A 72,089-nucleotide genomic window follows, 5' to 3' on the forward strand; every position below is an offset into this window, starting at 1 on the left:
ATGTGTCACACAAATTTTTGTACGTCAATAAAATATCATGCGACTGTGCACGTGGTTGTGTGAATGCTAACTTTTTGGTAGGCCAAGGCCTAGATAAAAGTTTGCGTTGAAAGAATTGATTGAAAATAATTTTGTTTTGAATGAATAATTTGATTCCACATACATTCAAAAATATAATTTTAGATTTCTAGTTCAAGTCTATACTATATGGTAGTATGTAGTTTAAATTTAACCATTGAAAAGAAGATAATGACCTAATTTATTATGTTTTCAAAACACATCTTTTCCTTTTTGTTGCCGTTAATTTTGTAAAGATAAAATTCATTTTTTTCACAGTATGCAGAAATTGCAGTGCTTACACATTACTTATAAGAAGCTTCTGTTATTTAGATTTAAGACACTGTGAAAAAACTACATGTCAGTATTGCTTACAGATTTAATGGTCGCTGTTTCCATATTTTTGGCCTTATAAAAAAAATGCAGGGTTTCAAACTTCACAATGTGGCAGAACAACAGAGTTGCGCAAGCTTTCCCCAGCAATGGCATGTCTCTAGGGGATTAAAGATCAACCCTGTCCCCATCAATCAATTAGTTGTAGCAAGGCCAATGGAATTCGGGAAAAGGAAACCAGTGACATGCCAGATTGACTTAAATGAAAAGTATGTGATAAAAACTTCCAAAAAACATAACTATGCTTGTATATGATATATAAAATTCCTTCAAATAAGAAACATCAACCAAATAATAAGTCTTCATATCAATATAACAAATAACTATAATGCAATTTTTTTATTTATTCATTGTATTTTAATATCAGTTATAGGCTCAACATTATCATATCAGGTCCATGGTTACTTAAAAACAATAACTTGATATATCTGTCTTTTACATATTGATTAGTGATAACACAATTCATCCAGTAAACAATATGCACTACTTAAAAATTACTAATAAAATTATTTGGGTCACATCCAATATTTTCTACTCAGAATAAGTAAAACAATTAACTACATTTACTGTCTGTTACAAACACATCCTGAAACTAGAGTCGGGAATAGCAACGAATAGGTCTTCAGTCGCAACTTTGTGTCGCGGAAGGATTGACCATCAGTCTGATTAAAACCAACTTCTTCTCCTCACACTTGTCCCTGTACAGACCCTGTATTGATAAAAGGTCATCCTTACACGATCATTTCTTCTTACCAATTAGAGCTTTAGAAAATTGATTGGAACTCTTCAAATGGAGGCAAACTAATGAATTCATGCCTGTTTTCTATGTAACCTCTAGACTGAATAGTGAAAAGCTGCACCACTCATTAATATATAAACAGCTAAACGCATATCTTTGGTAAGAAGATGTATATTTATATTGTATGCAAATGTGGAGGTCAAGTGGATATGATCTGTTATTGAAACAGGTCTATCAGACCCTGACAGAGAAGGAAAATGGTTTTAATGACACCGGATTATCAATATGATAATAGTTAAATCAAAAAATCGAAAACGAGACTCAATTTCAAAGTTTTATTTTCAAACCAGGCAAGTTCTTCGTTTAACTTACTTCACGTTTAGGATCACTTTAAAAAGCACATCATATATGTACATGTATATAATTAATTTAATTGTAATTAAATAAAAATATAATAAAATAAAAGTGTGTATGTGGCGGTGGGGAAATGCCCTATATATCAAGTTTCTAAACGTTAACTCAAGGGAAATTCTAGTTGCGAGAAAGGGGGGGATGTTCCCACTGGACTATCTAAAAGGTACTGTTAGCAAGCTTACAAATGATAACCCCGCTAAGAAAAAAATCATAACTCATGTATTTCTCCATTAGAGAATAATGGATGCTTCTTTTTCTTACAGTGAGTCAGACAATGCAGGGTATATTTACAGGTCACAAGCAATCTTTATGTCAAACTTTAGCTTTCACTCATTAATACAAAATATGACACAGCCAGGAATTAAGCATTTTTTAAATATGACTTTGAACTTGCGCAACTGACCCTGGGTTAAGTTCATGACATATCATCGGTCATAAGGAATCTTTGTATGAAATAGAAACTCCCAATGTTCTTAAATGAATTAGGGACAAATCATTACACACTCTCAGGTCATAAGCAATCTTTGTGTGAAGTAAAAAATTCCAAAGTGGACCGGAAACAAATTTTGCACTTTCCCTGCCAGTGGCCTTTACTCTGTCCAAATGACCTTGGGTTAAGGTCATGACGCTTTGTTAGGTGATAAGTAATTTCTGTATGAAGTAAGAACATCCAATGTTTGTCCATCAGAAAGATATAAACCGGACACGAATTTTGCACAGACAGACGGACGGACGGACGGACGGACGGACGGACGGACGGAAAAGCTGATTCCTAAAAATCACCCCACCCCCAATTTATTTTCGTGAGGTATAAAACTCCTTTTCGCCAATTTTGTGCAGCACTTAAAAGATATATATTTTTCATTTATTTCGTTCATATAACATAAAAATATACATTTGAATGTATGAATTGTATGCACATTTGTGTTCTTCGCATCATCGTCGGAAGGATAGGAAACCCTTGAGTTCCAGTGATGTTTTTTCATTGGCATTTGTCAATTTGCATCACTACATGTAAATGTTTTCCAAGTGGTAAGGTATCAAAGCTTTTGAGAAGTTAGATACTTAATTTCTATAGATCTAAATTTTAGGTTAGGAAAAATAACACTTTTTATATAGTGAAACAAATCTATGATAGCTGTATGTACTTGTACACATAAAACAAGAGGCCCAGGGGCCACATCGCTCACCTGAGCAACAATTGCCTTAATTCTGATCAAATTAACAGTATATCAAAATATCTTGACAAATAAGTACAGTATATCTTCCTAAAAAAAAATTGAAAATCTTTCAATTTTTATCCACCTCTTTTTTTTGTAAATACCAAGCCCCTTTTGTTGATGTACATGTAAGAAGATTTTTCTATATTCCTATATCCCCCCCCCCCCATTTCATGGCCCCACTTTTCTCTAGGGAATCATGGTTTCATCAAACTTAAATCTGCATAACCTCTGCTTTCACACTAAGTACTGAGTTTTGGACCGAAAACTTTCCCAGAAGATTTTTAAAGATTTTCTCTTTATATAAAAATGTATCCCCCATTGTGGCCCCGTCCTACTCATTGAGACCATGATTTGAACAAACTTAAATCTTCACTACCTGAGGATGCTTCCATGTTAATTTGAGCTTTTCTGGCCTAATAGTTCTTTAGAAGAAGACTTTTTAAGATTTTCTCTATATATTCCTATGTAAAAATCCATTCCCCCATTGGGCCCCACCATACCACCAGGGACCATGATTTAAGCAAACTTGAATTTACACTACCTAAGGATGCTTCCATTTTGATTTGAGCTTTTCTGGCCTAATAGTTCTTTAGAAGAAGATGGTTTTTAAAGATTTTCTCTATATATTCCTATGTAAGACTTGATCCCCCTATTGTGGCCCCACCCTACCCCCGGGGACCATGATTTGAACAAAATTGAATTTACACTACCTGAGGATGCTTCCATTTTAAATTCGAGCTTTTCTGGCCTGATAGTTTTTGAGGAGAAGATTTTTAAAGATTTTCTCTATGTATTCCTATGTAAAACTTGATCCCCCATTGTGGCCCCACCATACCACCAAGGACCATGATTTGAACAAACTTGAATCTACACTACCTGAGGATGCTTCCATTTCAATTTGAGCTTTCCTGGCCTTATAGTTTTAGAGAAGAAGATTTTTAATGATTTTTTCTATATATTCCTTTGTAAAACTTGATCCCCCAATTGTGGCCCCACCCTACCCCCGGGGACCATGATTTGAGCAAACTTGAATCTACACTACCTGAGGATGCTTCCACTTTAATTTGAGCTTTTCTGGCCTGATAGTTTTTGAGGAGAAGATTTTTAAAGATTTTCTCTATGTATTCCTATGTAAAACTTGATCCCCCTCTTGTGGCCCCTCCCTACCCCCGGGGACCATGATTTGAACAAACTTGAATCTACACTACCTGAGGATGCCTCCACACAAGTTTAGGCTTTTCAGGCCTAATAGTTTTTGAGAAGAAGATTTTTGAAAAATACCAAGAAATTTTCAATAATTCTCAATGATCTCCCCTTTAAAGAGGGTGTGGCCCTTCATTTGAATAAACTTGAATCTCCTTTACCTAGTGGTGCTTTGTGCCAAATTTGGTTGAAATCTGCCCAGTGGTTCTTGAGAAGAAGATGACAATGTGAAAAGTTTACAACGACGACGACGACAACGACGACAGACAACGGACAAATTGTGATCAGAAAAGCTCACTTGAGCCTCTGGCTCAGGTGAGCTAAAAAAGATGTAGCGAAAGCCATAAATACTTTATTTCTTCTGTGTCAGAGTTTTAAGTCAATTGAGTTGCATTACAACCTAATACTACACAAAAAATAAATAAATATACATTATTATTACAGACAGTTCAATTTGGATTTAAAAATACGGATGAAATGTTTTTCTCTTTCTCTTTTTCGAACATTACTGTATCTCAACAGTTTTAAAATAGAAATATTTTAACAGTTTAAAATATTTCCATTTCAAATATATATAAACCGCATTGTATATATACCTTGGGTAGAATTTGAAACAATTACTTAAATTTATATGTAAATTCGAAATTATTCCTAATCACATTTTTGAGTTCACAAACATGGACTGACGTTGCACAGGCACACAGAACAACATCTGGAGTATGGATTCTCCAGCGTACGATCGGCGAAAAAACAGCATCATTGATAATGAAAAAAAATAATGTTCTTTTTAAATGCGGAGGGGCAGAGGAAGCAATTTTTTCAATGAGGGGGTTTTATTACCTAGGTATTTTAACCTACCCAAGTCAGGTTACTGCACCACTTCTGCTCCTACAAGACTTTGTTCTTGAGGACATCATACAAAGTGCGGACACTAACTAAAAGAATTAGAACCATGCACTTTAAAGAAAAATGACAAGTCAGTGTAGAGTTTTTTGGGGGTTTTGTTTAACTTTTTGTCAAAAATGTACTTTGATCTAAAGACTTTTGTTTGTCAGCAATGTTTCACTTGAATATTTTTGTAACATTTACTCTTTTTTCACTTTGTATGCTTTTTTGTCTTTCTTTTTTTTTTGGCGCGGGGGGGGGGGGGGGGGGGGTACCAAGCTGTAAAGGTTCATTTGATTCACATACTGGTAGTCTATTTGCATATAATTATACATTTTGTTTTGCTCATTTTTAGTATGTTCACTTTTATTTTATTTGTTTCATCTCTTATATTTACTTATTTCTGATTCTAATTACACAATTTTTATGCATTTGGTATATGTTTAGTATGTACATATTTGTACATCAATGTTTCATGTCTTATTTTAACTTTTTGTATGATTTTATTCAGATAGTCTATTTTTTATATTTAGTATATTTTGAGTAAGTTTATTTATTTACTTAGATTTTATTTTTTCATTTCTTATTTTTATTTTGTTATGAATTTATTCAGGTAGTTAATTTTTATACATTAATTCATTTTGAGTATGAAGTTATTATTTTATATTTCAATTCTAGTTCTAATGTGCTGTTTTTTTTATCGCTAAAGAATTTCATATATATATATCGTTAACATAACTTGCCTACGCCCATTTCAACATGCATACGTTGCATTAAAATTGTGTACAAATTAACGACATTTTATTAATTAATGGGCCTTTTTTTCCGATTATAGTTGTTAAATATAAAATACAAAATATGTTGAATTAATTTAATTTCTTCCTATGTATATCTATTTTCCTTATTTTCTATCTATTTTCCATATCAATTTTCCTTATTTTGTATTTTTCCATGCATATCCTACAAAATGTATAAAAATGCAATGTTGAGGTATGTTAAAAACTAATATTTAAATTTTTGTGACGGAAAACAGAGAGTTTCCTTTTGAGTGTATTATAAAAATGTGAAATACGATTTTTCTATACATAATTTTTTAAAAGCATTTAATTGCAATTAACCAACAGATTTTCGATATAGTTTTTTAAAGGACATTTCTTAATTGCAATACTTATGACTGCTTGAAGTGATTACTGTTTTCTCTCAAGTGCACATTTGTTGTAAATCCAAGCTAGTCAAATTAGAAACTTTGTATACATGAAATTTTTCGCCAGTTTATGCGTTTATGTGTTATAGTTAAACCGATTTATTGATTTACACAGTTGTCTGGTGTTTCTTTCCTAAAATGTTCTTAGTTCAAAGTTATCAGCAAATGCAAATATACTTTTAGACTGCCTTAAACTCAAAGTAGTTTTGTTCTATGAATACTATATGTCAATTTTATGCAAATATTGAAATTGTTTTCTTTGTATCAAAATCGCACTCGCCCTTCAATTTATTGTTTATTTATTTGTGTTTGCAAACCAATAACAAAGTAGCAACAAACAGAAATAGCATATGTAGATCAATAGAACTTTACAAAACACACAATACGGAAAGAGACAATCGGAGAGTGCGCTTAAATATATTGGTGCCGGTGTAATGAAGAATAATGACCCCCGTAGAACAATGACCGGGGGTCATTTTTCGACGTAGAATAATGACCCCCCTAGCTGAAGAATAATTGGATTTTTCTGAAGAAAGAAGACCCAGGGGTTATTTTTCTTCATGTTAAACATTAAGAAAAATGACCCCCATAGAAAAATGACCCCCCCCGTAAACTTGAATATAAATTGGTTACCCCGTATCCAAGATATGACCTTGAATTTACTTAATTTTTCACTCTGTTCAACTGATTTTGAAGTTATAAACTGAGAATTTCTAAATAAATGGCTGTATATAGTTTTTGATAGCCGTAGCAAGCACACACAAAACACTCTTACATTGTCACAAATTGATTGTTAACAGTTACGTCACTTCTCTCGTCGACATACGCCGGGAAATGACGCAAATAAGGAAAGATTCATACTCAATGAGGATATTGTGTGATAGTTAAAGAACAAAAATCATGAAAGAATAATTGTTGTAATATAATATAAGCAATATTCATCGAAGGAATGAATTGTCAATCTTAGAATGATACATGTATATATCTTCATGGAAAGAGACTAAGGGGACAGGTAACGTAGGAATATGAATACTTCTAGTCTTATTTACATTTCTTGAGGAAAGTGATTTTTAAAAATCATTTTGCATTAGTTTTGTTTTCTTCTACCTAATACATGAACATCAATATTCTAAACATTTGTTGTAATGGTGTATTTGTGATCATGAATAGACTTTATTCTTTTAGAGGAATGTCTGAAGAGTACATGACTATAGTAAATCTTAATAGATAATAAACACTGATCGATTATAATACGAAAAGATTGTTTCTTAAAGCGTTGATAAAAGGTTAGGGCCCATGTTAGGGGTTTATGTCTCCCTTGATGTTGATCACACGATCTTTATTGTATTCAAAGTTACCAATGCTTATACAAACTATTGATGCATTAATCATCCTGATATTAACTAAACTTACTAAAGTATGCCGACGATAAAGTAAAATATATTTTCTGTATGAGTACTGTCAGTATTTTGATGATTTTCCTTATTGGCCGTTAACCTCTACTGGCGTAATGGCTGCTGTCAGTGCTTACTACCTTTAGCTTGGTTTTTATGCCTAACAGTGGAGTAAACTTTTCATAATTTTGCTTTCATCATTGATTCTGGGTGATGCACTTGCATACTCAGCAGTCTGTAATAGTGGAAATCCTCAATGAAAGTATTATTCATGAACAATATGAAGAATATAGAAGATGCGACGGCGAAGCACGAAGATGCGAAGACGAAAGTGCAAAGTTGCGAAGGCGAAGAAGTGATGCTACAATCGCTTCTTTGCCTTTGCAACCTCGCACTCTCGCCTTCGAATCTTCGCACTTTCGCCTTTTTAGCTCACCGAGACGAAGTCAAGGGGAGCTTATGCTATACCCCCGGCGTCGGCGTCCGAAGCTGGTTAAAGTTTTTGTTGCAGGTCCTGTATCTAAGCTATTACTTGTCCTATCTTCACCAAACTTGCTAACTTCACCTAACCTGAATGGATGGTGTGTCTTATAATACAAATGCACCTGCCAGGCTTAAATGCTGAAACTGAGCCATAGGTTTATGATGCTTGATGAGGTTTAGTTTTTTTAACAGGTCACATGTTTTATAGATGATAGCTTGCATAGTTGATTTAAAGATATCATAAATGAAACGCAGAGGTTGCTTCAGATGCAGAGCCTGATCTCCATTATCAAGGATGCTAAAGAAATCTCCTATCTCACTCAAACCTGCTTGATAGATAGATTTGGTTGTTGTTAAGTGATTTAACATGATTCCTATGATATAGTAATGTATGATATGAAACACTATTGTTTAATAGGACACAATATAATACCATATGTTATATTGTCAAAGGTTATCAATACGATACAATATTGTATCATTTTTGTTTATATTTTATGATATAATATTATATCATTATATTGTTATGTATAGTATTGTATATTATGATACAATATTGTATAATATTATATTGTATTATCAAATAATTATTTAATCACATGATACTATTACATATGATATTGCAATATATAATATTGCATCATGTAATATAATATTGTATATTCTATGATATTGTAACATACAGTAGTGTATAATATGATATTATTTTCTGTAATATAGAATTATATCAAATGAAATTGTATATATGATTTTGTAATATTATAAAATATCGTATCATACGATATTGTATAATATGATATTGGTTTATATAATATATTATCATATCACATGAAATTGTTTTTTTTATCATATGATACATTATGTATAATATAATTGAATTATATAATATTTCATTTTATCCCATGACATTGTATCATTTGATATAATACAATGTTGTATCAAATGATATTGTATCATATTATACAATATATTATTTATCAAATATGATACAGTATTATACAATACAATATCCTACCATATTATATAATATAATATTATTTTCATGCATTATAAAGAATTTTATCATTGGTTCCCTTGATATCACGAATCACAAGTATAAAAATGCAGATTGACCTGTACTTTCTAAAAATAAGTTTTAAAAACTCAGATTGACCTGTACTTTCTAAATATAGAAATAATTTTGTTTTTATCTTGTCAATTCTCCTTTGGAAAATAATATAACGAATGTAGTCCTTTCACTCGGTCAATCCCTAGATATATCGACTTCACAGAAAAGCATGTCGACCTCGCTCTTCGTGCTCGGTCGATATGCTTTTCTGTGACGTCGATATATCTATGGATCGACCTCATGAAAGGGCTATATTTTTATAATATCATATGTTTCAATGTTATGATGTATTCTTGCAATATGATATTGTTTCATATAACACTATATTGTATTATCTTTAATGATATTGTATTATTTGATCAAATACAATAATGTTTAACAAAATACCGTGTCATATCATACAAAACAATATCATATATCACCATTTTTAACGGTATTTTATGGTATTATATGATAGATATTGTAAGTATGGTAGGATGCAATTTTTAATTTTATATTATTGTATTGATTAACATATGATCATATGATTATCATACAATTTTTTTAACAGATGATATACGATATTGTGTCATAACAGAATCCATGAATATCCAAGATCATAAAGGATGGTTTTCATAAAATATGATAAAGGTGGTCTCATAAAGGTGATGCCTAATAAAGTTGAGGCCTTGTCTCAGTGAGCTTTGTAATGTGATTACCTATGTTTTATAACTGCGGAGCTCTCTATTGTTTAAGGATCCGAGGCATATTTTGGAAAATTTATTATTATAAAAAAAATAAAATTAAATTATCCAGGGGGATAGGGTCCGGACCCCCTCTCCCCTTTCACTGCGTGAAATTATTTGTATCAAATTTTCCGGGGATACGGACCCCCTCTCCCCCTCAACATCCATCCATGAGCAAGGAATGTCGCATAATGAAATTAGAAAGTTACTGTGTTTGGTCCACGGTAAACAGACGGCTGGTAAGTGACAGGAAGTGCATATGTACACATTATGGTGGACATTAAATTTTGTGTGGAGTAGATAATGATTAGACATAGCTAGCACTGGTAAACATATATGTCACATGTACACATTAAAATATTTATAAACATTCATAGTAAGCGCGATGGCCTAGCGGATGCATACCAATAATAGCCTGGATTAATCGGAAAACCTTGGCGAGTACGGTGCCTGCATTAAATTCTATGTAAAAGACCGAAACTTGCTGAATGCAATCAAAAAAGGCGAAGGCGAAAGTGCGAAGATGCGAAGGCCAGAGTGCGAAGTTGGTAAGGAGCGATAGTGGTATCGCTCCTTCGCCTTCACACCTTTGCACTTTAGGCATCACATCTTCACTATCGCCTTTGCAACTTCGCATCTTCGCCCTAAGGTCGAAGTGGCCCTATCGGAACACCATAGATATATGTAAATGTGCTTGTTAAAGAGGCATGGTCACGATTTTGGTCAAATTCTATTTTTCTGTTTTCATTATTTACAATGCTTAAGGAAAGCATTACTACTGATCAAATGAAATTTGAGGGTCAGTTGTTAAGTTATAAGCAAGATACAGGGCTCAAAATTCTTTGTCATGTAAACAAGGCTCGTGCCCTGTTGTTGTTTACAAAGGTTCAGTATACCAGTAAAAAAAAATTTCAAGTTGATTTGTCTATCCTTTTATTCATTTTAAGCATAAATAAACAGTTCCTTACTTTTAACACATTCATTAGGTCTAAAATTGGAATTTTCACTTCAACATTCAAAATGTAAACAAAAGCTTTGTTTACATAGCAAAGAATTGCAAAGTCTACAACTTGCTTATAACTCAACTAATTACACTCAAATTTTAATTTTAATGCCTTACTGAAGCATTGTGAACATTACATCGGAAAAATAATTTTTGACTAAAATCGTGACCATGCCCCTTTAAGATGATAACCATACCTCAATGCAATACCTCAATATCTTGTTATAACGGAAGTATTTTTATTTTCTAAGATATACCCCTTCTTTCACTTTAAGTTTATTTGAATACAAATTATAATTTATGTTACTTTCTGTCAACTGCAGCAGTAAAAATTACAATAGTGTAAAGACTATTTCACAAATAATAAAAAAATATACTGAAAAACTTTAATCTACAAGGGGGTCATTATTCTACAGGGGTCACTTTTCTTCATGTTGAGTGTGCTCATTTTTATGAAAATGACACTTATTCTTCAGGCAAAGGGGTCATTTTTCTACGTAGAATAATGACCGGGGGGTCTTTTTTCTGCGTAGAATAATGACCGGGGGGTCATTATTCTACGTCGAAAAATGACCCCCGGTCATTATTCTACGGGGGTCATTATTCTTCATTACACCGGCACGCTGATGTCAACAAATTAATCTAAAAAATTATTTCCGATCAACACATATATTTTTATATTTATATGACCAGGTAGTCGGAAACTGTTGTTTCCGCCATTATTATTGATTGATTCATGGTTTTACATTTGGAAACATGACACATTTTTTGTTGTCATAATCCTCAATCAAGAATATCCATTCTGGTTATTTATTCATGTACTGACATATCAAATTTACAAGCATGTTTTACAATCGAATAATCAAAACAGGTAACTTTTTATATATAAATAAATCAATTTTTTAATTCAATTTTAATAATCTGGTAGTTGAGTGTAGTTGAGTATACACGAGAAATACCATAATATTGTTCAGGCAATTTTTCTTAACATTGACATAGGATATTGAAATGTTTAATTCATGTACAGACTGAGATTCGCCATTTACATATAACAAATTCAACCACTTCACTTGACAGAGATGGAGTAGCTGCAAAACTGTAGCTAATCGGGAAAATCTGTTTAACAGACCGTAGAGCTACAGTTTCATCAATACAACAACCCCCCCCCCCCCCCCAAAAAAAAAGGAACAAACAAACAAAGAAACAAAAAAAAAACCCACCCAAAAACAAAAACAAAAAACAAACTATATAATTATTTGTATTGTGCACAAGGCTTTTATTTTATCTGCTTTTCATATCTATTTACTTAGAATACAGTGTGCATGGAATGAGTGTGAAATATTTATGATGTTTTATTTGATTATTTTTTTTCAATAAATCAAACAATTTTAGTCTTATTACGGTTACCTTTTCTAAGATATATTTAACTCCACTCAACAGACAGACGTGAAAAATACGTCTTTAACTTGACGCCATGCATATTACCATCATATTTCAACCATACAGAAAGATCATTCATTTAACTTGTCAATGCTCATACAATTTATTAATGCATATATCAACCTGATGTTTGGTAAATAATGCCGATCATAAGGTAAATATAATTTTTTGTTTTAGTACTCTCTGTACGTTGATGGTTTTCCTTCTTCATGGGCTTAGTGGCTGATGTTATTCAGCCTGGTAAGGGGTACCACTGAAGTGTCTTTCCTTATTTTTTATTACAACAAATTAACCAAAATATTCATTTCGATAATTACATCCAAATAACTTTGAAGAAAGGCATTATGTGTCCTTATAATGTTACTAACGACGTATAAGATGATGTAATTGCGGGCATCTCTACTAAGTTGTATCTACATTTAGTTCTTCTCTCTCTTGTTATTCTTTGCATATCCTATCTCTTTTAGATTTTAAAAATGACAATAACAAACTGTCAACCATCTCAGAAATCCATAAAACGGAATACGAATTCAAAGCACAGCAACACGGACCTTTAAAAATATAGAGGTAGGATCAGGTACATGGAGGAGTGAGCATCCTCCAATGGCAATCTTTTGAATGTCGAAACTGTTTGCATATAATGAAAAAAAAGATGAAGAAAATTCAACTAGATTTAAAACAAACGACTAATACACACGGTCAGATTTATCATTACAAGTTTTACAACCTTTGATCATAACATATAACATACGGCAAGAATCAGATGTCATGAGCTAAGAGAACAAACACTGATACTCAAAGTGATATGCATGTTGTTTAACATGCCCAAAACGCAAAACCATCGAAATTCACGGATTATCTAAATTATGAATTTATTATACTAATGAAGCTTAATCAACATCTTGACTTGTACTAAAACAATCACAAAAAGTCCAATCAAACATATTTAATAAAATAAATTTAACTCCATTTCAAAATAAACGAATTCCAGAAAAGGATCTAAGTAGTTCGGATTTTTTTTTACCCTTTCTTCCTCCTGTTACATTTATCATTCTTTTCCTGTTTTTTTTTTCTATTTAACATTTTCTACTAGTTTTATATCTTCCCCATCGTTCTTATTCAGGTCAAGGTGAGCTGTAATTCTTCTTCCTTTTTCTTGTCGTACTTTTAGGCGGCCATCTGTTGTTTTAGAATATATTTTCGTTTTCCTTTCTTTCAGAATTTTTGTGGCGGCCGTGTACATTTCTTCTGTATAATACCTCCCTTTGTTTTGTTTAATATTAATTGAAATCATATTTAAAAGTTTTTCAGCTTGTGGATTTTGGGTTTTGTCTTTTAATTTGTTGTTAAAGGCAATGAATCTTTGGTCACATTTTTGTATAAGGTTTTTAAGTTCTGGTGGAGACTTTTCGATGAAATCCATAATAGTGCTTTCCTTTTCTTGCAATTCATCTTCACGAGTAAAAAGAATAATACTGAATTTATACATTTCTTCCCCAAAATGTTTGACAAAATGTTCAATACAGTTTTTATCTTCTTCTGTAAACCTCGAAATACTAAATACTAGAATGAAAGCGTGAGGTCCAGGAGAGGTCATGTTAATACTTTTGCAAATTTCTTCTTGAGTCTGCTTATTTGAACGCGAAGAATCAAATATTCCAGGAGTGTCCACAATCACAAGTTTATGACCTAACCGAACTGATATTTTTTGAATACATTCACTTGTAGATGATTCTATGGCCGAAGATTCGAAGAACTCCGTCCCAAGGATTGTATTTCCTGTCGCACTTTTCCCTGCTCCTTTCTTTCCAAGAAGGACTATTCTGATAGCCTTAATTCTTTTTGCAGGAGACCTTAAAACTAGTAAACAAAATGTTAATAAGTGATATGAACGCAACCCCCCCCCCCCAACGACACACACAAATTTACTCGTAAAAATAAATGCTGGAACGAAAAGAGATTTCTTACAAAGGTTTATATTAGGTTTAAAAGTTAGTTTAAAATTTACTTTAAAAGTGTGTTTAATCATGTGTTTTTCGTAAAGTAATTCATATTGATATTTCATTTGACAACAAATTAAACGAAAAAAATAGTTTCACATGTTTCACATGACTTTCTGTTTATATACTTAAGAACCTCGAAGGTCAAGATCTAGTTATGCCAAAATTTGACCTTTTTTTCAAATCATGATGTTTAAATATTCTTGAATATTCTCATAGATGTATGCATGGTTTTTATAACTTTAAGTAAGTTAGCGGTTTGTCACAGAGGGTGTATATTTAATTTATATGAGTCATTTTCAATAAGGGTACATGCCATTTCATCTGATGAAAAAAGGACAGACACATAGTATGGATGCAAACAAATGGTGTTTACTTATGTGGAAACATGTAGAATGTACGTGTATTAAACTTTTAATTATATAGTCTTGGATTTTTAGAAAACAAATGAAAGGTAGATTAAAAAAAAGCATCACATACAATAGGACATGGGTATATAGGCCCGTGACTCTAGAATAAGCTCTTATTCTATTCATTTGGTAAATACCTTTGAAGCCGACATAAATTCATAAATATTCATTTGCTAAATACCTTTGACGCCGACATAAATTCATAATTATTCATTTAGTAAATACCTTTGAAGCCGACATAAATTCATAATTATTCATTTGGTAAAAACCTTTGAAGCCGACATAAATTTATAAATATTCACTAGTTTTCTTTTATCTCTGACTTCTGTTAATTAGTTTTCTATTTCTATTGTTATTTGTAGAAACTGATAAAAATGACTGCGCGTTATTTGTAATATGTTTCTACCGCTGACCCTTAGGTAACTATATATGATTTGTGCAAACAAAATGGATTAGATAATTTGTGAAATATAAGACCATCGTATTCCAGATGTGTGTACGGAGATGTGACAGTCAGTGTTAAGTGTTTACATAAATAAAATGCTGTTTGTTGATTTCCAATAAATATAAAAAGGTTATTTCATTTTCTCTGTGGGTGTCTTACCGTTACCTTTTATGTAAATGCTCTGAAAAGCTCTCTCATTAGATTTAATCATAGATTAGATCTTAATGATACGTGCGCCGTTTCAGTTTATGCCGTCAGAAGGATAAAAGTATCAAGACACAATGTCAAAATCAGGTTGCTGAACAATGAACATTCATTTATGTAGCACACTTAATTTTCAAACTCATAACAACAACTTAAAAAACCACATGAATGGAAGAAAAATTAGATAAACATAACACAGATCCAGGGACGTTCCATTTTAGTTACAATTTAGACTCTGTTATTAAGCGTGTGTAAAAATGCAAGCATCGGTGCTGCCAACTATTTGATGCAAAAGAGATACAACCTAGCAGGAAGGTTATGTTTTTAACAATATGATTGCAAGAACTAGTTTTTTAATGGTATATCTTCCCACGGTGGAAACCTGTGTCGAAATGGTTTTAGGAAATCATTATATGAATCAAAATGACAAATTGGAGTCTTGTGTTTTTTTTGTCATGTTCTGTTATAGTTCTTAAGGTCTTTGGTTACGCGCTCAAGCAAAATAAAAAACAAAAGATTGTGAGATTCATAAATAAACGTCAATAAAATATCAATAAAACTGCTATTTGTTAGCAAATCATTTTATACATGAACACCTGTTTTAAATAGCTTGTTTGTTCTTCAATTGTATAACCTCTTCAAGTGAATCATTTGATTTTATATTTTCCTTTCCGTTCCATTTTCCGTTAAGCGTTATTATTAGTGATGCCTTACTTGAGGAGCGATCGAAAACAATATGAATACCAAACACTTTTATGAATTTATATCAGCTTTAATAATAGTGAAAACGTGTATACAAAACGCTGTGTTTAGTTTACATAAGAAATAAATATTTGCAATAAAATTCTTACTTTTATTCTGATTCTTTTTTCTCAAGCACCAACAGGAGATGAAAATGGTGACAACGAGAACTAAGAATGCCAAGCCGCTAATAACTACATTAACAATGGCGCCATGACTGGATGATTCTTCTGTACGTGGTTTTAGTGAACAAAACGGATCCGAGACATAGCAGTGGAATTCTGTATTGATGTTTTGGCATGCAGGATCTAACAAGGATACTAAAATGTTATTTTGATACATTTTTTAAATAACTTTTTTTAAACAAAACCTTCATGTAATTTTTTGAAAATTATACTTAACTACTTACATTTATAAAACTCATAATCGAAAAAATGTGTCTCAGGACATCCATTAGAAAAAAAGTGGCAGCGGTGCTGAATCAACTTCCCTTCATGTATTTCTAAACAAATTCCTAAAATATAAATTGAAGTTAGAGTACATTGTTTGCATTTTGACAATTCTATTTTTATCAAATAACAGGAACTTTTATGATTATGCAAAACAAAGACTTCGAAATGTTTAACCAAATAAAGTTAATTTTTTTTAGTTTATTGAATTTTATCCTTTTTTTTTGATAAGTGTTACATACATGTACTGATTAATAGGACTTCTAAACTTTTTATAGCCTCAATTTACTTTTACGTCCTTTGTACATGCGGTCAATCATTAATGTTTTATGAGCTCTTATGTATATCTTATGTATTTTTTTTTAAAATCACCCCTCATATCTTATATTTTTTTTTGAAATCGTACATCAGTTTTACAACATTCTAATTGCAGACGTTTACAATTACATGTACACAATAATTAACTTAGCAATTGATTTATTTGAACTTCCAATAGCTGTCTATATATGACAGTCACAATTCATAATATATTTTCGAAAAAAAAAACTACTGTAAATATGGCAAGATAATTATATATTGTTTTGAAATAGTAAATAAGTAAGTAAAGTACATGTAAGTATTTAGGTTAGTCAGGAGTTGTTATGGTGAAAAGTGTTTCATAGATAATTACGAAGACATATATATGTACACAGATGTATTAGTAAGTAATTTTTATTAAAAATAACATTAGGAATAAACACATGGTCCATTGGATCTGCATGTCACACAATACGTCAAGAAAATACATGTTTTCATAAATTAACGCATTGCTATTTAATATGATATATTTTTGCACATATATGAAGAATATAAGACTTTAGCAGTATGAAATAGTACCCAGATCTTATGTGAGGACAATGCACTATGGTGTTTTTAGAGGTGAATAATTATATCCTTTAGTGAATGATAGATGTAATTACAATTTAGATACATGTAATAAAAGGACGTATTTCAGATTGTTTTCTCGCTATTTAAATGCGAAAGTACCTCTGACCAATTTCTCCTTAAGATTTACAACACCTGCAATAAAATTTGGGTCAAACATTATGAAAAGTACCCTTTTTAGTTGGAAAATGATAATCTATTAATCAGAGGACCTTATGAATGTTTTGACCATTCAATACATAAACATGAGTTGTCCCTATGGAATTAAAATTCAACATCCTTTTTAAATTTGCATTTTATTTTATTATCAATTCTCATACAAATCTAATCTTTTTTTTTTATTTGTAGATTTTAAAACAAAATGTTCTTTTACCAAGATTATATAATTTTACCAGAAAAAAATAAGGTTTGAGTACAGTTTAAATATTAACGTCTTAAAGCTTAGCGTACCTTTATCTTGTATTCCCATTACTCCATCAAAACAAAGTTCAACCAAAAATGTTTTTTCCTTATTGGGAAGACACAAATACTGATTGTTTCCGTATTTATCTTTACCGCATCCAAGTTTCGTTGATGCATTATTTGCCTCAGTCTGATTTTTTGGACACAAAGTGACTAAAGCAGTTCCTGTTAAAAAAGTGATTTATTATTAGTACTTAAGTTAAACTTATGTAGTTTAAATTAAATATATCTTTATCTAAAAAAAACTTCAATGATGTCACCCCTTGTGATTAGTTAACGTACATGTATATTTGAACTATTCAATTAGTAGTTATTGAATATATAGATAACAAACTGTCTTACAGTTGAATATTTAACATCAATTCTCTGTAAAAACCAAAATTTTACTATAGGGTCATGGCACGCATGATCTCAGATTTTCATGAAACTTTCTCAGGTGATTTATACTCATAAGGAATGACATTATCCACCATCAAAATGATGCCCATTACCTTGGTTGCCATGGTAACCAATTTCATTCATATAGGGCCCAAATACACAGTTTTTGAGTTGGAAAATAAGGTAGACTCAAAGTCACAGGACAGGCTCATTTATAAATTTTCAAGATATTTCACACATAATATACATAGTACAAATACAGATGTACATGATACAAGAGAAAAAAAATCTCAATGTCCTTGTTCATTTTAAAGCTGGTGGCTCAAAGATGGCCAAAATTTCTAAATTTTGATATTTCAATTTTCACCCTGTATTTTTGAAAGTCTCTCAAATATTGCAGGCAAAGAAAAAATAATTCAATTGAAAATTTTAAAACATTATAATTATTTAAAATATTATTTATAAAAACTAGAGCGGGTATCTTTTTCGTTTTTGTTTATTTTACTTCCAACATTTGTTTATTTGTCACCTTCCCAACCCCCTAAAATATTTTATCAAATATTTTTTAAACAATAAGTTGGTCATAAAACTCCTTTAAAATACTTTTTCTGCTTAAATAAATGAGAAACTGATTAAATATTTCAAAATATTTTAAATTCAATGTATCAGGATAATTTAATTTGGCTTTATAAGAATTGTTTCTATATATTTTTTGCAAAGGCCAGATAACTCCAAGCAAGAATACCTTATTAAATGAGTCTTAACAAATAATAATAGAATGAAATTCTGTTTTTAGATATTTTCCATTAATGAAATAGGTTAACTGCTTGAATAGATAACAATATTTATGATTTTTACCACATTAGGAAGGCTGAAATTGATGTTTTTGTTTGATAAAGGGCAGATAACTCCAAATATCCGCATAAGGGGAAAATGATATTTCTTTTCAATGCAACTCCAGAAATAAAAATCAACACTTACTTAAAAACTAATAAATAATTCCTCCAATTTATATTCAAAATATATTCCAAATCATGAAAATAATATAAAAATACACAACACAGTGACAATACATTAATGTTGAATTGCTCAATATTTTAGCGAGTTCAGTTTGTTTATTATTTGTTCATCTAGCATTGTATGTCTAACTGTCTTGCTGGTCTGGGTATTCACTTGACTGTTCTGATCATTTTCCTCAACACTCTGCAATGTTGAAAAAGTAAAATATAACATGTATGGATCATTTAATAAAATCATTTACATGTATGTATTTCGCATAAAATACCACAACAGACATGTTCAAATTTGACTGAATGTTTTTTTTTTTCAAATAAGAAGAAAAATCCTGATGTGTTTATGTTTACATGTACAACTTTTCAAAGGTGAAAAAGAGGAAATGGCTTTTAATTATTATCTCAAGTTATATTGATTTATGTTATTTTTACTTGGAATATTAGTCTATAGCTGCAGGCACTAATTAATAGCTGCAACTGAATTAGATATAGCATAACAGGGCCCGCCATTAACTAAAATATTAACCTGTTCTTTGGGCAAGTTGCTTACTTATGTAAATGCTATTTTAAATTGTAATTTGTCATTGAAAAGTATGGAAAATTATGAATAGCATATAAAATAAATGATAGAAAATGATAAGAGGTATGGTATGGTATTGGTATGGTTGTTCTCCATATTATTTACTGTCACAAAATATTTCATTAAAAATTATCCTTATTGTTGTTGTTATCAAATGCAGTGTATCTCAGTACTTGGTCAGTATAAAAAAATATTCTTAATATTTGTCAATGAAATAAATTATTAAGGTTTAAAACATATCTTATCACTCAAGAGAAGAATATTCTACTCATTCTGCTGGTGTGTTCTAGTGATATGACACTGACAGGTAGATTTAGAACATTTATTTCAGTAACTAAGCTACTATATTGTTTGGATATAGGTTTTCAACCTTCACTGAAATTTCATATTTTTTTTTATATACTTAAAGTTTGATCTCTTCCATTACAAAGAAAAAAAATGTTCTAATGTTCTTATTTTTCATGACATTTTTTGAGGTCTATCATCATATCATAATTGTTCGAGAAAAATGAACTGGAAACCAGACAAGTGTTTGTGTAGATTGACTTGTCCAAATACAAAAATCAGCTGGACACAGAAACTGGACAAGTGTAACTGTTGATCCCTGCATGATAGATAATATACTATCAGCTGATTGAATATCTACATGTGACATCACTTTTTGATTAATTTTGTTTAAAATCATCAACTCACATTTTCTGTTTTATGTCTCCCATTTGACAGACTCTCGCTGTTGTGATGACAAGAGCCAAATTCATTTATTTCTGCAGCATACACTTTATCCTACAATTGTATTTTAATATATTTACAACAAATTTATAACAAAATTTATCATTTTAAACAAATTCCCAAATTACCTTTACCTTTACATTTACTTTAATGCTGTTAACTTTACATGTATATTATTAATCTAAATTAAGTAGTCTGTTCCAAATTACATTTCCATCATTGTTTGCTTCATTAAGATGGCTAAAATCAGCAACAACAAAAAAAAAACAGCCCAAAAACAACTTAGGTATGAAATATAACATGATGCGAAAGAAGAATATAAATCAAAAAGGTGAAAAACATTTTTTTTGGAGGGGGGGGGTATTTGTATTTTCTATTACTTTATACAGAAAACCTTAAATTATCAATTTAAAAAAAATGATAACCACTGAAATTTCACATTGCGAATAACATGAAGAACCTGGATGATAGTATTAATGATTGGAAAGGGTGATTGAGGGGGGGGGGATAATTTTGTTTGCCAGGGGAATCTGATGCCTGATTTTTAAAATTAACTCTGTACATTTAGACCTGAGGTGTATTCATTGAGAAAATCAACAAGCGATGGAAGCTTGAACAGACTATAAGATTGGTTGAAAATTATTTGATTTGGATGTGAATAAACATACCTTAACCAGTTGGAATAAGGACTGTTATGGACTACATCTTATCTCCATAGACTGCCTTTTTATGATCCTATTTTTTCGCTTGTTCATGAGGTTTTAAACATGTATATTCCAGAGATTTGGGGTTAATTTAATCAAACCACATCACTGACACCAGATCTGACTTTCACATAAAATGCATGGCAATGATGGATTTATGTAATCGCTGTGGGTACCTCAGAACTATGCTCATCATGGGTTGAAACTCTTTAAGAGTACAACCTGCGATTCTTTCCATCTTGGACCACACCATCAGTCCAGGGTGGGGGTGTTTAATAGTATTGCACTTCTATATAAGTGTTGCAGGTTGGTAGCTCATTCGCTTCCTTGGTTGAGTGCTGGATTCGTTTGTCAGATTACCGAAACTTATGTAGAGGAAATCTCTGTACGTTTCACTTGATCATTTTGTACAAGACAGTCAAGTGTTTACAAAAGGTTTTAATACAGCACAGATCGGTAATTAAGCTAAATCCCAATAGAGCATGGTTCATTTCATATTCACCAATTGATTAGAGACTAACTCTTAATACACTTAAACTTAAATCACATGCTTTCTCCACCCCATTTGATCTATGCTTTTCAAACGTCTGCTTTTGCCATGTTGTTGTGACGTCTTTTTTTGTACTTCAATACAGAAGAGTCAACAAAGGGAAGTAACTTTAAGTTGGATTTTGTGGAAAAGCGGTAACTTCAAATAGTTGTATGTTAAAGCCAGTGAATATACCCAAGCCAATTTTGATTGTATTTATTAGACCAATGTCTTATCTTATTAAAAAAATGTTTATTTCCGCTTTCAATTGCCTGCTAAAAATCAAATTGATATTATCTAATGTGCCTGTTTTTCACTATTTTATAAGCTAAATCTATGAAACCGATGGTATTGTTATCTGTACATTTCACTGAAAACAATTAAGGTGTACAAATACATTGATTACTTGCTTATGTCATGATCAAACCTACATGCATGTAGGGAGCATACGAGTTATTTATATAATGGTACTCTATATGTCATTTTGGCCAGAAGCAAAATGTTTCAATGTCGTTGCTATGGAAACTGACTATGAACTGTTAAAAATATACCCACAGAGAGTCTTCATATGGAACACTCTTTCAAGTCAGAGAGATAAAATTCAATTCTATGATACTTAAACCAATTAAAAAAGAAAAAATGGTTGAAATGTGTATTTTCAAAAAACAAAAAATTATAAATCCAAATTTATGACACAGAATCTTGATATTCATTCATATATTCGAGAAGACTAATAGAATAGAACTTTTAAAAAATATCTCCTTTGCTTAATTTTGATAGATTTCGGATTATACAACGATAGAATTCAGGTGAAAAAAATCACTTCCATAAAGATTTTAAGACTATATAAAAACTTCTCGGTAGGATTTTCAGAATGCATTGTTACTTAAAGTGCATGGTCGCGATTTTGGTAACCACCCCTTTTTCTAATGTCTACAATGCTTCAGAAAGGTCTTTAAATAGTCAAACAAAATTTAAGTGTCAGTTATAAGCGAGATACAGAGCTTACAATTCTTGTTATGTATACAAAGCCCAGACTATGTTTTTGCATTTTGAGTGATAAAAAGAAAAAAATCCAGCTTGATACTTTAAATGCATTTAACAAACGCTAGAAACTATTTATTTATGTTAAACCGAATTAGTAGATTGAAAATTGTTTAATCCCTATACGAGGGTTGTTAGAAAAGTTCGCGGACAGATTTGATTGTGAGCTGACTTATTCGCATAATACCAGCGAAACTGTTCATATTCAATCTTGACGTATTTTACAAGAAATATGTAAAAATGTGTTTATTTTAAATGAATCTTTAAAAATATACAGATTGATTATTTGATAAGATATGCTTCACGGAGCATGTCAGTTTTTAATTGATTTATAGTTTGTACACATTTTACTTTTTAAGAAAATGTACAGTTTAAGCGCATAAAAATAAACGATATTTCATATGAGATTACAATAAGTTATGAAAGTCATTTTGTGAAAGTTTGAATTAAATTGAAGAATTTCTGGCCGTTTTATCGTCAAATATTGACAACCAACGCAACAAAAATGAGTAAAAAACGTTTACGTCAATGGACACTCTGGAGCACCGGGCCGTCATTAAATTTTGTGTGCACGCAGAAAAATCTTCGATGGAGACCAAAAGGTTCTTAGATGCTGCTATTTTATAAGACAAAGGTTTGTAATAGGAACCACAACTGGAATTGAAGGTTTGAAAATTGAAATACTGATATCTTGAGCTCTTGCAGCACCCCGGCCCCAATAGAGCCCGGATCTTGCATCTTTTGACGCTTTATTTCCTTATCTGATTTCGAAACCGCGTGGACAGAGATTTTCGGACCTAAATGATCTACGATGTAACACAAATCACATTATACAAAAAATTGACAAATAATGACGTGAACATGTGTTTACTTTGAAATAGAGTGACAGGTTTAAATTGCCTCTCAGTAGTTTTACGTCATCTGACGTCGTGTAAATATGAAGTAGTGCTCCGTAAATCCAATTCATGCAAACTAAAATAGCTGTATTTTTGGAAACAACTTCAAAATCAAATGATTTTTATGCATACTTATTTTCAATTGGTAGTCATTTAATAAAACATACGTCATCCTACAAAGTACACAGCAATTTTTCGTAAATCACTTTGTCCAAGAACTTTTTTAACAACCGTCGTATTTAATCAATGTAAAAAAAAAATCATGGTTCGAAATTTGTTTATCTACGACTGATACTCAAATTGTCTTTGATTTTTAAAAAAGTGTGAACAATAAAAAGGAAAAAGAAAATTTCACCAAAATCGTGACAATTTCCCTTTAATATTAAAACTCTATTGTTAGTGGGTTTGCAGCAGAAATTCCAATCATACACATTATAGGATAAGATATCTTTCAATTTATAGTCTATTGATTTACCGAATGTACCTGGTAATTATATGCTTTTTAGCTTTATAAAGCTATTAGAGAGGTTTAGCAAACTAACGTGTACGCGTACGTGCAGAAAGAAAAATGTGTATTTTACCTCATCATTTTTGGGAGTTGATTTTAATCAACTCTCCTATGCAGTTACCCTGGCAAACCGAAAGTGAAACCGTGTTTGGACCTAAGCACAAATTATCACCGCTGACAAGACTTAGATCTTGAAAATAACAGATAAATTCGGTTTAATGTATGCTGAACCATTTATTTTCAAGGAAACATATTTATAAATACATGTACCTTGAAAATAGTCAGATTTAAAATAGTTCGAATAATTTAGATATTTTTGTCGTCATATGAACTCCTACGCCAGAGTTCAATTTAGTCTCGTTCAACCAGATGCTCGGCTGTATCCGTAAATCTCAGACAAACAGAGATTCTCTCTTGGTAGTCGGAGATTAACGGAGACAGTTGAGCGTCTGGTTGAACGAGACTAGAGTTCAATATTGCCTGGATTCAGACATGTGTACAATTTTTAGAAATATATCGATTACTGATACATAGTTTGATGGAATTTATTCTATCTTTAAATATTACACAACATGATTCAAATTGGGTTTTCTCGAAATTCTTGTCGGAAAAGTTCGAGAATTCATATTACAAAAATGTGCGTAATTCAGACACAGATTAGAATCTACTTGCCATGCAAAATAACATATCGTTGATTTTAAAATTAATAATAATCGATAAAATCAACTCCCGGCAGTACTTCAGTACTTTGATTTGCATTTATCTCCTCTTACAAAACATGCAATCACTCTTAATCGTCTTTGATGAACATAAGATATACATATATGATTATTTAAAACAATGATAACCTTTACAACCTTCAGTTTTCGATTATGACAATGAAGACTCGGATTTTAAGGCGAGGATATAAAACATTACATTTAAACCAGATACAAATACACGTTATAACTGCTTAACAAAAAAAAACCAATGTGAACTGTTACGCTTAGTTTTAACTTGTAACGTACACGTACAAGTACGCGTACCCGTTGATCTGCTAAACCTACAGACAACGTTTACTAATATAAGGTATTCAAAGCATTTTTTGCAAATTATTGAAAATATATTTTTCACAACTTTTTCATACTGAGAATTCTAAGAGCAGTACAATGTTGAATGCCTTTTTCCGCAGCTTGTTCTTGTTGCATGAATTCCATAAGAAAAAACCTGACTACCTAATGAGTGATTGTGTCGTTTATTGACCAAATAAATGACATAATTATAACTAAAGCACATTAAATGTAGAATTACAATTATCATATTAGCTAATGTAATAACTGGGATAAGGTTTTATGATTAATTAAGGATTTAGGCCTAGAAATGTTAAATTGCAATTAGTGTTTATCCCAGTTATTATTATATAATGAATATAACATTTTTTGCAACAAGAAGGTGGCGTTAATAAAAAAGGGCTACCACCTGTAAAGTTGAAATTTCACTCAATTTATAGCACAAAGACCATAAGAATAACAAGATATGTACATATAACCATACACAAACATATATATACCCATACATGCACGCATACATATATATATATAATTGTATACATACAGATATACAATTACACACATAAATGTACACAATTACACACATAAATATACATACAAATATGTATAACTAACATTTATACATTTTATCCTGACAACGGAGGAGTAGGGGAGGTGGTGTTTAATTTTGCACCTCGTATTAACAAAAAACTAATTAGAGCGGCAAAGGTTTTGGATTTTGAGAGTTCGATCCCGATCAAAATGAACTTGAAGATAATAGAAACAATACCCAGAAATCGGAAGATTTGAAAAATTTAGTAGCTAATTAGCGAAGAAAGTTTGTATATAAAACATTTTATGGAACATAACATTTTATTTAAAAAAGTCACACGTAGCTTGTTTACTATAATCTTGCTCCAAAACAATACATATTACATCTATATTTTGAACATGCAAGTAGTAGACAAAAATATTGGAAATAAAGGACACTAGGATGATAATCATTTGTGATAACTTTGCCTTGAGGTTAACCATTGACTAAGAAATTTAGTTTATTATCGATGTTCCTCATTCCACCAACAAGCATTTCATGGTAGTTTTTAAAGACATAGACGACAATTGACCGCCGTGAACTTTGACATCACTTTGACATCACAATAAGGGGATATTACTCTTACTAGCTATTGTAATATAAATACCAAAAACTTCTCAAAATCTTGCAGAGCTGACGAATGGGGTCATTTCTTCAAAGATAGGAAACAGATCTAACTTGATTTCATTTGGATTAATGCTCATATTTGTTTTATTCACTATATTTACGGTAATTTCCAGAAACGTTTTTATACGGGGCGTGGCCTCAATGGCTCTATAGTTACTACAACTCAACACTTACATGCTATTCTTTGTCGGCATATCATCTATTTTTTCGTCCATGATCGCTTCTCTTTGCATTATGGTTAGGCCAAGTCTCATATTCCAGCGAACTAACGCACACTAAAACCAGTTTTAAAGAATGCACTGCACAGTGAATAATATCACTAGCCATACATGTATTTCTCTTTTGTTTTCAATTCAGCCGGTTCAGATTTCATCTTTCTTTTCGTGTTTAATTAATTTCAGCTCAATAGCTCTGCATCAGTTGAAGGTATATCCGTTCTGATATTGTTGTGTATTCATACGTGCCATTTTAGTTACATTATTTACACTTTTGATCAATGACAGTTCACGTCTTATGATTTGATTGAAAATGTAGCGCATTGATGAAGTTTTTACATCAATGTTACCTTCTATTCGTCGATCAAAATAAAACAAATTAAATTCATTCCTTTTAAAATCAGACAACAGGGCAGTAACAGGATTTACGGACGATCTTTCTTTCACAATGTAAAGAAAAAGGAGGCGGCTAACGCTCTCAGTTGGTGCAGGTTTTTAGCTCACCTGAGCTGAAAGCTCAAATCAGCTTTTCTTATCACTTTTTTTTAATATTTTGAAGTTAACCAATCAAATACATTTGTATACAATAAAGTGATTATAACAGCTTTAAGAAAATTTACTTCTAAACAAAATGTTTCCTTGGAAGAGAGAGAGAGAGAGAGAGAGAGAGAGAGAGAGAGAGAGAGAGAGAGAGAGAACTGGTTGTTGAACATGAGTTAGAATTTGATATATAGTTTTATATCATATCTATACAGTCAGAGTCTGCTATAACTGTTCAGTCAAGTCTTTTGAGAAGAAAAAGCCAAGTTTTCCATCTCTTATAGAAATCATCTAATCTGCAATTTTGGGTATTTTTGCAGCCATTGTAATTTGGTACTTTTAGTGTTGACAAAAGGTAACTGGTATATGGTTTTCCACTGTAAATCTGACAACAGAAAAAATAATCCCCATTTTGATTTATTGAAAGATGTAACATTTTCCATGTTTAGAATATTATACATGATCTCAGATCCTTTTCGAGGTGAGCAAAATAATTTAATGTGGAAAGGCATAAAAGGCATTGGGTTATCATCTTCTTTTGAGATTCCATGGTAATGTAAACTAGTAAAATACATTTCTGTAAACCAAGATACGTAAGGAAGTTTGAATTGACATCAAACTTACTTAGAAGGTCTTGTGAACTTAAAAAGGACCCATTTTCATCCAGCAAATCATTCATATAAACAATATTCTTATTAAGCCAATCAATAAAGAAAATTGATCCCCCCCCCCTTGTAATGTTCTTATTGTACCAAATGGGTTGTGTAAGAAATTCTTGCCATAAAAGTAATTTCATTCTATCTTGTATATTTTTAAAAGCAATAAGTGTTTCCTTCTAAAAGAAGTTTCTAACTAAATTAGTTAATATATAGGATATGAAGTCTGACCCAGTCTTCAGCATTATGTCTGCATTAATTGATTTATCTAATAATATATTCCATTTTGAATTTGGGCTATTTATCAATCTTCTGATCCAGGATGACTTAAGACTTTGGATGTAATCATTTATTTCAATCATTTTGAGACCCCAATTTGAGTATTCTTGTGTAATTTGTTTTCTTTTTATTTTGTCCACCTTAGATTTCCAAAGAAAATTAAAAGTTTTTAATACATTTACTTGATGGTGTTGGGAGTGAAATAAATAAATGATTCATTTGTGATATGAAAAGAGATTTTATTAAAGTAATCCTACTAATAGGAGTTGTATGTCTTTTGTTCCACTGATTGATGATTTCTTTAATTTTTACTAACTTTTTATCATAATTGACTTTTGGGATATTTGCTAAATCTACGTCAAATTTGATGCCTTGTAATTTAAATTGTGTTGTCCAATGAAAATTCATTTCATGACATCATTTTTCAGTAAAATATTTTTTGCTGCCTATCCAGACTAATTGTGTTTTTGATAAATTAATCTTGAGTCCAGATATTGTATAAAAATTATTCAATTCATCAATACTTGTTCTGAGGGATTTTTCTGAGCCATCTAAAATTAGTAAAGCGTCGTCAGCATATTGAGATATCAGATAGTCAGTATCATCTATTACTATTCCTTGTATATTCTTTTTACTTTTTATCTTATAGGCCAACATCTCTGCACACAGTAGGAATAAATAGGGAGAGATCGGGTCGCCTTGTCGACATCCTCTGCTAGGTTTGAAATTTTTTTAAAGATATCCAGCTTGTGTTATTGATGATTCTATATTACATTGAAAAGTAGATATCCAAGATTGAATGGATACTCCAAAGTTTAAAAAATCTAAACATTTGTGAATACATTTCCAGGAAACAGTATCAAAGGCTTTTTCAAAATCAATCATTAACAATACAACAGGGATGTCATTTTCCTCTGTATATTACATAAGATCATATATCAGTATAGTATTTTCACCAATATATCTTCCTGGTATGAATCCTGTTTGATCGGGACTAATAATTGTATCAAGCATATTTTTAATTCTCTTAGCAATTCATCCAGAACCAATTTTATAAGCAACGTTTAGTAGTGTTATTGGTCTCCATTTTTTTTTAAATACTTTTATCATCTTTTGGGATACAGGTAATAATTCCTTGTTTCTGTGTGACTGAGAGTTTCCGAACTTTGTACCAATAATTTAGAGATCGAACCACAAAATGTCCTATCTTGTTTCAAAAAACTTTATAGAATTCTGTTGTAAATCCATCACTACCTGGACTCTTGTTATTTGCCATATGTTTTACAACTGTAAGGAAATTTCACCTTCTAAGGAGTCTCTTTGTTTATTATTAAGTGTTTTTATTTCAATGTTTGTTAAAATTTCATTTAGATTATAGTCAGAGTTTTCATCATTTTTATTATATAAATTCTTATAAAAACTTTCAATTTCATTCAGAATTTCCCTTTGGTTTGTAATTTCTTTCAAATTATCTATTATTAGTTTCGGTATTATTTTATTTGTATGATGTCGATTTTCTAAATTTAAAAAATAATTTGTAAGTTTTTCTCCTTTATCTGCCCATTTAGCTTCTTACATGTATCACTTTTTTGTCCGGCGTCCGTCTGTCTGTCCGTTTTTATGTCTGTCCGGTTTTTTTTTTACTTTTTCACTTCTTTTTCTTTTTCCACCGCACTCGGGACAAAGCATCCTTCGGTTAAGGGCAGTTTGTTAATTAAATGAAAGTTCATGCCTACCATGATATTTAAAAATCATTTAAAATTTGTTGGGTTTTTTTAAATCTTATTCTCAAAAACCATTCGGACAGAAAAACTTAATCTTGTTGGGAAGCATCCTCAGGTGGTGTAGATTCAAGTTTTTCAAATCATTATCCCCAAGAGTAGGATGGGGCAACAGATGGAGATCACATTTTTACATAGGAATATATAGAGTAAATATTTAAAAAAATTATTCTCAGAAACTGAAACGCTAGAAAAGCTGTAACTGGTGGAGATGCATCATCATGTAGTGTAAATTCAAGTTTAATAGAATCATGATCCCAGGTGGTAGGGTGATACCACTGTGGGGGTTTCCACATCAGAACATATACAGACAAATCTTCTAAAATTTACTTCTAAAAAACTAATCGAGCAGAAAAGCTATAACTTGTGTAGAAGCATCCTCAGCTAACGAAAGTCAAAGTATGTTCCAATCATGATTCCCGGGGTAGGGTTGGGCCACAAAGGGGGGGGGGGTGTCAAATTTTTACATAGAAATTTATAAGGAAAATCTGTGAAAATCATCTTCTTAAACACAATTTGCCTAGGGAAGCTGTAACTTCAGTCGGTTCAGTAAGTGTAGAGTAAAATTAGTCAAAATCATAATTTTCTGGAGTAGAGAAGGTCCATATTGGGAAGGGGGTTCCAATTTTACAAAGGAAAGGGTTTAAATCATTCACAAAAGCTCAAATGTTATTATATACGGTATAACTTATTTGCAAGCATTGGACATATTGGTGATTCTTTATAAGACTCTGGCCCCAGGACAATTCTTGGGCCTCACAAGGGGTTCAATGTTTTAATGTATGTTTATAATCCATACATAAACGGATGTTTAAGTCTGATCATCTTCTCGAGAACTGAAATGCTTCATATGTAATATGACTGTAAAATCATCCTCGGCTGTTAAAAGGGGCTCAATTATAGACATCAGAATATATTTGGGATTCTTTTTTAATACATGATCTATTTTACGACATTGTTCAGATATTTTGTAAAGGACTTCAAAACACTAGTGAGCTATTCTGATCACATTTTGTCCGTCGTCCGTCTGTCCGTCCGTCTGTAAACTTTTTACATTTTGAACTTCTTCTCTAAAACTGCTTATCCAATTTCAACCAAATCTGGCACAAAGCATCCTTATGGGAGGGCAAATATAAATTGAAAAAATAAAAGTCCGATCTGTATTCAAAGCGGAGAAAACCTTGAAACTGTAGAAAAAGGGGTCGCATTTTTAAAAATCTTCTCAAGAACTACCGAGGCAAATTCAACGTAGTTTAGCATAAACTATCCTTATGGGAAGGAAAATATAAATTGCAAAAATTAAGGGGTAATTCTGTTTCAAATCAGAGTTATTACGAAAATAATGATAATGGAAATGCTTTTTTCAATCAGTTTAATAGCTTTGGGTTCGGCATCCGGAAAATGGGTAGGCAAGACTTGGCCTGGGCAAAACAAAAGATTGGCAGTTATTAATCTGCCAATCTCATTAAAATTTCAGAATATTTGATGGACTAGTATATTTGTATTCGCTGTAAATATTGCGGCAAAATAATGCGTATTTGGAATTGACGATTGCCGATGTGCCCCGGCTTTTATTTTGCCACGGCCCGGGTTTGCATACCCATTTTACCAAGACTCGTATTCAATACTTCTAAAACGAGGTTCTTTGTTTAAAGCAGCCAGGACATTATACGAAAAAAGGTCGATCTGACTATGATGAATTTGCTTGTTGTGCAACAGTTCGCGTATGAAGGGAAATTTTGAAACATGAAAAATATATTGGTGCCGATTTTGTGAAGTAAATTGAGGCTAAATATTTCAATGCGTTGACAGTTTTCACACATGACGTTGGTGTTAGCTTGTTCTGATTTTCGTTTCGTTTTCATTATTAACCTGGAAACTAACGTCTGTGTTTCGTGATTTTTACGTATCAAATCTAACAGAGACTTCGGTAAATCAAACAGTTACGTTAACTGTTTACCTGCGCAAATTAAGCAAAATCTGATGTAGGGGTACTGAAATACAATTCACTCTATCGATTATTCGGCATTATCTTTTGCGTAATGGTAGATTAATGCAATAGGTTTTGTTGAGATGTTCGGCATTTTCTCGAGTTTATTCAGTTTAAATAGAGTTTGATATCGCTGACAGAAATATGTAGGTATATACATGTATATATATGATTCATTTCGAAAAAATAAATTGTGTTCTTTATTTGTTATACATGTAGTGCATGTTTCTTGTGTTTCATTGTTCACAATTTTGTATTTACTAACCATATTTGAGTGTTAAGCTTCGAATTATAGGCAAGATACAGAGATTTGCTCACAATTTTATGTTTGTACACAGATCTTTAAAGCTAAAGATTAAAAATTAAAAAAAAATTCAATATTTATTACGAAAATTTTCAAAGTCTGTTCTTCCACAAACCCAACTTATTGAATTGTAAACTTAACCTTTTAGCTCACCCGAGGGTGGGATCACAATGGGGGGTCGAAGTTTAACAAATGAATATATAGAGTAGATCTTTAAAAATCTTCCTCTCAGAAACTAATCGGCCAGGAGAGCTGATGCTTGTGTGGAAGCATCCTCAGGTAGTGTAAATTCAAATTTGTGAAAATCATGACCCCCAGGGGTAGGATGGGGCCACAATAGGATCGACGTTTTACATAGGAATATATAGAGAAAATCTTTAAAAATCTTCTTCTCAGAAACTAATCAGCCAGGAAAGCTGACACTTCTGTGGATGCATCCTCAGGTAGTGTAGATTCAAATTTGTGAAAATCATGACCCCTGGGGGTAGGGTGGGGCCACAATGGGAGGTCGATGTTTTACTTAGGAATAAACAGAGTAAATTTTTAAAAATCTTCTTCTCAGAAACTAATTAGCCCGTAAAGCTGAAACTTGTGTGAAAGCATCCTCAGGTAGTGTAGATTCAAAGTTGTGAAAATAATGATCCCCAGGGGTAGGGTGGGGCCACAATGGGGGGGGGGGGGGTCAAAGTTTAACAAAGGAATATATAAGGTAAATCTTTAAAAATCTTCTCAGAAACTAATCAGCCAGATGATTCTTTATAATTGTTAATTCTTTGGCCTCACGAGAAGGTTCAGAGTTTTATGTACGTTTATATCCCATATATAAACTATTGTTAGGGATCTTTTTGAGAACTGCAATACTCAACATATGATATGACTATAAAATCATCCTGTTAGAAAAGGGACTAATGATTATAAACATAAGAGTATCCAGGGTAAAATGGATTTTATTTATACAAGATATACATGTATTATTGTACATTGTCCAGATAGTTTGTATTATGACTCCATTGAGCTGATTTTATCATACCTATTGTTCCTCAGGTGAGCGATGTGGCCCATGGGCCTCTTGTTATGTATGTTGTTGCTCATGTGAGCGATGTGACCCATGTTTTAAAGTGCAGTGAGGTGTAACAAAATGATAATTAAAGGTAGAACATTCGACATAATTGAAAAGGGAAAATGTCACAGTGAAGGATTGCGAAAACGAAAACGTGCCTATTGTGTCCGAATAACGGAAAAATGTGTAATTATGTACAGTGATGGTCTGCTCCGGGTCAGAAATATATATTAAGATTTACTGCTGATCACGATGCGTTAGATCATTAGTATGGACTTGGTCGCATTTACTTATAAGGATGGGAATGTTGTAGTGCAGGGTCTTGCTATAAAATGGAGGTGTGAGAAACAATTATCCAGAACTCAACTGGAAGCTGTCTTTCTGCCTCCTCTATTTATACAGGTAAGAAACATAAATACACATACGCGTATTCACAAAGGTTAAGTAAATAGAGTCAGGGGGTTCAACTAATATTTCATTTTCAGAGATTTTTGTACTAAATATTAATGATGATAAATTTCATTACAGTAAATATTAATATTTATTGTTAAAATGGCATACATGAACATGTTATTACGTGACAAAAGAGTGGTCATCTGGAAGATTTTTCTCTGCCTTTTTTTTTTACAGATTGGGACACGAGCTACTCCCCATGTAGAGAATGAGACTTATAAGACTTAGGCTATGGCACCTGTCAGGCATGGGCATGCTGGGAAACATAAGATCTCGAGGATTAATAATATAAATATCATAAATCTTCATATATTTAGTAGTGGAGATCTTTATGTTCGTCTAGGGGGTCCGAGGATTTTTTCGGAAATTTTTACTAGTATATATTTCTATCTTTGAAGTAACCGTAGCTATCACATCACAGCTTTAGTATAATTCGGGTCACTTTCTGCTTTTTCAAATCAGTAGCTGAACTAGCACAAAAAATTTCGGCAAAGATAATATTTTAAATATTGATTCGATAAAAATCAAAATGCTTGAATTAGGTTTTCTTTTCATTGATTTCGTCAAAAAATCTTTACAGTTCTTGTGACATACGTAATTGCCGATTTATCATCATACAGTTTGTCTATTTTCTTTGATTATTCAAGCCACAGCATAAATGAAAAATATTTATAACAAAGTTTTCACTAGACAAATGTCCTCCATTAATGTTAGAAAATAAACTTAATATTAAACCATATCATATGTTCCCTTTAAACTTTTGTAACATGTACAATCATGTACTTTCTAGAGGTAGTAAGTCAAACAAAAACACTACATGTACAATTTTTGGAAATAATAATCCTTTTTAAAAAGTCTGATTTTGAAGTGACAATTACAATAATACCCGTGAAATTTTGAGACCAAATAAGAAATTCAAAAGCAGCCAACAAATAGTCTCAATCACTAATAATCATGAAAAAATAGCATGATATCATGGGAAATATTTCACGGATAACATTGTCTTGATAATACTTTAAAAAATATTCTTCGTTATTACGGATGTTAAATTAAAAAATGCTATCTTTTTTCACTATTGTACTTATAACATATATGCAGTAAGTATACATGTACTAACGTGGAATATGTTTGAAGATGACGTAATCTGGATTTTTGATTTGATGCCATATCGGAAAGACAAATGAATGTAGTTAATCTAAAAAAGGCAATCCTCGAGGTATAAAAATTTCTTTCGCAATCTTGTGCTTTCGCCATTTGCAATAAACATTTTAATATAATTAATATTAGCTTTTTATTAATAAATCAACTTACTAGATTTATTAGGAACAACTGCCGGAATTAATGTGAAGAGGAGAAATGCTTTAGTTAGGAAATTGCCTTTCATCTGAAAGAAAATAAAAGCCGGCATCATTACTAGTTATGACATCGTATACTATCCATGTTAGTTGTATTAACCAAAATTTGTACTTTTCAGCAAACAATATAACAGCCATGGATCCGAAAAAAAATCGCAAAGTATGATCTATTCTTTCGCATGAGTTTCTGTTTCCACCTGCTCAACATTTCGAAGATCTTAATTTCCAACCAATATTTATTCACTAGAATGAAAACTGTTTATTTTTTGCTGCTTAGAAACGCCTTTTCTATCGCTTCAAAATTCAATACAAGCTAAAACTTACAAATAATCTACTAGGATTTAACAGTGCTAAAGAGTTGGACAGTATCCGTATGATAATGTTGAAAAATTGTGCAAGGAGTCGAGATAATTTCAAAATGGATATAGTTAGATCCATCAATTATTAATCAGCGTTAGAAATACATGATTGTTATTGTTAATTTATCCAGGAATAAAGAGAAAATTGTGAGAAAAAAAAAATTCCATTTATTAATTCCAATTGTTTTTCACTGACAAATATGTCAATTCGTTAAGTAAATTATCAAAAAGTTATGGAAGTTGTCATTTGGGACAGATCCTGGTTAACAAATCAAAAACAAAATTTTCTCATGATTTTGTAATTAGTCTATAGCAAGCGTCCATCGTATCTTGACCCATAAATATAATCATATTTGCGTCAATCAAGAGAGACATGTTGAATGAAAGCGATCAAACTTACCCATCCCACGGTTGAAATTAAACAATTATCCACCAAGGCTTAGTTTGCTTTCGAATGAAATACCATACACGTTCTTTCCTGTTACATTATATTAACAATCAGTAGAATTTAATTTCATTTAGACGCTTTGAAATTAGAATAATTGGAATTCAATCATTTATGAACGGTATATTGTTTGAAAAATGGAATGAGTAAAATCGAAATACTTTGGAACAAGCTTAAGGTAACATTTTTACCTGTATTTCTAAATCATACATTAGAAATTGTATACCATATCATCAACTCGTATGTGATTAAGTAAGTGGAAATTATGCATTATCTTCATTTATCAACTTTTTTGCACTTAAATTTCTTTAACTTATAATAGAATTTAATATTTGTTGTAGATACAAATCAATTTAATTGGTCTGTTGCTCCTATCTTAGTGCTTATCTCGTAAAAATAAAACAGTGCATGGGTTCTCTACATACGCAAGCATTGTAATACAAAATCAATACGTTTTCGTAATGCTTATATTAAAGATCGTTTTTTGATTTTGCGTGTTAAATGCTGTAGAATCGTTCCTTTGCGTTTCGTTATCGTTCGTGTGTCGTGAAACTTCAGTAAGTAAGTGATTGTCTGCATATCCTGCGTAATTGTTCGTGTATCGTGCGAGATCGTTTGTGTATCAGAATCGTGCGTGTCGTTTGTTAACAATAACGGTGTAACCACTGGACACATGAAATGATCAGGTCATTATAAGCAGTTACATGTACATAATTTAGCATTAAAGGTTTTAAGCAATATATCCCATATTTAACGCTATGTTCACTATACTGAGCCAGACCCAAATTTCCTTAGTATGATAAGCTGCATAACAGAAAACCTTATGACAAATGCGACAGATTATTCATTAAATGGTTATACTTGCGGAATACCGGTAAGGGATTTTATTGCCAGGTAAAATTGATATTATCTTACGCATATTCATTTACAATTCCCGTTTGTGCAGTGTTGCGAACATTATTGAGGAAGAGGCATGTCAGTACCACCTTTCATCAATGCTTTTTTAAGAAACTAAGACACAATATGGCAATTCAGATGTCTCGTTGAATTGTTTATTTCAATCGATTTATTATATGCACTTTTAGATATAAAAGCTATGATTTTAAAAACCCCCAATCAATTGATATGAACAAAAGTCCCAGGCTGACTCGAATTCGTGAATTGTGGTTCACAAGCCCGATACTTTACCCACTAGGATGTGATGATATTCAGCCAATTCGATTGACAAACACAAATAACAATTTAACAAAACTTTAATTTCGCTATCTTGTGACATAGTGTCTTTAAAATTGTAAGTCTCAATGTAGTTAACTATATTAAAATGGCATTTATATCAAAAGAAATTCTACAATATATATGTATATACATTTAAGAGTAACAAATGAATTACAATTCCTCTTATAACTGCATGGGTTACCTTTCTCTAATCACTCGTAATGATTTAACTATAATATCTTTCTATGAATACACGGGTTATTTTTAGTTATAAATTAAATTCAGTTTCTCTTTTGCATACAATGCATTATGAAGCATATACAACTAAACTGTACCTTAATCACTTAGTTCGAAGTAAGGTAAATCAAATAGTACATCCACAGATAAATATACCCCCAATCAACAACGGTTAAATTAACCTTTAGACCAGGAAGGTGATTCCGGGAATACCAAGCTTATCTTCAGTTTACAACAATTTTAATCGATAAACCTGTGTATTTGTTTGCTAAACTATTTAAAAAGCACTAAAAGTTCTTACGCAAGGAAATAACCAATTGTAGTTCCATATATAGAGAAACAATTTCTTTTCTTTCTTCCTTTTTTGGCACCTTATCTTAGGCCTAGTGTATTGATTTTGGACTCAGTGGCTATGAGAATTATTACTTTAGTTAAATTGTCACACTAATTTCAATGGAACTTTTTTTAAGATACGCATGACGCAACTTCCTTGATGTTGCTGAGTCTGTTCGTCAAAATGTGCAACCCAGGTGTACTTGGGTGTATGTTTACCCTCAATTACCTCTCTTAGAAGCTGCATAAGGCGTTATTTTCTCGAAGCATTTAACTATAATTTCTCTTTCATAAATTATTTGCTGAGTGTAAAGTTAATCAATTAATCAAAGCTTTAAGGTAACAAATAGTAAAATTAATTCCTTGTGTGAAACCTAAAATTTATTTCTTACACTGTACCAAGCTTATCTTCAGTTTACAACCATGTCAATCGATAAACCCAAGTATGGTTCGCTGAGTTATTTAAATATTTTAACATTTATTCCTCATACTGTTTTTTTTTTTTACTTTTGAAGAAATCAGTTATGTTTTTATTGTAGATTGTTTGTAATCATAAAACTCTTTATTTACATTTAAAGTCATAAATAGTAAAAAGTTAACATAGGTAATTACACATTACAAAGCTCACCGAGACGAGGCATCACCTTTATGAGGCCACCTAAACCATAAAAAACGGATATGAAAATTGTAGTTAATGATTTCTTATATCAAAATTTAAGAATTTATTAGATTTTCAAATCAGAGTATAATATATTGTATCATATTACATAATTCTTCTTTTTATACCCTCGCTCCAAAGGAAAAGGGGGTATACTGTTTTAACCTTGTCTGTCTGTCTATCTGTCTGTCTGTCTTCGTCTGTCTGTCTGTCCGTCTGTAACAAAAAATTATGTTTAATTTTTCTTAGCAACTATTTATTGCAGATGCTTCTAAGACACTATTTTTTAGGCATGCCATATCGTGGGATACATTTTTGTACCAATCGCACGTCAACTTTCTGTTAAATGACGACTTCTGTTATTTTTAGCCTAAGTTTTCAAACAAATTTTCGTCAAGGATTTCCCAGCAACTATTTATCGCAGATGCTTGAAATTTTCAAACACTATTTGTGTAGGCATGTCATATCGTGGGATATATTTTTTGTACAAGTTGGATGCCAGCTTTCTGTTCAATGCCGACTTTGCTTATTTTGCATATCCTTATCAGAGCGGATGAATCACTAGTGAGCATTGGTTCACAGGTATTTTGTTACTCCTGCTTGACCTACCTTTTTTCGCAAAACGCGTAATGATTTCACTATGTTATCTCTCTTTGTAAACACGGGTTATTTTTAGTTATAAATTAAATTCATTTTTTTTTCATGTACATGCAATGCATTATGAAGCATATACAACGAAACTGTACCTTATTCACTAAGTTCGAAGTAAATGAAATAGAACATCCACGGATAGATATACCCCCAATCAACCACAGTTAGATTTTTCTTTTGACCAGGAAGGTGATTCACGGGAATACCAAGCTTATCTTCAGTTTACAGCCATGTCAATCGATAAATCAATGTATTGATTTGCTGAGCTATATAAAATCACTAAACATTTTTCTACCACTGTTTTATTTACTTTTAAAGAAAGTTTTGTTTCCAATTTACCTTCTTTGTAATTGTAAAACGCTTTATATACACTTACAGTCACAAATAGTAAACAAAATAGGTAGTCAAGATTACAAAGCTAATTGTGACGAGGCATTACCTTTAAGAGACAACCTTGATCATAAAAAAATATATATGAAAATCATTGTTAATGATCTCTTATACATGTATCAAAATATTAGATAAAGTAACATGGTTTGACAAAATATCATATAATATCATAAAATACAATATCTTGAAACAACAAATATGATACAACATTATATTTCATAATACAGAATTGTATAATATCATAAAGTATTGCATCATATGATACAATATCTTATGATATATTTTAATGTCATAAAATACAATATTGTGTCATATTATATAATAGCACTGGATGAAAAATCAAGTTTCAGCAAAACTGAAACTATATGGAAACCTTGCTGAAACTTGAAGTTGAAGTTTCATGTATAGTTTCCGCAATGCGGAAACCATTATATCGATTCAGCAAGTATCCGTTAGGTTTCAGTCAGCAGAAACTTTAGTCTAAGATTCCTGATGGTTTCTGCAATGCGGAAACTTGATGTGAATCGTGTGAATAGTTGTGTAAATCATTATGGAAATATCTATCAGTTTCAGAACATTTCCGCTAGGTTTCAGTATGCTGAAACTTAAAGTTAAGATTCCTGATGGTTTCCGCAATGCGGAAACTAAATTTGAATCATGTTAAAAGTTTGTGTAAATTATTATGGAAATATCAATCAGTTTCAGAACATTTCCGCTAGGTTTCAGTATGCTGAAACTTTAAGTTAGGTTTCCAAATGGTTTACGCGTTGCTGAAACTATTACTAAAATTGATTTGAGTTTAATAGTGATATCATTTATTTTCAACAGGTTTAAGTTTAATTCTAGCCTAATGATAATGAATCCGTACATACTAAAATGTATAGTAAGGTTTCAGCGTGACTGAAACTATATGTATACATGTAACTATCTTCAAATGTGGCAAATAAGGCGATTAAGAACCTTACTAAGTAATTAATTGAATTTGAAAAGAAAAACTGATGTCTGATCTTGTTTAATGCATATGATGAAATCATTAATCTTAGGTACTCGGGCACGTGTATACATGTGTATACATTCTTTGTCCAGGTGACCTCCTCTGTGATTTTCCTGTATATTCTGTGTGGATTGCAGTGTTTTTTCTGTCAGGAGCGAACAAAAGACTGTTACATAACATATACACAGTACGAAGCGTGAGTTTATAACTGGAGCCCGGCGGGAATTTTTTTTCAATTTGTGTGTACCTGAGTTAGTAAAACTGATAAGTAAATTATAATTATTTAGTAAAATAAATCAATATACCTATTTTGTAAGACTCGAGCTCCTTCTTAAATCATTTAGTTATCATTTGAATGAACCTTGAGGTACAGTAACTAATTAAGCAAACAAATTAAGGTAAAGTCGTTGTAAATTTTTACAAATCGTACTAAATATTCGTACAACCTGAACTTTAGAGCTAATTCATTTCTTTTTTTAATACCACGCCAACACATGTACACAGGAATTTTTTAAAAAAAATTCTACAGTTGATAATAACAAGTAAAACCCACTTGGAGTTTGAGTCTTATATAATAATTGTTTAATTATTTACATGCATTTCAGACCTAACTACATGTATGACTGTATCATGTATCATGTATCACTGGCGTCGGAAGCAAATTGAAAGTGGGGGGGGGGGGGGCTAGGCTAATCCTCAGAAATATTGAGAAAAACCCCAATTCCCAAAATCATGAAAATCCTAATCAGTGCGGGGGGGGGGGGGGGGGTTATACCTATACTATATACTTCCGAAAATAAATTTCCCTACCCAAAATTGTTTCCCCCAAAATCATGAAATTCCTAATCCGTGTCGGGGGGGGGCTAGTATGTCTATTACTCCAACTTCTCAATCTTTCAAGGTAAATTTAGGAACAATTACATTTCTGGCGAGAAAAAGTGGGGGGGGGGGGGGGCTTTATGCCTATTGGTTAAGTCTAACTTTGCACTAAGCCCCCCCCCCCCCCCCCCCCCCCCCCCCCCCCCGGTTCGAGGCCTATGTGATTCGTGCATTTCTTTACTTTGTATTTACTTTCTGTACTGTAAACACAGATATTGATACATGTTTATGAAACATGCACATGTTTCTGTTATAAGATATAATAAGCATTATTTATAATTTTACTGAAGTTATACGTTATATTACAAAATCAGTTTAAAATCCAGCACTAGCCATGTGGTGCACGTGATTTTAATCCCTTTTTTTAAATTTGATTATACATTCGTATACAATGTACCAAATAATTAAAATTATATTTTGTTTATATATCAGTCCGACGTGTACGTCTTACTTCCCGGCTTGTTTAACGCGTTTGTATTTTATTTTCATAAGTATTCTTAACGTAATGTTCATCGCATGACCAATCAGTGAACATGTGTAACTGTAAAATAATTGCCATCAATTCATCGTAGTTGTAAATTCACCGTACGGGTGAACGCTGTTAACCGGACCCCGTTAATTAATCGGCATCTAATTATATTTGTGATTTCTGTGTGTTCATGCAGAACCTGCTCAGTGATGAACATAATATTTTCACACCTCTATATTTTGAATAAGAATATGACCGTGCTTAGAATCGCGGTGAAAATTGGACAAGTCAAGACTAACTTGTCAGTAAACTATATATGGCTCTATTATATTTAGTTTGGCAAAATCATCAGTACATGTAAATAAAATATAGTTAAAGACATAATCTGATACATATGTCTCATTAAAACTTGTTTAATTTCATTAGACATTTGTAAACAAACGGTCGGCCATTTTTTTTTTGGTTAATCACGTGTTACAAATACAATTGTAACAAACACACGCCAATACTTTGTCGTATTTAACCAGGAAATACTGACACCGACAGTTCTTTTTTAAAATAAATATACATGTAAAAAGTATACTATTCGGTAAAAAATGATAATTTTGATTTAACATTATTCATTTTAAACTATCCAAAGATGCACTTTTCCAAGATTTAGCGGGTTCTGATTGGTCAGTATTGGCGCACTTTATGATTCCCACAGGACGAAACACCACCTTTAAGCAAGTCCTTAAAGGTGGCTTAAAGGTGACTTAAAGGAGCTTAAAGGCTATACGACCTTTAAGCCGCCTTTAAGTCACCTTCAAGCAAGTGCTTATAGGTCCTTAATGTCCAAACTTCTTTAAGCCACCTTTAAGCCACCTTTAAGCCACCTTTAAGCATCTTTAAGTGGCATTTACGCTCTCCTTACACTGCCTTTACACTGTCTTTAAGTGGCCTTTAAGTCAATTTTGATCAAGCTGAACAATAAACACATATATTAAATGCAAAAGCTCTTTTATAGAGATGGAAGGGGGTCATCCGAGTGATAATATAATTTCCAAGGAAGGGGGGGGGGGGTGATCCAGGCGGTCTTAATCGTCGCTCCATTAAACACAGATCGCTATCATCAGCACCGCTCCGATGGACAGATTGCCGTTATAAAATTCTTTATAATTTTTTGGGGGTTTCAAAATTATTGTAGGGATGAGCGCAGTCTCTGTATCTTAATATGTGCATAAAACTAATTATAGTATGTTTGTTTCCTATTATAAATTAATCGGTGAAAAAATCTCTCTCTCTCTCTCTCTCTCTCTCTCTCTCTCTCTCTCTCTCTCTCAGTTCATCCGGTTATTAAACAAAATAAAGATAATGAACCAAAAATGCCTGATTTAACTTGTTAATCGGTTTAAGGTTTGTATTTTTTTTTCAATTTTCATTATTTCTAACTCTAGATCTGCTAGATACATGTTAAAGATGAAAAGACTCTCAACTGCCTTTGTTATATCGGGCAGGATATTACTGCTTTGTTTGTCTAGACATAGTTTTGTTCGTTTGTGTATATCTAATTAGAGTCTATTGTTTGTACAAGTTAAAAAAACCCCTGGAACTAACACAGAATATACAAGATATACACAACAGTTGTGTCGTGTGCCCAGGTGCATGTTTGTGTATATCTAATTAAAGTCTATTGTTTGTCCAACTTAAGAAAACCCCTGGAACTAACACAGAATATACAAGACATACACAACAGGTGTGTCGTGTGCCCAGGTGCACGTCAGGGTTTCTAAAGGCGTTGAATTTTAGTATGTACGAGTATACGATAAGTCTAGTGAATATAAAAGTTAATTTACATTTGTAATTCATTTTCAAAGTATTATTTCCTAGCTCTGGGTTTCAAAGATGTTACGTCTACAAATTAACGATACATGTATGTAAGAGTAAAATCTTGAGGCTAATTAATTAATGTACCGGTGATCATAAACAGGGGTTGATTATTTAAATATATGTATAAGGGTAAATATGTCAAATATACCCGGCCTGGCACATCATACAATTGTATGTACAAGTCATTTGCAATTGCCACATGCAGTAAATACGTCACCGGTAATTGTTAATTTTGTTTGTTATAGAATTGATAGTTTATAAATCATGTACATACAATTACATGTAAATATTTTAACATATTGGAACCGTGCCGCGATCATGAAAACCTGGAAATTGCAGGAAATTTAACAAATACCCTAATAGTATCAATGCATTTAATAAAAGAAATGATTTCATTTTCTTTCTTACATTTTTATAGCTATAAATAAGATGAACGTATATCTACTCGGTTTAAATTTATTAACTACATGTCAGAAAGCCTACTATAGTGAACCTAACGGTTTCCATTTAGGTATAATATATTTTTGTTCACTGAAGACCAAGTTCCGTATTTCATTCTAAATACATGCATACATGTAATTTATAAATTAGATATAATTGATTGTTACAAACTGAATGGTTTGTCAAAATCTTTTCAAGTAAACACATTCAATACAGTGATTCAATATCCACTGATATATAGGATATAAAAACGCTGATACATAAGTAAGTTGCCGTGGCGCAGAGGATGTGTGGTGATGCTGGTAAACTAAGGGTCCCGGGTTCAATTCTCGCCGTGGCCGGTTTTTTTTTTTTTTCATTTTTCTTTCTAGAACAAAAACCGTTTGAATACCTTTTCTTTCATAAAGTTAATACATTTTGTTGGAAATTAAGCACAACATTGAATTATTTTTTTTAATGGCTTAAAGGTGGCTTAAAGGTAGCTTAAAGGTAGCTTAAAGGTGGCTTAAAGGTGGCTTAAAGAAGTTTGGACATTAAGGACCTATAAGTTGTCCTTAAAGGTGGCTTAAAGGTGACTTAAAGATGGTCTTTAAGCTGCCTTTAAGCCATCTTTACGCTTTCTTTAAGCCACCTTTAAGCAATACATATAGCTTAAAGGTAGCTTAAAGGTGACTTAAAGATCGTCTTTAAGCTACCTTTAAACACCTTTAAGCTATCTTTAAGGAGGACTTAAAGATGGTCATTCATCCTGTGTCCGAGCGAAGGTTAAAATGGACAAGAAGGTGCTGTTGTAAAATTGAGAATTGAGAAGCATTAATAGCCTCAACAACATGCAAGGAGATAATGCAGGAACGAAGAACTCATGTCAAGGTAACTTAATTCACAATAAAGATACTCCCAATAACATTTTCAAGGCTCTAATTTATCTCTCATTTGTAAACGAGATCTCGCGCCATCAAATCAAGATGGCGTCATTTTTTCAAACTTGGTTCGGCGTTTTAATTTTTATTACCGTATCTCTTTTAAATATACGTTTTGACCAAGTTAACCATTAACCAACTTTATATGCATGATAATCAAGATTATCCAGGGTATACACATATATAATTATATAAACGTTTCTAATATATGAATGCTTGGTTGGTAAACAAGACGAACAATGAATCTTTCGCACATTATACAATTTACAAACTCTAAATGTAACGAAAAAAAATTATTAATTAAATCCGGAAAATGAAATCTTTCACGGTTTTCTTTTTCAGCATTGACAGCATACAAAGTCAATGTTTCCGGTGATTAGTTGCATCCTCTGTTCGGTGATTCGGATGAATGTGTTTTGACCAGCTGGACGATGTGAACGCAAGGTATTGCTTTGAAATTGATTATTTTCACCATTAACTTATACATGTGTTGGATGTTTATAATTGACTGTAGTAATTTTTGGGAAATCCAGGTCTAAGTTCTTGAATATTGATTGGGGGGGGGGGGGGGGGGTGAAACACACTTATTGTTGATAAGTTTTTCCATTGTTCAACAAACAATAATTGAATCAAAATGAAAATAACATAGCTTCAAACATAAAATGAAACATTTTAGACCAGATACTACTGTAGTCATTATATGACATAGTTTAAACAGCAACTGCATAGTAACTTCTGTATTCAGAATTTTATTCAGAATGCTTTTATTACATGTTAGGCTGAATGACTTATGTTTATTGTTTAAAAATCTAAATGAAACTTTATTATTCATGTTTAAGATAAATAGAACAGACATAAAGTACAGCCCAGTGAAAGGAACAAGTTCAACGCCAGAAGAAGAATTTTAATGCTACCACTGTCCAGAACTACTTAGTCTGCTGTAGCCATGATGTGATCATATGAGTGCTTCACCGGTCTGGACAATGCTCGAAAGTCCCCCAAAAAGGCCTATTTCCATAAACTACGACTCGGGTTACATGAACAACAGCCAAGGACACTCCTTATTGATTCGAATGGACACATCTCTATGACCCGACTAAACCTCTGCAGAACAAGACTTTTTAACTGTAAAGTATTCTCATTTCAAAAACCTATAAACTATAAAAGTACTTTTTTTATATGATCAAATACCAGTATATTACAATGTCTGTCTGTAAGCTAGAATCTTAGAAAATCACATGGTTTTGACTTATTAAATGATTGATTAGACCTTGCAGATATTAACTTTCATTTTCTTAAATAATTTGTAATACATGTATTTGCAAATATTGCATAAAATATTAGACTCCATGTAACATATATCCTCACACCTCTAAGTTGATAAGTGTGAACTACTTTTTTTTCCATTTTCTTTGTTTAAACATTTATTGATAACTTAGTTTTTATTTGCAGCAATATATGAAAAATTAAGAAACCAATCTTAAATGTAAAAACACTGCATTAGGAGATGAATGCATGGGTCATAGAAATGATAAAATACACCAAACAATATTCAATTATGTCGAATATGAAAATATATAAAGACAACATATACCCCATGTATTACAATTTTTATATAACAAAATTACTTGGATGGAAAGTTGTTTCCATGTGGGTTTTATTTTAATCTGTGTTATGTTACTAATATCTAATTGGAATTAGCTTTTATATTATAAGTAAAATGCTGGTATTGATGAGAATTGTAAGGTGAATGATCTGTGTGATACTTTGTATTTTATACATTCATGCTACAAAAAGCAAGTACATGTACATGTAGTAATACTTGTCATATATAAACAATGTATATTTTACTTCATGTCTTGGATTTAAAAATATTAATGTAGGTAAAGTAGTGAAATGTAGGAAGGTAAACCGTGTGTAAAGAAGAATATTCATCAGGAATGAAGTGTGTTGCAATCAGCATAATTAATTACATCATATTTTTGCACATGATTTGACAGACTGCTCCATTGTTAGCTTTTTATTGGCCAACAAGCTTACCATATCTCCCTCTGGGTCATCTATTAAATACTGACAGGCTTATGATATTAAAATCTGATCAGTTGGTACATCATGGGTGGAAATGAAAAGTTCACTTTGGACTTAATGGATTATCAAAAAAATGATATCTGTAAAACATTAGATTATATTACTAACAAAGAAAAGGTTTATCCCAACTTGTAAGTGGGTCACTTTGACCTCATTTTGGAATTTATTGACATATTCAAATCAAATCTGGGTCATACCTCTATAATCAACTACTATCTTGTAGTGTATTTTTTTTTTAAAGATGGATACTTTAGACTTTTCAAAAATATTTTATGGTGTACAAATTCATTGTAGTTCAAAACAAATTGAGACAAGTGTATCATGTTCATGTAACAGTGAAGTTTTATTTGTTTATTCATGTACGTGCAGTTTTTTTGTAAATTGCATTCATATTTTTAAAAAAGTAAGATCTTTGTTGCATTTTTAAAGGGAGATTTGATAGGCATTTAATCGAGATGAAAAAAATACAAATGTAAAAATTTCTATGGGAGTTTTTTTTCTTGTGCAATTTTATCATTTTTTAAATAAAAGTCCCTAATAAGGGAATTGCCATATGGATGTTTCTCCATTATTATATCTTGGCTGTATTTTATTTATTATTGGAAACAATTTCAGATTTTTGGACAAAATAAATTTGGAACTGTTTGAAATTGTTTTGTTTTTACATAAAGTAGAAACCTTGCTCAGCTTTTGTGAAAGCAAAAATATAAAAAGTTTCAGTAAGTTTCAGGTGCGGAAACCCTTTGTAAACAGTATGTTTCCCAATTGTATATGGAGGTTGAAACTATTGCAGAAACTTCAAGTTTCAGTAAGTTTCCGTCGCGGAAACCATTTGTAAACAATATGTATCCCAAACGTATATGGAGATTGAAACTATGCAGAAACTTCAAGTTTCAGTAAGTTTCCATTGCGGAAACCATTTGGATTCATGGACAGCCTAAGTTTCAGCAGTGCGGAAACTTAATGAAACTTGAAGTTTCCGTGCTGAAACCTGTCGGAAACTTAAAGTAACCTTAAGTTTCCGCAGAGTTTCCAAAGGGTTTCCGCAGCGCTGAAACCAGATATTTCATCCCATACATTATGGGACAGAATCATATGCAAAATAATATGATACAATATCATATACAACACTGTATTATATAATATTGTTTCATGTTATATGGTATGCTATTGTATGATATTGTATTATGTCATAGTATTTGATATTTTATCTATTGATATGCTATTGTATTTGTTTCATGAAGTATGATGTTGTATCATATAAAGTGTATCATATTATATTATACAATATCATATGATACAATATCATATGATCTAGTTATATCATATTAAACCAAATCATAAAATACAATATTATATGATATGATACATTATCATATTATATGATTAAATATTATATCATTGGAATCAATACAATAAGAATTATTATGAAATGTTTCATATATCAACAATCCCATCTATCAAGCAAGAGAGGACAAGGTTTTCTTAGGATCCTTGATCAGGTCTGTATCTTGGGCTAGCTGTATGTTTCTAAACCAAAGTTAAATGTACCATGAAAGTTAGGACAAAACTTGTTTTCCAAAAATTAAACCTGTATTTAATAATTAAAAAAAATCAAGATAATCGAGATCAAGCTCTGTATCTGAAACCATCTCTATTTAAACACCCATAGTTAATCAAACTGTTTAAATTTGACTAGTAATGAACAATATTTATTTCATTTTGTAAATAGCTCCATGACCCTAACACAATTTTAGTTGTTCAAAAATGTTAAACATGCCTAAGCATCTAGATATTAATCAAGATCACTCTCAGTATCTAAAATTACCACTGTGATCCATTTACACAGTTAATTAAATCAATCACGCAGGTTTGAATAAGTACTACATGTACTTATTACTTATGTGACCAGCTCTAAAAACCTTAACCTCCACTAAGATCCGAAATTTACGGCTCAGATTTAGCATTAGTATCACACGACACACAAGAAAGGTAGGTTTGGTGAAGACGGGATCAGAAGAACCTGATATAAAGTCATCACAGGGTACCTGTCATGAAAACTTTAACACGTACAAGCTCCAAAGTCCTTAAAATCCTAAAGCATCTGAAATTTATGGCTCAGATTCAAGCCTGTAAAGTGCATAAGTATTATAAGACGCGATATCCATGCAAGTTTGTTGAAGTTTTGACCAGAAGTACTTGAGTTATGGCCATTTAAGGGCACATGCTCCAAAATCTTTTACCAGATCCAATGCCTTACTCTCATCCAGCATCCGAAGACTTTGGCCCAGATTGAGCATTCAAGTCAGTCAAGTGCAGTATCATAAAACGCACCATCCATGCAAGTTTCAAGTCCATAGGTTGGTCCAGAGTCAAACTTTAACCGGGTCCGGACGCCGAAACCAACGCCGGGGGTATAGCATAACCCCCCCCCCTCCCCGTTTGAGAACAAAAATAGAGTATAGTTAGAAAGTTTTTCTAGTATGTTAAGGATAATATGATAGGAAATGCTTCATTCACGAATCAGGTTGTGGTGTTTTACATAAATTTTACACAAATTGTTTATAATTCGTTTTTGTTCAGATTTTAAAATGGGAAATGTCGAAAATATTTTTAAAAGTAAAACATCTCACAGTTGAAACATCTTCGCAAGAACACTGGATCATAGTGCGTAAAATTTGTGGGGTTTGCTCGTAAATTTTGATTTCGACATACTTTTGATATTTATATCAGATTTGACACAGTTTTAATTTTATCTTCTTATATCTTTTTATCAAGGTACTAACTGTACATGTATGTATACTGAATAAATATACTCGTAATAGAAAAATCTTTATAGTGCCTTTAAAGGGGCATGGTCACGATTTGGGTCAAATTTTATTTTTCTGTTTTTATTATTTGCAATGCTTTAGGAATGCATTTTTAATGATCAAATGAAATTTGGGTGGCAGTCGTTGAGTTTTAAGCAAGATACAGGGCTCACAATTCTTCGTCATGTAAACAAGGCTCGTGCCCTGTTTTTGTTTACATAGGTTCAATACTGTGGAATCATTAAAATTCTTGGGGGCTCAATTTTCATGGAATTCGTGGGTGGCCCTCCCCCACGAATTTAAATCCTCAACGAAAACAATTTTAGAAAGAGTTATCTTTGTTAACCGACGCATCCACGAAATTACATCCCCACGAATGAACAAAATAGTCACAGTCCACGAAAATTGGCCCCCACGAATTTAAATGATTTTACAGTATACCAGTAGGGGGTGGTATGTGTCGTCACTGGGGTATAAATAAAAGCCATAAGGTTATGTGTGTACACATCACAATAATATACACTGAAATAGAAATTTAGGAGTAACTCTAATGTTAACGCATATCAGCAATTTAATTTATGATATTCATAAAAGTTATCTGGCCATAAGGTTTGCACAACAGCATCTATGAATAGCAGTAGTCTTTGTACAATGTAAAAAGGAATAATCTGAGAAGCTTGTTTTTTGTTACATCAGTTATAGGATTGTTAGGGAAAATAGTTGTCATTATGCCAGTCTTAGGGCATTGAGTTTGGATATGATATCTCAGAACAAGTTTTTGATGATACCTAAATACACTAAAAAACGATCTATAGAAAGAACCTCAAAGTCAACCTATTTTGCATAATTGCATTTGTCACTGTATAGTGATTAATGCTTTAAATTCCATTGCAGCCGCAACAACCCATGAATCCTTGTTCACATCAAGCGATCTTTCGACCAAAATGTTCATATACATTGTGCAATACAATTGGAAACACTGGTGCGTTCGGATGGAATTGGTGTAGAGTTGTTTCAGATTGATACATTTCTCAGCCAGAAACTGCCTTTTCACTCAATTATTATTCGTGTTAAGATGGTTGCTTACAGTGGTATTTTTTAAAATATTTACAGTTTGCTAAGACCGTGTTCATTTTGACTTCGATCGATCTTAAAGCTGAACAAGACTCATAAAGGCATTGTCCGACCTATTTCGTTTTCATTGCCGCTATTCCTACAGCCCTTATATAAGCCACAGACCTCTTAACAGTTCAAAGTAATAACATCAAATAAACAGGTCAATGAATTATTTACAAACAGAATATGCACATAAAACAAGAAATGATTGAAAATCAAAGACCACAAAGCAAATACTGGTATTACACACCGGACGCGAGCTCCAGGTGTGCGATCGGGTGTTACAGTAACGAAATCGACGGGTTTATAGACCGTGCCTATTTACGAGCAGTGTTCAGCTTTAAGAAAATGCATATCTAGAAATTGGTATCTTTATACAACGGATATGATATTTTGGCAATTTACCCACGGGCATCAAGTCACATACCACCATTTTTTCCCATGCTCATTGACCACGCAAGTAGTTCCATGTAGAACAGAGGTGCCTAATGGGCGAATTTAGTTCCAGTTAGGGCACTGATGGGAAGAAGGTCTGAAAAAATATACTAGCCCCAAAAACGTCAAACAAATTATCTTTAAAGGTGTACATAGGCCAATGTTTACACTATTCCAAAGTGAAAGTGGATTTTGCAGGAGTATTAGGGAAAAATAATTGTGGCTTGTGTCTTTTAGTAAAAGCATACTTCTCTAGCTCCTTCATTTTATACTCTAGAAGAATCTCAGTAACAAAACAACGTTAAGATTAACATGATTATGCAGGATCATGTTTATTTGCAATCATAACGTGTTATACTTGCCCGTTTTCCAAATATTGAATGTACAGGTGTCAACTTTCTGTCAGTTTATCTATTATAATTAATTACTATGTTAGTTGGCATATTCGTTGCGTTGATATCTTTTAATATCATTGTAGTAAACGATAATGTTAGGGGTTTTTTTAGTTCGTGTGAGAGTTATCCTATTTATAAACATGCAAGGTAAGCGTATCGTGAAAAGCAAACGTGTTACACTCATAATACATGGTTAGTTTCAAATCAACAACCGTTAATCGAAAACAAAATCGTGACGGATATGCAATTTAGTGAACAAAATCAACCATCTGATTACCCTTGACATGCACATAGAGGTCGGTTTCGCACTTCATTAATGTTAATGAAAGGCATATCATTTTCCTGGCAGGAAAATCATGCGTATTCGCCGTCATTCAAGATTTACGCAATTATAACTTGTATAGCTTTAATTATTTTGTTTTGAATTTATTTCGATTCTTCATTAATGATTCCAACTATTCAAAAATTATCATCGTAGAAATGCTAGGTCCGACGTCCTCAAACCATTAACAAAAGAAAAGAAATATTTATATAACATTACCCAGGTTTGAAATAAACATAAAAAAGTCCTAGAATGGTTATTTTAATACACATGTATATACGAATTGCAATTATGCATGTATGACAAAGGTAGCAGACCTATTCTGGAACACATGGATGGTTAATGTATGATACATTCATTCAATTAGTACAAAGTTATTTAAAAAAAATAACAAAAACTTGTTAGTGAAATAAAAATAATAAAAATGCAACCATATTTGTTATTCTTCCATTATTTTCTATTTTTTACTTCTCCGCAATGATAAGATTTCCACTATATAGTTCCAAAATTATATTTTTATGCTATATCATATTTTTCTAATTGTATACATACATGTAGTTTAAATCAAAAATGTATACTGTGACTTTATTAATTAGCAAACAAATTACATTTTTCATGCTTCAAAAAAAAAAATTCAAAAACTTCGATCTCCAAAAATGCCTGGTAATGCACCCTGAATTATTGGGATAAACAGATATAAATGCAAATAAAAAACATAATCTATCAAGGAAAATATCTAAAACTGAGAAACGTCGCGTGTGTCTTTATTTACGTGGTTTTATTTTTTTTTTCATAGAAAATCAGTTAAAGATAAACTATGATTATGCTGCATCTTAGTTTGTGCTATTTCTGATTGGTAATAAATAGAGATCGCTGGTTTGAACATTTGAATCATTGCTTATTTTTTCGAGGGAGGTTGCGTCTGTGAACGTCATTGGAACTGTTTGACCTTCTGAATCATTGTCTGCTTTTAAAGAAAATGGAGTGACCATCAACTCCATACATTCATCGATTTCATGGTACACAGCATTCACAGGTTGATACAAATGACTTAAGTGTTGAGAGGAGAGAATCTCAGTATATTCCTCAACTTCTCCATGATGATGTTGGATTGAGGATCCATCACGTATTTTACTCACATTTCTTCTCTGTTCATTTAATAATTTTCTTTTCCCAGATCGAGACTTCGTGGACAGTTTTACTAAAATTACGATTAAGAGCATACAAATAACAGTCCCAACACCTACTGTTAGATAATTTTCATTAATTCCACTCGTTTGTACTGGTTTTTCTGGAATAAAAAAAGGGTATATTTGTTTTTGAAATCACATATTTTGTATGATGTACTTTGTTCTGTAGGATTATTTTTTCCTCCTAAGATGATTTGAAATTACATTAAGGATGAAAACAATTATGTAGATGTTTATTTTATATAACTATTTTCTAGCATAGCATTTTCAGTTGGTTTTGATAGAATGATAATAATACATGCATACAATATAATTGCAAGTAACGAAGATATTGTACGTAAAAGCTGTTATAAAATCACAAAACTTATTCAAATTGACGTTGCTAGTCGTCATTGACGTAAACAATTGCTCAGACGAATATAATTAAAACAGAACATAGGAGGTGATACTTCTAGTCGTATGTTTTGTTTCATTGGAATTGATAATATCATTCAAGTAACACTAATTTTGGCAGTCTTCGAATTCCTAATGTTTTGATTTTACATTAATCCTATCCAAGTCACGATAGTTTGGTAGTTTTACACTTTTTAATGATTTAATTTACCAGTTAGATTGCTGGGTACAGATTACCCATCAAAGCAACAATAATATTGTCATATTATTTTTGTTATATAACTATTATTTTTAAAAATATATACAATGTATATATGGTTTAACTTTTGATTTATATTTGAATTATTTAAAATATTTTCCTAAACATTTCTACAGAGATCTTGAATAATAAATTCAGGTTGAAATTGCCACAACCGACCTTCTTAGGTTGAATAGGTTTCTGTCGTGATGTATACTTAAATTGTATATGATCTAAACTATGTAAATAATTATACATGTAAGACAAGTAAAGTGATGATCATATTTTGTATTTATTAATTTGATGTCCTTGTATATACGCACCTTTAAACTTTATTTGGATTTAAAGGAGATTATATTAAATTATATTACATGTATTAGCTTATAAAGTTGCACACCATTAATCATTGTATAAATGTTTTCGGTTGTGCTGTATATTTTTATTGGCAAACTCATTTTGTTTTTTTGTGTTTTTTTTTTTGTTTTTTTTTTGGGGGGGGGGGTGGTGGGGGGGGGGGGGGGGTTTAGTTGTTGAGGTAATAACATTTTAAGAATATTATTTAACAACTCTTTACATATTTTTCTCTCTATTTTGTCAAAATTCTTGAATTGATGCAACAGAAGGATGGCGAAAAATGAACTATACCCGTTATCTTTGAAAGACATAAATGAGTTATATGGAATGCATGATTAAATTTGAATACAAAAATACGTATATATACGTATGTGTTAAAGAAGTTTCTTCAATATTATTTAGGAATTTATTTTAGAAAAAAGAATCTTAAATATAAGTATAGCAACATAAAACATTTACAGTCAATATAATATAATTATGATAATAATAATAATTGTATTTTATTACTTTAAAAAGCCAATGAATTATATTTCCCATTTACGATGAAACGTGGTACCAACAAAAAACAATGATTTTGAAATAACCAAACAATATTTTTCTCAAGATTAGATGTTTGAAATATATTTTTAAGATAGTATTTTTGATCTTTTGAGTAAAATTAATAAAAAAGATCATATGTCGAAAGAAACAGAAACTGATGAAATACAAAATAGCTTTATGACTTCCTTAAAATAGAGTTTAAACCATGTCAAAAGAAAGGAACAATTTCAAATAACATTAATAATTTCGTATATAAATGGTAAGCCTAACAACTATGTTAAGAAGAAATGTTTTCCTCCAAATAAGCTAACTTAAGCTTGGTGTATTAACGGTGCATGGTCACGACTTTTCCCCGTTTTTACAATGCTTCAATAAGGCATTTTATATAGTCACTTTACCAAAACTCAAGTGTCAGTCGATGAGGTATAAGCCAGATACAGAGCTCACAATTCTTTGGTATGTAAACAAAGCTCAGACCATCATTAAAAATGTCTATGTTTCCCCAAACCCAACCCTAAATTTTGAAGTTGGGTAGGTAGGTAAATATTTTTTTTTCTGCCAGGGCAAAATATTAAATACATCATAAATTAAAAATGAAAATATAAATGAATTCTTTAATAGATTACAAAACTAAAAACATATGACCAGTTGTAAAGCAAATAGCTATACTTGTACTGATGGAATGTAAAACACAATAATGTCGAATTCACAATATGATATTGTTCATCTTAAATTTAAACATTTTTGATTCAATGACTACATGTGCATGAATACATTCATTATCATCTGTATTTTGATGTACATGTAAGCCTATATTTAAATATGGTTTTAATGATCATAATGTACCTACTTTAAAGCATCAATTATTTTTTTTTCAAAATTTGGTTGATAAAATGTCTAAAAGTATATTAAAACAAAAAAGATAAATTTAAATATTTGTGATATCTTATTTAATGATTCTACAACAATAAAGTTACACAAAATCACTATACACTTGCAGAAAATGTCCTTCTTTGACAAGAAAATTTTAACCAAAATTTGAAAAATAATGCTAGGGAAGAAAATAATATTTAGATAATAAGGATTTTTGCCCAATATAACTATAACTCATAACCACAACCAACTCTTTTTTCTGTTGATTTGAAATTTGACGAAGTTAAGAGAACTGTTTAAATTTTTCAAAACAAAGATTCTTTCATTTTACACGTACCAACCTAAATTTTGGGATATTTGTTTCTTCCTATCAGAAATGTAGGAAAACGTTTGACATCAGGGAAACTGTCAATATTTGATATAGCATAATCTACAGGAATGATGATATACACAGAAATAAACCTTAAATAATATTGAATTAACCAAGTTAATCAAAAATAAAACAACTTCTTGAAGTTTTAAAAACTTGGTATCTAATCTTTTAAATTAAATTTCGTATGAGTATTCATACATTTTATAGATGAAATGTTTTGTAATTGTGTTAGCTAAATGACAAATAAAATAAATCTCAGTACTTCTGTATATTTTGGAGGAATTAGTCTAAACTTTTAACCCAATTACAACCGTTGTGTAGAGGAACATTTTAATTTTTAACATAAATGCAGGCAGACGGTTTTATGATTATTTAAGCATTAATTTTGCAGAGTTATTTACTAATAACAAGTTACCAACCAATTGTAATATCAACACTAAAAGTAATAAACATCGGTTGTAAATTTTAATGCACAGTTTAATAACCATAAACGATAAGACAAATGATTAATCACAACTGTGGTTAACTGAGGCTGTGGAAACGTCTTTTGTATTAAATGATTATCATTTTAATGTCTCTGTGGTTAATAAACACGATCGTGAACTCACTATACAGGGTGACTTCAACTTTTTCGGAGTAAATTCCGGAGAAGTTACCGATCATAAAGCGAGAAATTCCCACATGTTGATGATCGAGACAATCAAAATGACTGTTAACCGAAACAGTTGGTGGTCTTCTAAAAACTATTTGGATAAATTCAGGTATATTAAAAAAAATCTTTTCAATGTGTTATAAAACAATTCAGTCGGCAGAATTTAATTGGGTCGGTCGCGTTAGGGGAAACATATATATTTTTAATTTTGGCCCCAGGTCAAGTTTTTATTTACATATTGAATGTTGTAAAGGAATTTCATGTGTTCAATGACCTTAAATAAATGTGACAAACGCTAGTAACTGTTTATTTATGTTCAAAACGAATTACCAGACTGATACAAAACTAAGATTATTTTTTTTACTTGTATATTGGATGTAAATGTAAACAAAACATGGCACGAGCCTTGTTTACAAAACAAAGAATTGTGAGCTCTGTATCTTGCTTATAACTCAATGAATGACACTCAAATTTTGTTTGATCGTTATAAATACATTAATAAAGCATTGTTAACAACAGAAATCCAAAAAAAAAAAAAAAAATTTTTTTTTTACCATACTCGTGATCGTACCCCTTTTATGATCGAGTGCTAATCAATTTTAAGCACAAAATCATCTGTTAGAAAAACACCATTACGAACACGGGTTATCATGCTGAGCTTGATACAATGATCAAACAACTTGTTTACCTTTATATAATAGAAACATTACACGAATACATGATTGTACATATTTGAACTTAGCTGTCAAAATTGATAGTACTTATTTTTGTACCTGACGACATTGTCCCTGTAGTAGTCATGGTATAATTGGTATTTTGGCACCCTGTAACATGGTCACACGATATATCAGTGCATTCAGGGTAACAACTGCTTTTACAATTGTCACCAAAATTCCCTAAAGGGCAGGATTCATTGCAAAATTGTCCAGAGTATCCCGGTGTACACGCTGCAAAAACCAATATGTCTTAAAAATAAAAAGAATATGGCAAAGTTCGATATTTATTGCTTGACTATATTGCTTAAAAAAATTATTTAATTTTTTTACTATCTTTTTAATTGGTGAATGAACTAGACGTATCCTTTTACTTTGTATCTTTTAAACAAATATTAAAAATAAAAATTTTACGGATACAGTTTTGATAACTTAAAATTTATGTCATAATGATGGTTTTCAGGAAAAATATCGTTTTTACTCTTTTAATGCACTATTTCTCTCATACTTGGCATTTTTCTTTGTGTTGTTATTCTATTATTGAATAGGCATCCCTCGACAGGGTCACAATATTCATCATTGCAGGTTGGAGAACAAGTGCCTCCACATTTTTCCCCGAATGAACCGAGAGGGCAAGACGTATTGCAAAATTCGCCAAAATATCCTGGTGGGCACGCTGTTAAAACCAAATATACTATATCAATTCTTGTGCAAAGCATTCCAAATTCATTTACCTTGGGAAAGGGGGGGGGGGGGGTACATTTGACACTAGCGCATTCAATGACATTGTCTTGTAACAAAGAACAAAACACAAGGTTGCCAATTTTTTTATACATTTTAATTTTATTGGATGGAAATCTTGTAGCTTATTACTGAAATTTTACAGTCGTGACCTTTACATACTTAAACAAATGATCATGTTATTAAAGGGAATAAAAATATTCTAGCATCATACCCATATTGTGCTTGCACTACTCTCCGCTGTTTCCCCGGTTATGGGATGAAAGACATTGAATTGTTTTAAAACAACAGGATATAAACAGAACAAATGTTAAGGAAGTTTTTGTTCCCGTTATATGTCAGAAGTAACAAGTGCATTCATTGCGCAATTCTTTCTTTTGAATCGAATGTGAGTTTGCCCGGATGATTAAATTTTGTTGTAATATTGTATATTTTAGACCAGGTCTTCCTGTCCTTTAGATTCTGATTTAATTTCTGACATAAATATTTATTACATTTAATCTAAATTGTAATGTTATTTTTTTTTAATTTTACTCGTTAATAATTGAAAAGAAAGTATTATGAATGATTAGCTGCAGTATGTTCCCTTGTGCTATCAACCAATTTTAATTTTGACAATTGTCCGAAACATTATATATAACACATTAGCGCGTTTACTTTTATAAAACAAAAATATTAACGTTCGCCAAGGCGTCACAATAAAATAATGTTGCAATGATGCCAGTGAGTGTCGTCATGCACTCCAATATTTTTCGATATCAAACAACTATAAAAAAAAATTTATGTAACAAAATAAAGAAAAATGTAAATGTTATTTTTCTGCACAGAACATTAGTAAAACATAAAGCTTAAGGCGTCAACGTTCCAGTACCAAAATACGCTGTTTATGGAGTAGGATTCGTTCCCACAAGGTACTTCCTGTTTTACAAATGTGATAACATCAAGGAGATTTTAATCTGTTTTCCGCTAAAGTTAAAATGATATCCTTGTCTGGTATGAAAACAGGTGACACATCATTAATAGTAAGATTGAATAGCATTGGGTTCCGTTTAACTTTTTGTTAAAACTAGATTTGGTGAAAAATCACGAAAGATTGTAACCAGTTGTGTAATATTCGGGGTGTTTTTTGGTTTCTTTGCTTTGATGGTAATGATTTTGGTGCCTCTTTGGTGTATCTTTTTCAATTGAATAAATAAAATTTGTGTAGAGTAATTTTTTTACTTTACAATTTTTTTTATTTATCGTTATAAGTTGCGCGTGTGTGTAAGGGAAGGTAAAATCTTTATGACACAGGGCTGCGTTTTACAAAAGAACTTACGACTTACGACCAGATTAATGAATGTTAATTTATCACCAACTGATCAATGATTTATCCTTGTGGCTCGAAATTGTATTATGGGAATTGATATATTATTAAGCAAAACGTTTTATGTCAATTTTCCTTATTAAAGATCATTTTACGAGGCTGCAAATATTTAAGACTTTGTCGTAAGTTCTTTTGTAAAATACAGCCCTGGATTCGTATTTTAATTGTCAAAATGTGACAGATACAAGAATCGATATCCTCGGCTGCGGGAAAGAGCTAAGTTACGTAATGGTATACACACGCAGCTCATATCCCAGATTAATTTCAAATGCATGCAGCATAATAACTAAAACGTATTACAGAGAGTCTTTTTTATCCGTAATTTAAGTTTTACTAAAATGAAAAAAGAAATTCTATATTTTCTGTTTTTCGTTTTCAAAGGATTGTTCACTATTAGAACTAAACAAAATATGACTTATAGTCCTCACATAAAAGCATGTATACTTAAAACAAAGTTTTCTTATGAATAACGGCATCCCGTATATATACCGGTACACTTTCTGTAATAAATTTATGTAATTTGTACACACAGACTTTCGTTAACTTGGCCAAATTGCCGCGAGTACTGGTCAACACGTGTTACTTTTACCCTCATATTATGCAATACCTTAACACAAAACCAGTTTTATGAGATTAAGTCACAAACAACATTTGTTGAAGCAACGCCCATATCGAAAAAAATACTGTTTTAGAGTTATAAAGCAAAGATTTTAAGAGATCTAGACCCCTCATTTTTGGGGCTACCCCTGTTTTATGGTCTCAGATGAAAGCTCTTAATATTTTGCAGAACTTTTGTTCTATATTTGTTTAGAAAAAAATTACAGCTAAAAAGTTATTAAGAAAAGATATAAGCAACATTTAACATTTTTTTGAAACATAAATTTCGATGTAATTTTTTAAAAAGTATGCGTGGGTTAATCAAACATGTAAAACTAGGATGACAACGTTGAAGATGTCTACACAACAGACTTGTAAATTTAAACTTTTTGCTACGGATCAACTCGGAGCCTTTGCAGGTACACGAGACCCACTAGAAAATATTCAAAGGGGAATAACTCAAAACTGGAAGTAGCGATTTTACAATATTTTGTGCTTTAGTGAGCTATTGTCAATTCCAATAGACCCTAAACATTTCAATGAAATCTAAAGACAAACAAGCGAGATATTAAAGTTTAAAAAACGTCTAGAAGAAAAAGAAGAACTAGATCTCGTTACAAGTAGCGAGTAGGTCTTCCGTCCGATTTTGTTTTATGCGTTACGATGAAATATCGATACTCTTTGCCAAATCTGAGATCCTGGTGAAACTAGGTTTTTTTTTTGTCTCGAGACCGGAAACGGACGAACGAAAGTGCTTAATGAGATAAAAGCTGTTTTTTTCAAACATTTGCCTAGTGTACATCACTGTTTATCATGCTAGATGAAACACCAAAGACAATCGGTTAAACTTGTTAAAATCATGAATTAATTAAACTCTTCCGCTGAATCCGGAAAAGACGGTTGACAAAACCCGTTAAACACATCTTGAATCAATTGTCTTTCATTCATAAAAGTTCGTGTCGCAATCACTTACCGTGACTAAAATTTTGCGGGTATCAAATTTGTAAAAAAAATAGGTACCCAAGATATTCGATATAAATCACCAGCAGTATAATATGTTTGCTTATGTAACATATATAAGATCGTGTAATAACATACCAGCATTCATTCCATGTAAAAAAAAAAAAAATAGGGAAAAAGATTTTTAACAGCTTCCGGTGACAACTTGAAGAGACGACGATTGAAACAAATTATGTAAACAAGGATACATACTGAGGGTAATCATCCCACAAAGTTTGTTGTTCAAGTTATCACCGTTTTTGAGATCTCAAGGAGTCATTGTTTTTTGTCTCTTGACAAGAAACGGACAAACGGAAATACTCAGTGAAAATAAAAGCTAGTATTTCTTGAACATTACACACTTGTACTTTATTGTTTATCAATTTTACTAAAATTGTCAAAGAAAATCAAATAAACTTTCAACCAGCTTGATTTGTTTGAATCCTTCTGGTGAGGACAGAAAGTGACGGTTGACAAAATGAAAGCGGTTAAACGCATTTTCTATCGAATGTCTATTATCTATATAAGTTTCGTGTATTGACCACTTGACTTTCTGAGATCTCTTGGGTAAAATATTTATTTACAAAACTCTTTCTGAGATATTTGAGATATCTCACCGGAAGTAGAATTTTTGTGTTTTTATTTAACATCGGATACATGACATATGTAAATCCCCTTTCACAATTGGCGCACGAGCACTTTACAACACTTTACGATCGGAATTTTCTAGATTCGCACGAGCTCTCTCATACGTTTCACGAGGTCTCGCATTCGCTGCATGCGTTTTAGTGCTCGCATCAAGTCTCCTCAAAATAGTGGACAGGCACAATATTCAGACGCGACCAAATGCGATCTAAATAATTGCAGTGCACCGCATGAGCAATAGTACGAACGTTTTACAACTTTTTGTGTACTCGCAAGAGTGATGCATGATTTTTAAAGATAGTAAGAGGAATCGCTGCTGTATATGCGTGTGTTTTGCGACCATGAGACTGTTGCTTAACATGTTTCATGTAATCTTGCAACGTTGTACTATCATTGCACGACTTATCAGCCTTAAAATGCCACTATGTACCCAGTATAAGCAGCTCTGTTTCAGACCACAATTGACAGTGAACATTTATTGCATGATGGTGAGGGAAACATGAAGATTTATTTCTCCAAAAAAAATCATATTTGCACAGGGCATCGCCCGCAAGAAATGTGTTTTTCTTGGGGAATAAATCTTCATATTCCCTTAACATCAGTGCACTAAACGAACAACATATGATTTTGTTATACTTTCATGTTAAATACTGAAATCTGATTGGTTAAGACGCAGTTAATAATATTTTCTATTACCCTCAGCGTTAGCAACCCACTTAGCAACGGGTAACATTAAAAAATGTTACATACGCGAAAATTATGCGCGTACGGTTCGCTGTAGAATTCACGTTATTCCTATATAAAAGCAGTAAAATTTTCTTAAAAATTAAGACATTCAGTATAACAAAATAAATAGTGCCTGTTTGGGAGGATAACAGTTGAAATTGACACCCCTCGAAAACCATTGTCAACCTCCGCTTCGTATTTTGATTTCTAAAAATTGTTTGATTTCCTCTGTTACTCTCAATTTTCTTTCATAATTTTGAATTTTGAATCTAAGTTAAGTTGGTCTTGTGATATATAGAGAATCATATTGATTAAATGTTTTTGATTTAATCATACTTGTCTACATCATATGCTAATATCGGCTTTTTCATTCCTATGAAATCGCCCTGTCATGTGACTTTCTAGACCAATAAAATATAAAAGAATAATCATATTAAGGATGACGTTTACTCAGAATGAAAAAAAAAATCCACCGATGATAATGAAAAACCATCTATTGTGTGTTTTAGACCTTTGCTTGTATTGTTATTTTTCACTTTCAGAAAAGTAGGTCAATGACCTACTTTTTGATTATATGGCAATTGAATATTTATTGAAAAATCAAGAAAAAACCCATAAAATTTTACACTACGATTGAGATTTTCTTAATTATAAAAATATTACAAATAATTAAACACTTAAAAAATAAGATACAGTTAATGAATGGTAGTGGCACTAAATAAGTACACAGCATTAAGATTTCAGCAACAATTTAAAAAAATATCCAGTCCGAATTTCCTCTATCAGTTTTCAAATCCCTACCTATTTTTGATCCAATTTTACAAAAAATTGAATGATGATAATACAAAAACATGTATGGTATTGAACTACTTATATTGACCTTATTCTGTTGGCATTAAATTTACATGAGGTCAATGATCAAAATTTTGAGATATGGTGTCTTTTATCGTTTTTAAGCATTTTTCAATATTTTTATAATTCGTGCCATAAGATTATTTTAGTGAACAAGTGAGGTAAAACCAACGGAAAATATGCAAAATTACAAAGACTTAAATATAAAATCCTAACTTTTAATATTAGACTACTGCCAAAAAACTTTGAGCAGAAAACAAAATCTGCATAATTTAGTCCGAATTTCCTCTGTTTGGCTAAAAGTCAATTTTTGTTTGAGCCTAATTCCATAATAAAGTAAAAAATTTGAATGTTTTGTCAATAATAATTCGTTTCATAAATACTTTTTGTGTTTAGAACAAATTTTACTCATTACATTGAACTTTATAGCAATCAGAATTTGAGAACTCAAACCCTGAGTAAACAACACCCTTAAGGTATAATTATAAATGCTGCTGCATTTCTGTTTCTTCTTAGGTGTCATGTTGTCTCGCATTCAACTATGTCTACTGAAGAGCGTCGGAAATGGGCGGTATATATACCCCCTTTGACTCGCACGAGCATTCGTACCATGGAACGCATGATCGCACGTCCAATCGCACTGGCACATGTTCAATCGTCCGATCAGCTGATCCTATCGCATAATCTTTCAACGGTCACTGTCATTGTACAACAGTCGCATATAGACGCAAGATATATCGCACGATTTAATGCGATTACATCGCACAACGCTCGCTTAGATCGTGCGAATTTCGTACGAATACTTTTTTTCAAATGCTGTATAACTTTTTGTTCAAATAAAGCATTTTTTTCTTTTGAATTTTTTTGCCTGAATATCACTGCATGAGTGTAAATTACTAAATGTGATGTTAATATGAGAGAGAGAAAAAGAGAGAGAGAGAGAGAGAGAGAGAGAGAGAGAGAGAGTTCCTTTATAATGCACTTAAATTTTTTTTTCAAACTGCGTTAGCTTAGTCCTAAGTTTAATGCGTTTTAATTTTTTTAAGTGTGTACTTTTCTCAAAGTGCGTTGCCACATACGTTATTTAGGATCCACTAAAAATCACAAAACGTGTGTGCTATAATTCTTTAGAAACTGTACAAAGAATGTATGGTGTATCAAATCATTTGATAATGAGAAGATGGGATAAATAAGTAAAATTAATGTGAGTAGTCATTTTCATGTGTGTATTTCAAAACTAACAATGTAGTGAGAATCATGTGTGTCTAACTGGTGGGTCACGTTGTCTGATGTAGTGGCGTTCAGGGGGAAACCCACATTTTTAATATAATGAATTTACGAATTATCAGCCCCCTGGGCTAATAAGAGAAGACATTCTTTTATAAATTTGCACAAATTTTTTCTTCACGACCCTTAGAAAATAGTGTAGTGACTTTCTGGTGAAAAGTCATGTGTAGTGAGTTTCATGTATTTACGAGTGTGTGTGTGCGTGCGTGCGTGCGTGCCCATGTGCTCATTTAAGCCTTTTTAGCAAAATTTTAGAAAAAACCTCGCATGCATGTGTATCAAACTTCGTACACTTCATAAGCATGTTTATAGGACAAATTCTATTCATTTCCAAGGAATTCCATGATATATTTTTTCAGATATCGTTAAAATAACAACACTAAGAAATGTATGTACGACTTACGGTTCGTGAAAGTAAACATTTCAAATCAACAATTTGATATATTGTTGAATGTTAGCCCTGAAAAAGTAAGAAGCAAACATTTTTTTAGAAATGGGGAGTTGAAAGGATGTCCAAACTGAAAAACTAAAGCAAGCAGGAGAATAAGTTCACCCTAATTTAATCGAAACAAGCAGCCGTCTGAGCTGAATTTCGTAATGCGTAATGCATGTCACTGGATAAAGAGAATTCATTAAACTATATTACTAAAGTTTTAAACGTTTGTGGTGTGTGTTTTCCCTAGTAATGGGATCAATTTTACAACCACGTAAATGCACCCATCCCCCATAGATACACCCAGAGCGTGCATGGGGATAGGAATAAACCAAATATTTTAATTCAAATGGTTTTAAACAAGTTAAATATTTTGTCTCTTTAATTACATGTTTATTTCTGAATAATGCATTTCCCTGCGCAATATTTTCATTTCGCAAGATGATGCTCCGCTTTGCGGTGCCCTTGTTTATATTTAAAATATTAGATACTGAAATGTGTTCATTTTACCATGGAATTAAGGAGTAAATAAGTCATCTTTATTATGGTTGTCTGTATGCACGAAATATTCGGATTACAATACAGGAAAAACTAAAGAACTTGTGCAATATTGGTGCATGTTTTAACGAACAAACAGTTATTATTGCATGTAGCCATGCAAATCATGTGTTATACAGAGCACTTAATCTATTGATATTGTAAGCGAAAAGGTTTATTTATATTAATGGTAGGTGTCAGTATATTTTACCTTCCACAAAACACTGTTGGAATACATTAAATGTTTTAGATATGTTGACATCTACTCTTCCCATTCATTGAACATGCGAAAAGAAAATGAGGTCAAGGACAGTTGGCGGATCACCTCAAAAATATTAGTTTCCAATTTCATTCATCTTTTCATGTTACGATTGTAAATGCATAGTTTGTGAATTCCTTCGGAAATCTACCATATAGTAGCCCCCCCCCCCCCTCCCCCAAGTATGGTTTCTCCCCACGTTTTGGTTCAGATTTTATTTTTAAAAATATAAATGGAAACCCAGTAAGGATTAAAATCAACGTTTCGACACTTTCAGTTGCATATATCTGCATTCATTTGTACAGGTTATGTTTCGTTTTGCCGATTTATTATTTTTCATAGACAATGCTGAACATTGAACATGTGTGTAATGGAATTATACATAAAACTTAATTTAGGTAATTAACTAAAAAAGTACCTAGTTTTACACGATATACACTGATATGCATAATTCTGTGTTGTGAAAATGTAAGTGGAAAATGTTTAGATATTTTTTTTTTTATAAATCTATCAGTCCTTCTGTCATTTTGTGCAAATTTTATCCATGTTTAACCTCTGTTTTAGAGAAAGTCAGAGCACGATGGTTAAAATCCTATTAATAAAATGAATATGGTGGATATTCTTTAGGGTCCAAAATCTCATACACTAGAGATGACCCCATCACCATACTTTCACAGTGGCAATGGTTTACTACTTGTAGATGAATCTGAAAATTTCAGCCCTCAGTCTAAGGGCCATTGATGTTTCAGGGCCAGAAGTTTAAAACCCCATTATAATGATTGAATAGTGTGCTATAAGTGGGGGCCCGAATCTCAAATTCTAGAGATGACAAAGTAACAATATTTTCACAATGATAGTGATATACCACTAGAAGATGTCCCAACAATTTTAGCTCCCCAGAGTAGAGGCTTTTGATGTTTCCAAGCCCGATGTTTGAAATCCTATTATGATGAATAGTGTATTTTTTTGGGCCCATTTCTCAAATACTAGAGATGACAAAATCACCGTATTTTTACGGTCATTTAAAAGTATCACCATCATTTAAAAATACACTCACTCATATATTTATCTTCAAAACATTTAATCATTTTTTAAAATGACTAATGATATAATAAATAACTAGATAAATAAATCGATAAATTCTTAATCATTAAAGAAGCAATCGAGAAACAAAAATGAATACCTAAGTGCACTTGAAATACGACTTTTTTAATAGCCAATTACTTAGAAAGACAAGCTTATATTTAAAAAATTAAGTCAGCTAATCACAAAAATGTGTTTAGTTTTTTATATTATTATTTCTAATTACCTTTGTTTCATTTTTCGAAGAAATAATATGGTACACAAGTAAATCTTTATTGGAAAAAAATGAAATGAATAGTATGATAAGATTTTTAGGTAAGTGAATTGTATATCTTGTTTTATATGACAACCTTTTCAAAATTGTATATTTATAAATCACGTTGCAAAATAAAAAGCGGAATAATAAAGTGAAGTGAATGATAATATATACATAAGGTTAATTCAGGCTCCATTTCACAATTTCCAAAGTAAACACTTTCCAGCAAAGATACCGACTTTGTTCTATTTGTGAAGCCATTTCATTTAAAAAAAAATGTTTACATCATAAAACCTCAAGTATCGTAAAAAATTGCCGAATAACACGAATATGAATATGCGTGACTTTAAAACAAAATTGTAATACTAATTTAACACATGTCTTTAATACATAATCAATTATAATACCCCTTACCCATGAGTTAGAACCCAATCAATCGAAGTAAAACATTTCAGTTTTTTTCATTATAGCATTGCACACTGTCTCTCGTTCAATTTTTAGAAGTAAAAATATATGATTATATTTAAGATCGTCAATTGTATCTCATATGTGTACACAATGTGTATATTACCCATGTGATAAACCTTTGCATTATCAAACTGGTGATGCTTTATCAAATACTCCAGTTCGATCTATTTTAGACACAGCCCCTCGATTTGAACAACGCTTAAGTGACCTATTTTCGAAGATTTACAAGTACTTTAACATAACTATATATACTACCAAAATTTGACATCGAATGGATTATGTCAAAGTTTTAAAAAACAAATATGAGGGAAAACACTTAACCGTGTAGCATAGGCATCCGAACCTAGGAGGGGGCTTAACCCTTTCTTGCAAAGTTTTACAAAACCGTAACCAAGGAATTTTTTTTTTGCATGTCAAGATACTTAATAAGTTTAACCCCCCCCCCCTTTCAATTTGCTTCAGACGCCAATGTGTAGTTGATAAAACTGCACGTTAGCTATCAAGGAGTTCATTCTGAATGCGCAATGAAAACAAAACGCTTTCTTTTATGTTCAAGAACTTACCGAAATAATGTTTCGTATGAATTTATTCCATCACCCGTTAATATTTTCAATTTAAAATCATTAGGCAAATGCTTGTTTTATAAAACTCCAACAGCTATTCCTCTTTCGAGTCAATTTTAACTAACGAGCATTTGCAACTTTGTGTATGACAACAAACTTGATTATTCAAGTCCTCTGATCAGTATTTTCATTTAATCAGGTGATAAAGCTCTAAGAAAAATAATTTAGCGATAAATAATAGTTTCAAAGATTATTTCACTGAAACTTTACATTAAAACAGGTAGAGTTATCTATGAAATGGTACTAAATTGTATTGCGCAAGTTAACAATAACCGCATAACACAACATTGCATCATCATTTTGAAAAAATAAAACATTCACTCGGGTCATGTAAGGGACTGTCTCAAGTGCTTTAGAATATGAATCAAATTGTATAAGATAGATAGAACATCTATAATTGTGTTATTTTATGTTTGCTTTATCAAACTCGTTCAAATTGTTATATACGCTTGGCAAGCCTCGCGAATAGATACACCATTTCAACTCCACTGGTGTTAAGCCGATATGCGTACCATTTGGTACGCATATCATAAGATGGCGACGACCTCTGCAGGTTCGTAAGTTTACACAACTCTTTTTATTTATTCACATCGTATTTCAGCGGGTAAAACATAAGTGTCTAAAGGGCTACCGAGTCTTCACATGTAGCAACTTGTAAAATAAACCAAAACTGCATACTAATTGATATTTTCTTCATTTATGAAAATCTCGATGATATGCGTACCTACGGCATGTTTATGTTTTCGGATATACGTACCATATTTTGATGATATGGGTACCAGCTACTTTCCTATTATATATTGTGTTTTCTTATTTTCTTTGAACTGTGTGGTTTTGAGACGTCATTATGTTGAGAACTTGGTCATATATTATTACTTTATAGTAGCGGGGAATAAACATTAAGATTTGCAATATATCATACTAATTGATCTCTTGTTTTCGGTCGGTCGGTTCAATCGGTTTTGGTATACGCTTAATTCTGAACCTCGATTCTGGCAATACTTTTTTTCAGAGAATTCAGAAACGATAATGGATGAATCTCATGTAAGTAGATACTATTCAAATAGTTGTCAAGAAATTATCCTATCTATTTAATGTCAGTTGTTTTAAAATGATAAATACGCCTAGTATTAATTGTTTCATGCTTTATCATTTGAACAGAATTCATCATTAAATGGTAAAATTCTGAACAAAGTATTCTTTTATTCGTTTATTGTTTCATTCGTTCGTATTTCTAATGTTATATTTTTCAAAATTTGAATATTAATTATTTTTTGAGAAAGAAATCAAAGGACTCTAAATATCTGTATCATTTAGACTTGAATGTTGAATTTAGACTTAAAGTGAGACTTTATTAATCTGATGATTATATATCAGGTAATCTAAATCACCCGTATTTCTTTCTTAAATATTTTTTTTTTCATTTATAGTTTTCATTTAACAAGTTGTTTTAATTTTTTTTGACGAAATACAGTTAAATAAATTATGAATATACAATTCCTTTTCAAAAAAATAAATATCAATTGAAGTTCAGCAGTATCATTTTATGACATTAATATGGAATTTTTTGGTTTTAAACAGTTAGTGGATTTGATGGGTCTTTGATTACAAGCACCCCTAAGCAAAAACAAAGAGGTATGAAAATATTTCTTTACATTGTACGGTTTTCGTTTAAATTATATTGCACAATTTATTAATGATTGTGTTTATTCTGATTTCCAATACATATTGTCTACGGTACCTGTGTATTGTGCGAGTAAAGAATATCTCTGTAATTATATATTTTTTTAAAGATGATGGCAAGATATGTGAAGTGTGCGGAAAGATGTATAGTTCAAAGCAGGGCATGCAAGAACACAAAATATTGGAGCACACAAAGGAATACAAATTCAAGTGTGGTCAATGTGAGAAAGGTTTTTTGTCGCGGACCAGATTTAAATCGCACCTGCTGCTACATCTAAATGTAATCCATTTTTATTTATTTATTTTGATGAAGTAACAATTCACACTTAAACATGCATGCACGCGCGCGCACCTACCCATTCACGTACCCACAAACATGTTGAATTTATTTTTTTTCTTTTACAGGAAAAACCCTATGCCTGCGACAAATGTACCAAGGCGTATGTCCATAAGAAAGATCTCCGAAATCACAAGTTGGCCCAGCATGATGAGGGGGAAAAGTTTAAATGCGATGATTGTAATTCTTTCTTTTCATACAAGAGTACTCTCAAGAGACACATTGAAGCAAAACACAAAAATACAACATTTTCATGCTACCTCTGCAATCCATGCATCACGTTTGCATATAAACCAAATCTGCTGCGTCACCAGCGTGAAAAACATGGTGGCAATAAAATGTAAACATTAAACAAATGACGTATATTTATGTGTTCTTTGGTTATTTTTTTTTTTTTAGAGAAAACGCTGAAGAGTTTGTTAATTTTTGAATTTTATTTAGACATTTTGATATCAACCTCCTCATCTGTAAAACCAAAGCGTCTGTGGGGAAGTATTTTTTCCTCATTGTTTTTATGATGCGAACGAACACCTTCTGCTCCCTTGCTTGGCAATCCGAAGGCAGATATTGTACCACTTTTTCTTTTTGGATTTTTGGATTTTCTTTCTTCTTTATCAAATTGATGCGAATGTATTCTGCAATAATCGAAACATAATTACATTTTTTTTTTCAGATAATTTTATTTATTATTAAACAAGAATATTAATCGATATTAATTTTGTTGCACAAATCATTCTTGAAAATTTTCGAAATGCATATTTTCAAAATGTATATGTTCATATCTCACCTGATAAATGAGGACTCGTTCAGCAAAACTGGGGAAGCATCAACTGTATCATTGTCCAAATAAGTGTTTTCTTGATTTCCAATTTGTTGAAGAGGGTACACTCTTGGTTTCTTAGATGTTCTCATGATAAACGATCTTTAAAAACAGTTGAATTGTTTATTGTAAATGTATACTAATAGATAAAATCAAAAATATCTTTAGAATTGTATTTCATATCAATATACCTGTCACCGTCAAGTTTGTGCCTGTAGAGTAATGATGCAGCTCCAAGTGCTACTGTTACGTCATCTGGACGGAGGATCCCAGTGCCCTTTGGATCATAATCCTATTAACAAAAATTGTTAGTTTCGCGTGTTAAAAGAAATGGCCACGATTTTAGTCTGCAAAAAATATCTTTTTATACTTGGTAATATGAAAACAAAAACATGGATTTATGAGCTTTGTATTTCGCATGACTTTTTATTATTTGACGACTGACTCTCAAATTTTTCTTGACCCTCGGAAAAAAAAAATCTTAGAAAAGCAATGACTGAATGAAAACCAGAAATGTGAAGTAAAATAAAATTTGACCAAAATAGTGACAATGCCCCTTTATATGCAATGCTTAAAGACTTGTCTCAAAGACTGTAAATACCTGAAAGCCCGAAAAGAATGTTTCAGAATCCAGGCTTGAGATGGCTCTTTGATTATATGTTTCATTACGCACCATGCAGTATAGCTGAAGGCGGCGATCAATATTGGTAAGAAATCCCTCAAACTGCGCAATAGGCATATCGCAAACGAATGCACCTGGAGGTGGAAAATGTCCAACTTTCAAAAGGCCTAACAGCTTTTCCCTCATGTCCAGCAGCCATTCTATTCGATTGTCAACAGGAACTCCGGCATCATCAA

General features: G+C 31.7%; 3 protein-coding genes across 3 annotated transcripts in view; 1 reads left to right on the forward strand and 2 right to left on the reverse strand.

The window, feature by feature from the left end:
• Positions 1-13,030: 13,030 nt before the first annotated feature.
• On the reverse strand, positions 13,031-39,238 carry LOC128169902 (GTPase IMAP family member 4-like). Its single transcript, XM_052835935.1, has 6 exons — positions 39,161-39,238; positions 35,124-35,196; positions 17,895-18,071; positions 16,481-16,585; positions 16,182-16,379; positions 13,031-14,131 (listed from the first exon to the last, which is right to left on the reverse strand). Exons 2-6 carry the CDS (start codon positions 35,194-35,196, stop codon positions 13,344-13,346), a joined length of 1,341 nt encoding a protein of 446 aa, XP_052691895.1. The 5' UTR covers positions 39,161-39,238; the 3' UTR covers positions 13,031-13,343.
• Positions 39,239-68,877: 29,639 nt separating this feature from the next.
• Positions 68,878-71,022, forward strand: LOC128169901 (gastrula zinc finger protein XlCGF7.1-like). Its single transcript, XM_052835934.1, has 3 exons — positions 68,878-68,944; positions 70,185-70,354; positions 70,480-71,022. Exons 1-3 carry the CDS (start codon positions 68,896-68,898, stop codon positions 70,753-70,755), a joined length of 495 nt encoding a protein of 164 aa, XP_052691894.1. The 5' UTR covers positions 68,878-68,895; the 3' UTR covers positions 70,756-71,022.
• LOC128169900 (uncharacterized) overlaps positions 70,845-72,089 on the reverse strand; it is a 1,303-nt gene continuing 58 nt past the window's right edge. The window contains exons 1-4 of the mRNA XM_052835932.1: positions 71,833-72,089; positions 71,423-71,523; positions 71,199-71,333; positions 70,845-71,046 (exon numbers count right to left, since the gene is read on the reverse strand). The exon at positions 71,833-72,089 is cut by the window's right edge and continues 58 nt beyond it. Of these exons, the coding sequence (XP_052691892.1) occupies positions 70,845-71,046; positions 71,199-71,333; positions 71,423-71,523; positions 71,833-72,089 (695 nt within the window). The remainder of the gene's footprint in view (positions 71,047-71,198; positions 71,334-71,422; positions 71,524-71,832) is intronic.

Source organism: Crassostrea angulata, unplaced genomic scaffold (genome assembly GCF_025612915.1).
Source record: "Crassostrea angulata isolate pt1a10 unplaced genomic scaffold, ASM2561291v2 HiC_scaffold_254, whole genome shotgun sequence".
NCBI classification, from domain to species: domain Eukaryota; kingdom Metazoa; phylum Mollusca; class Bivalvia; order Ostreida; family Ostreidae; genus Magallana; species Magallana angulata.

What these genes read in the sequence shown, in the direction of transcription:
- LOC128169902 (XM_052835935.1), bottom strand. Translation starts at nt 35,196, where the DNA reads ATGAAAGGCAATTTCCTAACTAAAGCATTTCTCCTCTTCACATTAATT. An exon ending in CGATTATGAGTTTTATAAAT is followed by an intron (nt 16,380 to 16,480) that starts GTAAGTAGTTAA and finishes TATCCTTGTTAG; the next exon opens with ATCCTGCATGCCAAAACATC. An exon ending in AAAAAAGAATCAGAATAAAA is followed by an intron (nt 14,132 to 16,181) that starts GTAAGAATTTTA and finishes TTTGTTTACTAG; the next exon opens with TTTTAAGGTCTCCTGCAAAA.
- LOC128169901 (XM_052835934.1), top strand. Translation starts at nt 68,896, where the DNA reads ATGCGTACCATTTGGTACGCATATCATAAGATGGCGACGACCTCTGCA. An exon ending in GATGGCGACGACCTCTGCAG is followed by an intron (nt 68,945 to 70,184) that starts GTTCGTAAGTTT and finishes ATTTTTTTAAAG; the next exon opens with ATGATGGCAAGATATGTGAA. An exon ending in ACCTGCTGCTACATCTAAAT is followed by an intron (nt 70,355 to 70,479) that starts GTAATCCATTTT and finishes TTTCTTTTACAG; the next exon opens with GAAAAACCCTATGCCTGCGA.